The sequence below is a fragment of the Bubalus bubalis genome, chromosome 12, assembly GCF_019923935.1.
Source record: "Bubalus bubalis isolate 160015118507 breed Murrah chromosome 12, NDDB_SH_1, whole genome shotgun sequence".
In the NCBI taxonomy this organism is placed as follows: Eukaryota; Metazoa; Chordata; class Mammalia; order Artiodactyla; family Bovidae; genus Bubalus; species Bubalus bubalis.
Window position 1 is genome coordinate 59,896,903 of NC_059168.1, and position 65,101 is coordinate 59,962,003.

General features: G+C 41.5%; 1 protein-coding gene and 1 pseudogene across 3 annotated transcripts; both read right to left on the bottom strand.

The window, feature by feature from the left end:
- Positions 1-10,554: 10,554 nt before the first annotated feature.
- LOC102400166 lies at positions 10,555-12,964 on the bottom strand (annotated as a pseudogene).
- A 15,297-nt stretch (positions 12,965-28,261) lies between these two features.
- Positions 28,262-57,878, bottom strand: FAM161A (FAM161 centrosomal protein A). 3 transcript variants are annotated; one of them, XM_006049386.4, is made up of 7 exons: positions 57,456-57,878; positions 42,623-42,861; positions 40,215-41,384; positions 39,624-39,791; positions 37,917-38,016; positions 29,269-29,423; positions 28,262-28,841 (listed from the first exon to the last, which is right to left on the bottom strand). In XM_006049386.4, the coding sequence occupies exons 1-7, from the start codon at positions 57,648-57,650 to the stop codon at positions 28,703-28,705; spliced, it is 2,166 nt and encodes a 721-aa protein (XP_006049448.3). In that variant the 5' UTR covers positions 57,651-57,878; the 3' UTR covers positions 28,262-28,702. The 3 variants fall into 3 exon arrangements, with proteins under 3 accessions (XP_006049448.3, XP_044781970.2, XP_006049450.3); XM_044926035.2 differs by lacking the exon at positions 57,456-57,878 and adding an exon at positions 57,334-57,435; XM_006049388.4 differs by lacking the exon at positions 39,624-39,791 and having other exon boundaries at positions 57,456-57,865.
- Positions 57,879-65,101: the final 7,223 nt, after the last annotated feature.

Here is a 65,101-nt window from a genome sequence, read left to right on the forward strand (position 1 = left end):
CTATTGGCAGCTTTCTGCTATTGTTTTGTTTGTTTTGGTTTTGTTTTTCTTTTACTTTCTTGCATTTTAACACTTTTTGACCCTGGCAGAGTAAACGATACTCTTTTTTTTGTAAGATAAATTTTGGTATAAATATTGGTAAAGAACAAGCTAAGTATGGTATTGGGCTTCCCTGGTGGCTCAGACAGTAAAGAATCTGCCTGCAATGCAGGAAACACAGGTTTGGCCCCTGGATTGGGAAGATCCCCTGGAGAAAGAAATGGCAACCCACTCCAGTCTTCTTGCCTGTGAAATTCCATGGACAGAAGAACCTGGTGGATGCAGGTTCATGGGGTCACAAAAGAGTCAAACAGGACTTAGCAACTAAACAACAACAAAGTATGTTTCTAGTACATTAAAATTACCTTTAGCAATGCTTTCATAGGCTGTTAATATAAAGAAGTTAATCACACTATTATTATTTGTTCTACAACCATAACCATTAATTGGTTTTTATTAAAAACTTCTTTATATTAATAGCCTATGTGCACATTTTCAGTGAGCACAATATACAATATTTCTATTTCTTTTCATCTTTTCTATGTTATATTTGCTCTGGTTACATTTATTGAAATGTAGAAATAAAGGTACAGCTGATGCATTGTACATGAGAATTTGAAGAAAATCATAAGGTGTTTCTGATACCCGTTCAACATTTTGAGTTGTATTAAACAATGTTTAAGAATTTTAATTTACAAAGGTAGATTAATTTTACAAAGCCAGATTAGAAAAAGATAATGTTTAAGATATAGTCTTTCTAGTGACTTTAAGTAGTTTTAACTAAGGGTAATTTTTTATAGTGCTTAGGAAAAAATACATTTCTCAAATCATAAATCAGAAAGATTTATAGCACTATTTAATGAGTAAAAAATATTTTAATCTTTGAGTTTCTTTCCAGATGTTTTAAGCAAACTGTCCTTATTTGATTAGTCATATTTCAAATCAAAATTGTTAGATATCTAATTGCCAGACAATGAATCTAGTCTAGAAGGTTTTTTGTACAAATAGCTGAATGATATCCAGAAGAAATCATTTTTTTCTAGGGGACCAAAACAGCATGATCCCCCTTTCCATGATGAGCATTTAATTTCTTTCCCTTTTATGGACTAGCAAAGAGGCAAAGGGGTATTTTACATGATGATACTAATGTATGAGTCAAGAAATATTTGAACTTTATATTATCTTCATGTATTAAAAAAATCTTTAAAACTCACAGCAGATATTGTCATTTTTACAAGCATTAAATATTATGTCTTTACTTAGGTGGTTTTCAATTATACTTTCCCTGTGCACTCAAATAGTTAGCACAAATAGCTCCATGGAGATGACAAAATGCAGATCAAACACAATTCAGTTCTTTCGTCTCCAGTATGTGTGATCTGTTTCCATGGAAATTTCATGTTGACCAGGAATTGTAGAAATACTATATGCAAACATATCTAAGAAGCAAACCTTTTTGGAGAATATTTGTGATTTAATTTGAGTCACTCCATTAAAACTGTTCAAATAAAAGAAGAACTTTTTTTCTTTAGCATAGACCATTTTACAATTTTCCTTAGCTTTAATGTATTAGTCTAATAGATTTGGAAACTACGGGACCTTAATAAGTCTTCTGATGAGAGTAAAATTAAATCTTAATGATTTAGGTAAATGTATTCATTTGAAAAAGATGATGGACTTATTATGAGCAAGGTATTGTTGGGATGCTGAAAGGAATACAAAGATGTACATAATATGGTATAAAATGAGGTGTCTGCAGTAAAGTTGACAATGTACTTGGTGTGTAGAGGAGGAAGGGAATGTTTCTGATTGGGAAGATCAAGGAACTCTTCTTGGATAACACAGCATTTGAACTGGGTCTTGACCAATTGAGAAATTAAGGAGAGAGTCTTCCTGGTGAGGGAAACCACCTGAGCAAAGGCACAAAGGTGGGAAAGCAGAGGGTACAAGTGGGGAATGATCAATCCAACTGGCTGAAGTGTAAATGAAACAGGGAGGTAAAATGAAAAGGAAAGTTGCAGGTAACTTTTGTAGGGCCTTAAATGCTGTGCTAATTTGGATATTGTGTTCAATAGCAGTAGTGTTCATTTAGGCGCTAATAATCTGGACTATCAACAATAATTGAATATTGGGTAATGTGAAACTAAGAAACGGAGTAGATCACTGTTTTGAGAACCATGGTACTGAAAGGGGTAAGAACAGCAAAGTAGCTTGAAGAACTAGCAAGCTAAAACATTGTTTGAGAGGACATCCATGGTGGTCCAGTGCTTAAGACTCCAAGTTTCTACTGCAAGGGGCACAGACTTTATCTCAGGTCAGGGAAATTCCAAATGCCATGTAGAACAGCCAAAAACAAAACAAAACAAACGAAAAAAAAATGGTTTGAGAGATATAGTAGCTTTAAAACATGTTCACAAGTTTTTTTCAAAATTCCTTTCTTTTAAAGATGGACACTCCCAAGGAAATGGAAATAAAAACTAAAACAGACAAATGGGACCTAATCAAACTTACAAGTTTTGCACAACAAAGAAAACTATAAAGAAAACAAAAAGACAAACAACAGACTGGGAGAAAATATTTGCAAATGATTCAACTGACAAGAGCTTCATTTCTAAAATATACAAACAGCTCATACAACTTAATAACAACAAGAAAACAAAAAACTCAATCAAAAACTGGGCAGAAGACCTAAATATACATTTCTCCAAATAAGACATGCAAATGGCCAACAGGGACATGAAAAAATGCCCAACATCGGTAATTGTTGCAGAAATGCAAATCAAAACTACAGTGATTCACATTGTTGTACAACAGAAACTAACACAATATTGTAAAGCAATTATACTCCAATGAAAAATTAAAATTTTATTTAATTGCAAAAAACAGTGGCTGGACATAAAGTCTAAAGTAGGTAAAAGGGCATGTGAAACTATAAGGGGATTAATGAACTAAGACTCTGAAACTGGGTCTTCTACAGCAACCATAATCTGTATCACACATTTCACATTTTATTCATAAACTACTGAAATTATCATGTAACTTTTTTTAGGGTGTGAGCCTAGTTGCCCTGACAATATCACAAACTGAGTAGTGATCATGGTTTATACTTTTTGTACCCTCTTAGCAACTAGCACATTGCTCCATTCTACATTTGTTGAATCAATGAATACAATCATTCCAGTATTCTGTGTACTTTCTACTGAATTTTTTTCTTCCTTCACAATAAGCCTCTGATTGAGGCTACAGATCTGCTCCTTTTAGAGAGTTGAATGTGTTCCAGTCTTGTCTCTAAGAGCCAGTATTTCTGGATGTTTTTAAGAAGCATTACATAGTGATGAAAAGGGGGACAATACCTAGTTGGTTAAAAATAATAAGCCTAATTATGCCTATGTGAATTAACTTGAAATAAATCTTGGATGATTTCTCTTCATTCTGACAAAAGTCACAATAAAAGTGAAAAGGTTTGGGGAAAAACAGATAGATGAGCATTCTCTGGAAAACCAGGGGAGGCAGAAGCCCCCGTTAGAAGAATCTCACAGAAGCTAGGATTTGAAGTGGTTCCCTAGCTGAATGGGACATTTCTGTATTCTTTACCTGGTGCACTCTTCTTTCAATTGTTTTCCTGGAAGCAATAAGCTTGTTAAAGTCTGATAAAACTGTTGCAAATAGGCAAAAAGAAAAAAATGCAAGTAGGTTTCTAAATTACTGAATAGAGTCAGTGATTGCAATGATATTAGTATATAAGTGGTTCTTCAGATCTTTACCACCTGCCTTTCTGCTCACACTCCAACTCACCTTTCCCTCAGTTCACATTTTTCTCTATCAGTTAGTGAATGAACATTTTGATGATAGAACCAAGAGGTTCAGTTTTGGAAGTCACTACCTTTGTTGATAGTTTACGTAATCATTTGAAGGTTTTATTCAAATGTTAAGTATTTAAAATCAAATATTTGAATATTTATTTTTATTAAAAGGAAGAGAACTTGGACTTCCCTGGTGGTCGAGTGGTTGGGAATCTGCCTGCCAATGCAGAGGACATGGGTTCAATCCCTGGTCCAGGAGGATTCCATGTGCCGCAGGGCAACAAAGCCCAAGTGCCACAACTACTGAAACCCGCACACCTCAGATCCCATGCTCCACCACAATGAGAAGCCTGAGCGCCACAAGTAGGGAGTAGCCCCCACTCACTGCAACTAGGAAAAGCCTGTGTGCAGTGATGAAGACCCAGCCCAGCCAAATAAATAAATTGGAAAAATTAAAAAAATAAACTGCGGAGAAATCAATAAGGAATGCGTTGATTCCAGTGAGAGCAAATTTAGGATTTATACATTCAGTACAATTTAGACAAAAGTCTAAATTATTTGACTGTCTAAAAGGACCAGAACTTTGCCACAAACAAATGCTCATTGTAAAGAAAAAGAAACCAATGAAAGAACACATAAAAAATGCTGGGACTTAATTACTAAAAATTGTATCTGAAATTGAAGTATAATTAGGGATTGTATAATTTTTAAGTCTTCTATCATGTTAGTCCTACTTTCAGCCAAATAATATTTGTGGACAAAGAAAGAACTGTATTGTGTTATTCTGTATTCCAGGAGGTCACACTGGAGGTACCACAGAGACAGGTAAGCAGAACTGCAGGCCTCCCACCTCTGTTTCAGCTTCTGCCAAAATGAAGCTCATTTTCTGATTTACATTCTGGATTCTGAAAAAGATGTCTTGCAAAGAAAGAGTTTCCGTGCAACAAAACTCTGAAAATTATGGCCCTATCCTGATACAGTGTTTATACAAGAACATAGAGTGGTTCAGTTTTTTGGAGGGACTATGTAGCTGCTGCTGCTAAGTCACTTCAGTCGTGTCCAACTTCTAAGCCATCACATTGTTTGACTCAGCAATTTTACCTCTAGCAATTGTTGTTGTTCAGTCACAAAGTCTTTGCGACCCCATGTACTGCAGCATGCCGGCTTCCCTGTCCATCACCAACTCCCGGAGTCCACCCAAACCCATGTCCATTGAGTTGGTGATGCCATCCAACCATCTCATCCTCTGTCGCACCTTTCTCCTCCTGCCCTTAATCTTTCCCAGCACCAGGGTCTTTTCCAATGAGTTGGCTCTTCATATTAGGTTGCCAAATTATTAGAGCTTCAGCTTTAGCATCAGTCCTTCCAATGAATATTCAGGGTTGATTTCCTTTAGGTTTGACTGGTTTGATCTCCTTGCTATCCAAGGAACTCTCAAGAGTCTTCTCCAGCACCACAGTTTGAAAGCGTCAATTCTTCAGCATTCAGCCTTCTTACCGTGCAACTCTCACATCTGTACATGACTACTGGAAAAACCAAGCTTTGACTATATGAACTTTTGTTGGCAGAGTGAAGCCTCTGCTTTTTAATATGCTGTTTAGGTTTGTCATAGCTTTCCTTCCAAGGAGCAAGAATGTTTTAATTTCATGTATTTCATACAAATAATCATTCAAGGATAAAAAGATATATGTACAGGATTTTTATTGCAGCATTGTTCATAATAGCAAAAGGTTGAAAAATTGAAAGTATTTATACATATGGAATTGGTTACATGAATAATGATATTCATGTATTGGGATATTACATATTCTTTTGAAAGAATGACATGGAAAGATGTCCAAGATATATTAAGCCTAAAAAGCAAGTTATAAAACATTATGTTTCCATTTGTAAGTCAAATAATGTCAACAAATAAAACCATTGCTTTGACATGTGCAAATGGGTAGGTGTTACCTTACTTCTCTCTCTTTTTGTTTGGCCATGCCCAGTGGCTTGTGGGATCTTAGTTTCCTGACCAGGAATCAAATCCAGTCTATTTGCAATGGAAGTACAGAGTCCACCAGAGGGAATTCCCTTTACTCCTTAAAATTACTGAAAAATCATAAGTTTACTTATTTTAGTATCTTTATCATTGGGCTTCCTGGGCAGGTCAGCTGGTAAAGAATCCACCTACAATGCAGGAGACCCTGGTTCGAGTCTTGGGTTGGGAAGTTCCCCTAGAAAAAAGGGATAGGCTACCTACTCCAGTATTCTTGGACTTCCCTGGTGATGTAGATGATAAAGAAATCTGCCTGCAATGCAGGAGACCTGGGTTGGAAAGATCCCCTGGAGGAGGGCATGGCAACCCACTCCAGTATTCCTGCCTGGACAATCCCCATGGACAGAGGAGCCTTGTGGGCTACAGTTCATGGGATCGCAAAGAATTGGGCATGACTGAACAACTAAGCACAGCATATCTTTCTCATTGGCAAGATATTTTCTTATTTAAGTACAAGATTGTGCATGCGTGCTAAGTTGCTTCAGTTGTGTCCGACCCTTTGAGACCCTTAGGAATGTAGCCTACCAGGCTCCTTTGTCCATGGGATTCTCCAGGCAAAAATTCTGGAGTGGGTTACCATGCCCTCCTCCAAGGAATCTTCCCAACCCAGGGATCTGAACCTGTGTCTCTTAGGTCTCCTGTGTTGAGAGGTAGGTTCTTTACCACTAGTACCACCTGGAAAGTCCAAATACAAGATTATCTTTATTCAACTTTGGAACCATGTTGGGGTTTTCCATAACCACTCTGTCTGAAAGTCTAATTTCTTGTTATGAAAGAGTGATTAATTAAACTTATAGTATTGTGGGTTTTAGAGAGTGAGAAAAATAACTTTAAAGAGTTTTTGTAATTCTATAGGTTAAGAAGATTATCAACATCAACTTATGGAATTTAGTGACATGGTATAACAAAAAATAAGTTGACCCCTCAAACCCTCACAAACACAATATCTTAATCACATTCAAGACAACAGTGATTTTTGCAAATTGGCGCAAAAGGGATTTCCATAATTTAACCTTAGAGAGCTGCTCTGTCTTTGTTTTTCAGTCACTAATTGGGTTGACCAAAGATAACAGATTTTGTTCATACAAACATATTGCAAGGAACTGTGAAATCATGAGACTTTGTTGTTGTATGTGTGATCGTCTTTCATGCCTTAATTTCACATTGGAAGATTTCTTTTTCTCTGCCTCACTACCTCCATCACAGAAAAACACAGGAAAAAGAGGTGTTCAGAACACTGGATGTTTCCACAGACATGTGGGGCAGAATTGTCAGGATAAATTTTACAAATCAATTAAACCAACACTGTCAAAAGTAACAACAGAGAAAGGAAAAGTATACATTCCTTGTCTCATTCCAAACCCTAACAGTGCATTGTAAGGGCTTTAAAGACAGTCCATTAGAAAACAGACCATGGTTTTACTTGGCTTATTTTAACTAGGAAGATTGCTATCTCACTCTATACATTTTGCTCCCTGGAGAGGTCACAATGGTGAGACCATGGAAGGCATAAGGAACGCTCATCATCTGGAAAGCAATTTAAACTATAGGTTGTTGTACAACAGAGCTCAGGCAAATTCACAACGTCATAGACAGGAACAGGCTTAAGTAGGAACTTTACCAACCAAGAATCTGCAAGAGAAGGTATAGACAGAGGTCACACAGGGGCAAGGTGCTCTGTGGGACATGTCATAAGTGAGCATTCCGATGAAGGGACATCCTCTTTTCTTCCAGACCAAAGCTGTAAACATTCTTGTCAGTGGGGTTCATACAGACCACTTGCTATCAGACTGTGTAGATGTCAACTGTCAAGAATTATCTGAGAGCCAGCTGCTTGTGTCTGGACTCCTTGGGTGTCCATGGGAAGCTGTGACCCCTCCTGCAGGGAGGGAGGAAGTCACCTGTGCCAAGGAAAGGGGAATTTGGAAGAAATAGGGAGACTGCTGGTCACAGCTGGTTCGTTGTCCAGACAACCCAGAGTGGTCTCCTGAGGTCATCTGCAGACTATTCTGTTTCACCATTGGGACTGGTCAGACATCTCTTTATATTAAAAGACACAGAGTTTAGAATTATGTTTTTATTAAAAATTTAAAATGCTCATTTCTGCCACAATTGTTTGTAATCCTGAGAACCTTTTGAGGGGCTTCTGTTTTATGCCAATTTAAACAAAATTTAAATATTTTAAAAACTGGCCTTTAATTACGAATTTTAAAGATTCTTAAAGATTTCAATGCCCTTCTGGCTTTGGCTCTCAATATTTCTCCTTGGAGTTTTGTCACTTACTCATTGCCACCTGCTGGATAAAAAAAGAAGTGCAGCTGAACATTTGCCTTTTCTTTAACATACCTGTCAGCCCTTCTCAGTTTATAAATCAGACCCTGTCCTCCAAGGAGTGGCCCCTTATTGCCCCAGGTGAAGGCAGAGGAATGTAGTTCGGACTCAGGAAGAAAGAGGTTCTCTGAGCTTTCCACTCCTGAGTGTGTTCTGCAACCTGCATTCATCCCTTCACCCCAGGGGTTGGGGGTGGGTAACTTGATGAACGGGATAGCAGCCGGTAAGTTCACTGACTGCTCCCGAGAGCCAAGAGAAGTGCCTGTGGTGATAATACTGGCTGCTTGCATACATCCGCTGTTGAGATCAAAGCAGCTTTGATAGGTTTCTGTACCCTGTGGACAGGTTGCTGCTGCTGCTGCTAAGTTGCTTCAGTTGGGTCTGACTCTGTGCGACCCCATAGACGGCAGCCCACCAGGTTCCCCCGTCCCTGAGATTCTCCTGGCAAGAACACTGGAGTGGGTTGCCATTTCCTCCTCCAATGCATGAAAGTGAAAACTGAAAGTGAAGTCACTCAGTGGTCTCTGACTCTTAGTGACCCCATGGACTGCAGCCTACCAGGCTCCTCCGTCCATGGGATTTTCCAGGCAAGAGTACTGGAGTGGGGTGCCGACAGGTTAGGTTTACTTATTTAGGCTAATGTCAGATGACCTTAGGAATAAAAATTAGAGAAAGCTATTTTCAAGGCTATTCTTAAGATATAAAATTAGGCTTAAACAAGAGATTTGAAAACTTGTTCACCACAGACCACTAAAAGTTTTCATGGCTCCATGAACACCTTTAACTTTTTGTTTCAAGAATTTTGTTGTTGTTCGGTCACTAGGTCATGTCAGAGTCTGCGATCCCATGAACTGCAGCACGACTGCCTTCCTTGTCCTTCACTATTGAAAATTATTGTTCAAATCTGTCACCTTTCCTATTGAGCTCCAGTTCAGGTAACCACAGTGTGTCCCCTGGACCTCTCTCATCCCAGCCTGACAGGTCTCGCTTCTGTCTTAGCCACCACCAATCCATTTTCTCACTGCAACCAGAACAATCATCATAAAATGCAGATGTAAGCATACCATTGCCATTTTTGAAGTCACGACTTTAATAAGCTTGGTGTGGGGGGCGGGGGCGCGTCCCTGGTGGCTCACTGGTAAAGAATCCACCTGCCAGTGCAGGAGATACGGGTGCAATCCCTGATCCGGAAGATCCCACATGCCTCAGAGCAACTAAGCCTGTGTGCCACAACTATTAAGCCTATGCTGCAGAACCCGAGAACAGCAAATACTGAAGCCCACATGCCCTAGAGCCCAGGCTCTGCAACAAAAGAAGCCACTGCAATGAGAAGTTCACGCACCACATCTAGGGCGTAGCCCCCACTCGCCGCAACCAGAAACAAAGCCCGATCAGCAATGAAGACCCAGCACAGCCGAAAGTAAATAAGTAAATAAATAATTAAAAAAAAAAAACTTTGCCGCCCACTCAGAGGCTGTCCTAGCCTCCCTCTTTCTTTTATTTTAACCTTTTCCTGTCATTTTCAATTCTTGCCATGTTAACCCACTTCCATTTCCCAAGCACTAGCCTCTCTCTCATTTCTGGGCCTTCACATGCGCATACTCACACACACTGCAGACTCTCTGACCAACTGGCCGACTTGTACTCACTCTTTAGGCCTCAGATTCCTTTCACAAGAGGTGTCTGGTCTCCCAAGGCTGGTGGGGCTCTGCTCCCAGTCCACACCCTGGCCAGCACCAGGAAAGCACCGTTTTCACACTGTCTGTGAGGAGCCATGTTCTTGTCACCACTCCATTTACACTGCACAGCTCTGGAGGGCAGGGAATGGGTCTTGTTTCCTTTTGTATTCCCAGTGCCTAGTACTGTGCCTGGCAATAGTAGGTGTTCAAAAAACAAATGTTGCATGAATACATGAAATAGCATATTTGAGACACTTTTAATTTCCAAGAAAAAAAATGTATGCTGTCAATTTTACAGAGTAAATCAGAATCAATGTCTTTCTTTAAAACTGCTGCTGCTGCTGCTAAGTCGCTTCAGTCGTGTCCGACTCTGTGCGACCCCATAGACGGCAGCCACCAGGTTCCCCTGTCCCTGGGATTCTCAAGGCACGAACACTGGAGTGGGTTGCCATTTCCTTCTCCAATGCATAAGAGTGAAAAGTGAAAGTGAAGTCGTTTAGTCGTGTCCGACTCTCAGCGACCCCATGGACTGTAGCCCACCAGGCTCCTCCATCCATGGGATTTTCCAGGCAAGAGTCCTGGAGTGGGGTGCCATTGCCTTCTCCGTCTTTAAAACTAGGTTTTCTAATTAAAGAGAAATTCACAACTTACTCTTATAATTTTACTTTAAAAATACTGAGGCAAGAAATAAAAATGTACCCTGAGCCCATCATAAATGAAATGACTCATCAGACTCATTTAAATCTTTCTTTCCCAAGACTTAATCAACAGAATGTATTACTTAAGAACGAGATTTTCACAAGACCAAATACTATTATGAAAAATAAGTGTGATTTTACACACTGATTAAAACTGGCCATATTTATCTAATCCATAATACTCTTTCCCACTAAAGAAACTGTCAAAATACTTTGAATAAAGTTGTAGAACACTTGTTTCTTTCTTTCTTTGTTTTTTAGTTTTTTTTTTTTTTTTTTTGTTTTTTTTTTGAGCTTTTCTTCTTTTTCAATCAATGACCACCTTATACAGCTTTGGAAATCTGGACAAAGAAGAGGCTGAGAAGAGGCCTGGTTCTGTGTCTGAGGGTCTCCGAGTGAGTCTGCATCAGCCAGTGGGCCCCAGCTAGGCCTGTCCATAGTTTGGGCACAGCAGTTTCCTGAGTAAGAGCCTGCCCCACCCTCAGGGTAACACTCCATCAGCCTCTTTCCAAGGCCCTCAGGAAACAGGTTAGATTCTGAGCCCGGCCTGGGAGGAGGGAGTTTACAAAGGGCAGGCAGGATCAAGTACCCAGGGATCCCAGTGATTCCCAGGCACTCTCCTGCCCTTTCCTGACAAGGGAGCAAATAAATAGACCTCCAACTCAGGAACAGAGGTGTTGGAGCAGGGACACCCTCCCCTGGGAGTTAGTAATTAAGTCTTATGTTAAAAACAAACCATCCCCAGCCCCTGCCAGTGTCTACAAAATCCTAAAGGATTGGGTGAAGGGCTAGCCTGCCTGGGGGTATACAGCACCCAGCCCTGCAGGCTCCTGGAGGGGCTCTCATGTCTGTTCTGCAGCTCCTGGGGCTCCCACCTCTTTGGGGGTGGCTCCAAGAAGACTGATGGTGGCTTCTTCATTGAGTAGGGAGAGGCAGGGACACCCACCGCCAGGAAGTGGTTCTTTTTCTGAAACAATCTCCATAGGCCCCAGTGGTTGCCATGCACATCCAGGTCCCAGATAATGGAGGCACTTGACAAGCTGTGTCCAGGTGATGAAGTCATCATCTTTCTCAATTCGGATAAAGGCCGTGTAGGTGTGGCCCTCTGTGCCTGGCAGGAAAAGAGTCTTCACAAGGGTTCTTGCTGTGGTCGAGAACCTTGGCTTCATTGAGCAGCCTGTGAACTTCCACTACATAAGTGTGCTTCTTCAGACTGTCCATGTTCCTGAGCTGGACACCTGGAACTGTGTTGAATTGTGCTTCCGGAAGTAATCCTCATGGAAGCAGCTGTTCATGTTGAGGCCAATGATGCCCAAGTGGTAGGATCAGGACACATAAGGGATGTTGCACTCTGTACCTTGGCATTTTTCCAGCATCAGCATCCACATATCCCAAGCCCAGAGCTTTTCCAGTGTGGACCACTGGGGCTCAAGCTTCTCCTTGTACAAGGATCTCTGAGCACTCAGCCCAGCCTAGGCATGGTCTCCATATGGTACAGCAGTGCTGGGTCCTCAGCTGTGTGCTCACAGCCCTGGTCATTCCAGGGAGACATCCAGTACAAGCTGTCGTCCTCCTCTAGCAGCTGGATGGATTGGCTCAGGAAACTGAAACTATCCACAGCAGTGTCCAGGTCCTCCTTCCAGAACCACAGCAAACCTGGCTTCCGGAAACAGGTTGAAAGTGGCAGTGAGGCTGGCCTCGTTGTGCTGAGACACAAGGGTATTCTTGACACCGACAGAAGTGTGCTGGATGCCCCTTGGACCAAACAGCAGCCACCACAGCAGTCGGTTCCTCATAGTAGCCATCGATGAAAACTGTTATCATTTGGGAAGACAACCCCTGGGCTGAGGGTAGAGAGCACAGCATCCTGTACAGGTAACTGGGCCGGTTCCCCGCAACGACAGCCACAGGCGCGTTGAGGACCTTGTTGTCTGGGGCTGGGTCAGGGCTGAACTGGGAAGGTGTGGGGTCCTTGCAGCTGTACATGTTCCCGTCGCCCTTGATTTTGCTGCAGAAGCAGCAGCCATGACGTTTCAGCTCCATGTCTGCCCAGTGGCACATCTTCATCTCTGCCTCTTCAGCTGAGCTTAGTGGCACTTCTGTCTTCAGCAGAACTGAACCCCCGCAGGAGGAGAGGGCAGGTGAGTCAGAATGTTTCTCCCCAAGGATAGGACCTCCTTTTCATCCCACGAAGGCCCAGGTGTCTCTCCAGCCCAGGGCAGGGCCAGCCTGGCTGTCGCGCCTCCTCAGCAGAGCCTTGGCTGTGTCCTTGAGATGGAAAGAGCCCTTGTCCTTAATGATGCAGATGAACCCTTGGCCAGGTGCCATCATGTTGAGGAACAGCACCACGGCCTCATCTATATGAGGCGCGTGCATGCCTGCTAAGTTGCTTCACTCGTGTCCTACGCTTTGTGACCCCATGGACTGTAGCCCGCCAGGCTCCCCTGCCCATGGGATTCTCCAGGTAAGAAAGTGGGTTGCCATGCCTTCCTCCAGGGGAATCTTCCCAACCTAGGTATCGAACTCAGGTCTCCCATGTTGCAGGCAGATTCTTCACTGTCTGAGCCACCAGGAAAGCCCAGGTCAGTTTCTACTTCCCGGTAAGATACCACTCCACTTTTTCCACACCCCAAAGGGCTTGATGAGGGGGCTGGGCTTCCAGTTATCCATGCTGTATTGGGGGGCGGAGGGGGCAGGGGTGGTCACCACTGTCCTGGCCAACCCATACCTGCAGGAATGGCTCAGGGAGCTCAGGCCCCGCTGAGGCCCACACAGCTCTGCCCAGCGCACTGCAGCTTCCATCTACTCCATGCCCCTGGTGGCCCCACCCTGGCCCACACTTGTTTTTAAGAGGCCAAAAAGCAGGACAAGTTTAAATTCTTGGCCTCCAAATCAAATTTTGGAAAGACTTAACAGCATCAAAATTACATTATTGTTAGTCATGCCTATTCTTCTCCTATCGTGGGGGCCCCCAAATACCCCTAAATGCTGTAGGACTCCAGCTCTAGCTGTGAAGCTGACACGGTTCTGTGCCCTGGCACGTGGCAAGGACTCTGAGATCACAACCTGGTTTCATGATGAGGAGATAATGACTGTAAGTGATGAATGGTAAGGGCTTTATGTTCTGTCTGCAAATCATGATGGGAATCTCATGGTACAAGATATAAAACAACTTGTTCTCAAATATTGCTTTGCCATCTCCACTGCTCATTAATTTTGTGGGAGTTTCTGGATAGAAGCCAAACACTTATATGAACGACTCACAAATATTATTATATAAGTCTTTGGAAAATGCAATTCTATTGTTATATTTGAAAATAGTCATTGCCTTTCTTTGTTTTCCAGAGATAAATATGTTTTCCAAGGACAGCAAAGGACAAATGCAAAAAGATACCTCCTGGTATTCTCGTGGGAGCTTCCCTTTAGCTATTAATACAAAAATGTCAGTGTAGTGGGCTAGGTGATGGCCCTGGAGATATCAGGTCAAACACCCGGAACCTGTAAATGCTGCTTTATCTGGATAAAGGGACTTTGCAGATGAGGGGTTTCTTTTTTTTCTTCCAGATTTCTTTTCAGATTGGGAGATAATCCTGGATTATTGGTTGTCCTAAATGCCATCACATACATTTTTGTAAGAGAGAGGGAGACAGATATTTGACAGAGACATAGCAAAGGTGTTGTGACATTTGAACATCACAAGCAAGGAAGGTCACCAGGAGTTGGAAGAGACAAGGAACGAATCTTTCCTTAAAACCACCAGAGCAAGAAGGCCCTATGACACCTTGATTTTTGACCCAGTGACACTGATTTCACACTTCTGGCCTCCAAAACCACGAGAGACTGTTTGTAGTGATATGTGACACAGCCGCAGGAAACTGATACAACCAGGGTTACCGAGGGGCTACATGGGCTTCCCTGGTGGCTCAGTGGTAAAGAATCCGTCTTCAATGCAGGTGACACGGGTTCAATCTCTGGATTGGGAAGATCCCCTGGAGAAGGCAATGGCAACCCACTCCAGTATTCTTGCCTGGAAAATCTCGTGGACACAGGAATCTTGCCGGCTACAGCCCGCGGGAGCTCAAAAAAGTCAAACACGACTTAGCAACTAAACAACAACATGGAGATAAATGTTTATTTTAGTGGATTTTGATTATAATCCTGAGGATTCATTCAACAAATACTGATCACTTACCATGTGTGACTAGACTATAAGCTCCACTGGGCAAAGATTTTTGTTTAGTTCACTATATGCTCAGCATCTGGAACAGTGCTTGGCACATAGCAGATGCTCATAAATATTTTGGAATGATATTTGCTTGCCTCTCTTCTAGGCCCAAGGACACAGCAGTGAACAATGTAGATGACATCTCTGCATTTGAGATGCTTACATGTTAGTGGAGAAGAGACAATAAATACACAAATAAATATGTTACATTATGCCTAGTAATGATCAATGCTTTATGGGAAAAGCAGAGTAAGAGAGACTGGGAATGTGAAGTGGTGCCTTTTTAGATATAGAGGTTAGAAAAGGCTTATCAGAGGTGACATTTGAACAGAAGCCTGAATGAGGTGAGAGAGCAAGTCTGGTGACAATCTGGGGAAAATGTTATAGGTATAAGGAAAGGCATGTGCAAAGGTCCTGTGGTGGTTAAAGGTTTGGTGTGTTGGAGGAACAGGAGGACCAGCAAGACAGTCAGTGTGGCTTTGGAGCGGAATGTCTAACAATGGGGCTCTGGGAAATTAGATCAGAGAGGTGGGCACAGCAGGATCTAGGTCATAAGGGACCTTTTTTTGGTTAGGACTTGAGGTAGGTATATCTAATTCTCTACCAAGAATTTATTTGTTGTTCAGTTGCTAAGTTGTGTCTGACTCTTTGCAACCCCATGGACTGCAGCATGCCAGGCTTCCCTGTCCTTCACTATCTCCTGAAGTTTGTTCAAACTCATGTCCATTGAGTTGATGATATCATCCAACCATCTCATCCTCCATCACCCCCTTCTTCTCCTGCTCGCAATCTTCCCTAGCATCAGGGTCTTTTTCCAACGAGTTGGCTCTTTTTATCAGGTGACCAAAGTATTGGAGCTTTAGCTTCAGCATCAGTCCTTCCAATGAATATTCAGTGTTGATTTCCTTTAGGATTGACTGGTTTGATCTTCCAGTCCAAAGGACTCTCAAGAGTGTTCTCCAGCACCACAATTCAAAAGCATCAATTCTTCGATCCAACTCTCACATCTGTACATGACTACTGGAAAAACCATAGCTTTGACTTTCGTTGGCAAAGCGATGTGTCTGTTTTTTAATACTACTTTAATGACTAGTTTGTCATAGCTTTTCTTCCAAGGAGCAAACGTCTTTTAATATCATGGCTATAGTCACCGTCCACAGTGATTTTGGAATACAAGAAAATAAAATCTGTCACTGTTTACACTTTTTCCCCATCTATTTGCCATGAAGTGATGAGACCAGATGCCATGATCTTCATTTTTTGAATGTTGAATTTTAAATCAGCCTTTCTACTCTCCTCTTTCAGCCTCATCAAGAGGCTCTTTAGTTCCTTTTTGCTTTCTGCCATTAGAGTGGTATCATTTGCATACCTGAGTTATTGCTATTTCTCCCAGAAATCTTGATTCCAGGTTGGAATTCACCACCCTGGCATTTCACATGATGTACTCTGCATATAAGTTAAATACGTAGGGTGACAATATACAACCTTGACGTACTCCTTTCCCAATTTTGAACAAGCCCATTGTTCCATGTCCGGTTCTGTTGCATCTTGACCCACATACAGCTTTCTCAGGGATAGGTAAGGTGGTCTGGTATTTCCATCTCTTTAAGAATTTTCCTCCATCAAGAATTTATAAGTGATCACAGATTTTCTGACTTTAACTAGTTAAGATAAATGTTTTCACTTATCTACCTTTCTCCTCATCCTTTTCTCCTTCCAGGCCCTAAGTTTTAAGTTTGTTGTTTGCTTTATGGATGGATGGTGAGTTAGGTTGTCTCTTTTAGTGGGAGCAGAGACTGGATTTACAAAGGCTGTTAATAGTATTGTCTTTTAATGAGTGGCACTGTTGTTCATCATGACACATTTAAAGTATATGAAAGATTCTGCTCAGACCCTGCTTGGTGAGAGGAATTAGAAAAGACTTGCTCTGTGGGATAAATTATTTCCAGAATTCATTTCAAACAGAACATATGATTACTTGCAAAGGTTAAAATGACTTCCCTCGTACAGAAAACACTACAATGCACAGGACTTTTCTCTGTAGCTAGGTCATTTATGTGATAGTATTATTTTCATTACTCAATCCCCTCCCCTTTCCCAGTGGTTTCTGTCAGAAATGGACATTAGTCATCTAAGTTAGGATTTGCATTATTACTGGCTAAAAATATTCTAACGAATAACACTAATGTTGGGAAAATTACTTAACAGTCCAGCATCAAGTGCTCTAATCTATAAAACTGGAGTGATTCCATTTGCCCTATCTACTCAGTATACTCACTGAAAAAGTGCTCTTTTTATTTTGCAAAATGGACTATATCCAGAAGATGGTATTATGTCAAAAGAAAGAAAATTAAGTTGAGTAGCTTGGGGCATTTCCTATAAATCATTAGAGTACTATCAAATTTGCAAATAACAGAAACTGTTTTCTTTTTTAAACAACTATTTCAAATACATGCATTCAATGAGTATCACAGAATTAGCCCCATTGTCAATTTTTGCCTTTATTCAGTCATTCAACCAATATTTACTGAGCACCCACAATGTACCAGGTACAGTAATTGGCAAAATGGTCACAGGCTCTGCCCTCGGGGAGCTTCAGAGCCCAAACACTTACAGATCCATCTCAGAGGTGACTTCTGAGCAAGGTGAGAACACCAGTCTGGTTATTTTGCTGTTAGGTATTTTTTGAAATGAATGCCACTACTTTGACTACTTATCTTATTCACTAGTCTTGTCAAGTTACTTTTGTCAGTGTTTTAAAAAATTAACTTGTTCTCAAAGAAGAAATATTTGGCACCACTGAGATACTCAAAAGAATACACCCTGAGCTCAGAAATCAATTTCAAACCAGAAAGAGTGTTCTAAGTATGTGCTTATCCACAGTGGCTCAAAATATACTGAGAACTATTCCTCTGAAGGAGCCATCACTTCTTAAATAAATGGATGTTGAGGTTCGATTTTAAAACTCATGTTACTATTTTTAGCCCCTGCTTAAGACTCTGGCGGTACTTTACATGGAGCAGGCTTCAGATTCGGCAGGGACTGCAGTTGCTCCTTATTATTCTGTCAGTGTCATTCTGAAATTTTCACATTAAACATCTGGGGAATGGCAACATGAACCATGTCTTAAAATCAGAGGAAAGATTAATGGTCTTGCTATTTTAATAATAATTCTCAGTTTTTATTTAGAAGCAAATCTCTAGGGAAACTATTATGAGCAACTGATTTGAAAAAATTTAAATCATGTGTATTTTTCACATGAAAGCAATTTTGCTTTCCACATCTTTATTTGAAAGAATCAAATCTCACATTTGTCAGATGAAATTGCTGCTTAAATTATCTGAGATGATTTTCACATTCTTTTATGGAAATCAAATTTTGTGAGGTTGTAGAATTACTTTAGAAATGACTGTGGAGTGTTCACTCTTCCAGGAGAGATTGCTAATTGGAGTTGAAGCATTATTAATAAACATCCTCCTGAAAGTACTCAAGCTAACCCAAAGCTCAGACAAAAATTAAGCAAAGTAAGTTAGTTCTTGAAATGAAACTCTTGAAACCCCAACTTGAGAAGATAAAGAACCAGGGAAAAAAACATATAGAAAAAAGAAAAAATTGACAGAGTATTAAAATGACAGAATACTTATTAGAAGTATTTTATAACTACATATTTAGTTTTTCAATTACACACATGGCATAGATTATACTATAGCTTTGAAGTATATCTGTTCATTGTGTCTCTCACTGCTTGAAAATGTAAAACAGAAAAATTTCCACGTGCCTGCACCTCACATGTGCAGAGCTCCACACTGAGATGCCTGCTCGGCCACCTCCAGGGAGGGCTGTCCAGAGTGAGGGACACATGGCCATGCACGAGTCAGCTGCCTCTGACATCGCCCTTTGTTGCCAGGTGAAGTGCAGGCCCAATGCTGCCAGACATTCCAGATGTTCAGAAGACCACTGTCTTGGTTGGGCTTTCCCCAAAGCAGACCCTGGGATGAAGATTTGGGTACAAGTAATTATTTGGAAGGTGATCCCAGGATACTCAGTGGAGAGGGGCAGCTGCCATCTGACAACCACTGAAAGGAGGGAGAGCAAAAATTGCCTTGTTTTCAAAGGAAGTGTTTTGAGATTTTAGTTGTTAACAGTAAACATATTTAAAGCTTCTTAGTAATTGTTTACAGACAATAGAAAAGATTTTCTAATTATGAGCTGAACCCAGGATTTAAGGTAGGCTCTTTTTTTCTTTTAGGCATAGAATGTGCTATCCAGGAAACTACAGCATTACTGTATCTGGGATGCACGATAAGAATAAGTTCAGGCAGGCTTAGAGGGGAAAGGTACGTTGTTACTCCTGGGGGAGAAGAAGGGACTACATCATTAAAATGACACGTGAAAGCGAATTCCCTGGCCATTCAGTGGTTAGGACTTGGTGCTTTCAATTCCCAGGCCAGGGTTCAAGTCCCGGTCAGGGCACTAAGATCCTGCAAGCCACAAGGCACAGCCAAAAAAAAAAAAAGTAAGGTGTGAAAAGCACAACACGATAGATGGGTATATGGGGTGGGGCAGGATGGATGATGCCTAATCACAGGGTAGTTGTATATAGATAACATGTTGACTTCCTTTTAAATAACAATTTTCATTGATATTTGGCAAAACTAATACAGTTATGTAAAGTTTAAAAAAAAAAAAACACGAAGCTAAAAAAAAAAAAAAGAATTTTCAAATGGCTTGATCCTCTTGTTCCTTTTTAAGAACTATGGTAACTCCATATCCGGCCTAAAATGTATAAAAATCATGAAAAGTTCCCCAGGGCTGCAGAGACTGGTTAAACTTGTTAGTGTGCTGAATTTGAGGGCTGTTGCCTCTCCTTGGCTCCCTTCTCAGCATTTTCCACGTTAACAGACCCCCCTTCCCACCACCAGTAAATGGTTTCCTTACCTCTGCCTTTGAGGCAATGGCACCCCACTCCAGTACTCTTGCCTGGAAAATTCCATGGACGGAGGGCCTGGTGGGCTGTAGTCCGTGGGGTCACTAAGAGTCGGACACGACTGAGCGACTTCACTTTCACCTTGAGTTGTAAAATAATTCTTGTGTGCTAAGTCACTTCAGTCATGTCTGACTCTTTGCGGCCCTATGGACTGTAGCCTGCTAGGCTCCTCTATCCATGGGATTCTCCAGGCAAGAATACTGGAGTGGGTTGCCATGCCCTCCTCCAGGGGATCTTTCTGACCCAGAGATTGAACATGCATCTCTTGCATCTCCTGCACTGGCGGGTGAATTCTTACCACTAGCGCCAACTGGGAAGCCCACCTCCCTAACCCGTTTTATCCCAAGTCTTTCCCATTTCAGCAAGTGGCAATTCCATCTTCTAGTGGCTCAATCTAGAAACTTCATCTGTGGATTCATCAATTTCTTTCACATTTCACCTTAAATTTCTTTTAATGTCACCTTTAAAATAATCCAGAATCTGAATATTTCTCATTATTGCCTCTATTACTACACTGGTCCAAGCCACCATCATCTCTCACTTGGATGATTGGATCATTGAAACCACCCTCCCTGGTCTCCTATGCACCAGCCGGAGTGGCCATTTCAAACTCAAGTCCCTCTTCAGTTCTCAGCACTTGCAGAGCACCCCATCTCATTTAAAACAAAATACAAAGGCCTTACTGTGGTGTAGAAGGCTCCAGGGAATCAGGGCCCCACTATTTTCCTAACCTCACATCTTATAACTCTCTGTCCCTCATTGCTCTGGCCTCACTGGTTTCCTTGTAGTTCTTCAAAACCCCAGGCTCACTCCCACCTCAGGGCCACTGGACTTGCTGTTCCTTTATCTGAGATGCCCTTTGCAGTTATCCACACACTTTATGACCAACCTAGACAGCATATTAAAAAGCAGAGACATTACTTTGCCAACAAAGGTCCGTCTAGTCAAGGCTATGGTTTTTCCAGTGGTCATGTATGGATGTGAGAGTTGGACTATAAAGAAAGCTGAGCACCGAAGAATTGATGCTTTTGAACTGTGGTGTTGGAGAAGACTCTTGAGAGTCCCTTGGACTGCAAGGAGATCCAACCAGTCCATCCTAAAGGAGATCAGTCCTGAGTGTTCATTGGAGGGACTGATGTTGAAGCTGAAACTCCAGTACTTTGGCCACCTGATTCGAAAAGCTGACTCACTTGAAAAGACCCTGATGCTGGGAAAGACTGAAGGCAGGAGGAAAAGGCAACGACAGAGGATGAGATGGTTGGATGGCATCACTGACTCAATAGACATGGGTTTGGGTGAACTCCGGGAGTTGGTGATGGACAGGGAGGCCTGGCATGCTGCAGTCCATTGGGTTGCAAAGAGTTGGACATGACTGAGCAACTCAACTGAACTGAACTGATACAGTGCTTACTTTCTTCATGTTTTTGCTCAAGTGCTGCTTTATTGGAAAAGCCATCCTTGACTCTAATTCTCCCCAGTCATTTATTACCCCCTTACCTTGCTTTATTTTTCTTTATTCATCAGCTGACATAATGTTTTAATATATATTATTAAAATTTTTCATTGAAGGATAATTGATTTACAGAATTGTGTTGGTTTCTGCCAAACATCAACATGAATCAGCTATTAGGTATACATGTCTCCCAGAGAAGGCAATGGCACCCCATTCCAGTACTCTTGCCTGGAAAATCCCATGGACGGAGGAGCCTGGTAGGCTGCAGTTCATGAGGTCACTAAGAGTTGGACACAACTGAGCGACTTCACCTTGACTTTTCACTTTCATGCACTGGAGAAAGAAATGGCAACCCACTCCAGTATTCTTGCCTGGAGAATCCCAGGGACGGCGGGGCCTGTTGGGCTGCCGTCTATGGGGTCGCACAGAGTCGGACACGACTGAAGTGACTTAGCAGCATACATGTCTCCTCCCTCTTGAACCTCCCTCCCCATCACCCCCGACTAGAATGTAAGTTCCATAAGAGCAGGGATTCTTTTTTGTTGTTGTTTACTGATGTGTTCTCAGTACCTAGATTAAGCTCTTATTGACTGAATAAATTAGTATGTATTATGGAGCATTCTGATTATCTTATATAGATTATTTATAAGCTAGCTCTCCAGTTAAAATAAAAGAATCAGAAGCCTTCAGTAAAACAGCTTGCTTTAAAAAAAGGATGCTTAGGGGCTTCCCCGCTGGTCCAGTGGTTACGAATCTTCCATGCAAAGCAGGGCACACCAGTTCGATCCCTGGTCTGGGAAGATCCCACATGCCACAGAGCCAACTATGCCTGTGTGCCACAGCTAATGAAGCCTGAGCGCCTAGAGCCTGTGCTCTGTAACAAGAGAAGCCACTGCAATGAGAGCCCATACACCATAACGAAGAGTAGCCCCCACTTTCCACAACTAGAGAAAGCCTGCGTGCAGCAATAAAGACCCGCCACAGCAAAAAAAAAAAAAAACACTAAACTAAAATTAAATAATTTTTTTAAATGCTTAAATCCTGTACTTCAAGAACAAGTTGGTAGTGAAAACCCTTGTGTTATGCTCAAGTAAAGATTAGTGTAACAATTTTAGAAAAAATGTTATTCTTAGAGTAATACTTTTATTGAAACATATTGTGCTTTATATGCTTATTGAAATGTTTATTCAGTGTTTATTGAAACATGTTTTAGATTTATTCATTAATCAGCCACTCAAAAACACAGACTGAGCCCTTCCTGTATGAAGGGTGATGGGCCAGTCCTGGGGATTGAAAGTTGAAAGAAAAGTTTGGCCCTCAAGGATTGACAATCGCTATCAATTACAACAGAACAAGGGGAGGTTCTGAGTTGGCAGGTGTGTATGCTGCTTGAGAGTCAGAGCTGCTACATGTCAAGGTAACATCAAAGGCACCAAAAAGACCCCTGGAAAAAGTGACAGGGGTAAAGATGCACAGACCCCTGGGGAGTCAGGCAGGGAGAGAAAGCAGAGCTCCAGATGGGGTAAGCAGAAGGCAGCTAGAGAGACCAGGGGCAAGGTTTGTTGAGGCCGTGAAGTGGCTCAGAATGGCTGGAGGGTACCCTGCCAGTGAGAAAATGACTGCTTTAAAGATGTGCTGGGATGTGGACTACTGAACTGAAACTGGTGGCTTTAAGTCTAAGTGAACAATTTCTGTTACAGGAGATGTAATGAGGTAGCACAACTCTTTGGGAAACTTTCTGGTTTCTTTCAGAGATGTAATTGAATTGTGGTACCCAGTGTTTGAGATTCAGAGGTTTGTTCATTGGTTTTTCAACTGGAAAGCACCTAAAGTTCATCCAGAATTCATCCCCATTTTCTCTGAGTTCCTAGGTTCCTGATAGTTTGCACTTTGAACTCTTTGGCCACTTATTATCAGTTCTGTTAGATTTCAACTGCTTTTTACAGAATGCCTTGATCAATGCATTCACTTCCATGTCTTGTCTTCTCTCCTTCCTCTCTTCTCATTTATCATCTCTGTCACTCATCTTTGTAAGACTTGGATTCTCCTGGTTAGTTGTGATGTCAGTTCCAAATGGTAATTAAACCATTGTCTATTTTAAGGAAAACTTTGAGTTATTGAAATGCTTACTGTAACATGAATTGAAATGCATGTAATAGTAGATATTTTAAAGGATATGATTAGAATTAGAATATAACATTATCTTTAAAGCAATTTTTTAAATACCTTCTCTGTACAAAACATATTATGTAATGTTCAGCTGTTACCACCTGGTTGTCACCCTCTGCAGTAAGATCTTATCTTCAAGTGTCTGAGCAGACGCAGTTTCACCTTTGCACACATTCCCCTTTCAGAGGGTGGGTGCGGCACACACTAGGCTTCTGACCCTTTGTGTGTGCTCTCCTGGGCAGAACCATGGGCCACCAGGATATCAGTCATAACTCGTCCCCTCCTTGAGGCTCATTCAATCAGCAGGTTCCTTTCAGCTCTCTAGGGGTGCTGTGAAGCATGCTGCCACGGTTTTCTAAAGTTTTCCACAGGGCCTTGCAATTATACATCACTGGACATGGGGGCAGTGGTGGACCAGGGAGTTCTGGTTGACTCTGCCTCCACCCGACTCACTGCAAAGTGTATTTATCACCAAGTCTAATGATATATGTTGTGTGTATTCCTTGACTTTGAACAACCGGCTCTTTTATTTTCTGCCCTACTTGCCTTGGTGACCCCATCCCTAAATTTACTCTTGGATCGAGCCACACTGACTGACCTCAGCAAGAGGAAGCAGGGACCCAGAGCAGTATTTCTGAAATGGGATGCACACACAGGAGCAGGAGGGAGCAAGATGCCCCATTTAGTGTGGAAAGAAGTGACTACTAGAACATTTCTGCTCATTTTGTTTGAAAAAAGTCAGTTTTACCAAATTGACTGTGTGGATTGTCCCTGGCTATTCACATGGTCCGGTCCTCAGACAGCCAAGTGCCAGTCCAGGACACGGCCTCTACTTTTGTTCCCGTGACTATTGTGGCTATGCAGCTCAGGCTGTGTGTGCCCTGGCAGGTAGCTTCACAGATTGTATCAGCAGCTTTCCAAAACCAATCCTCACAAAACAGACAAGTGGCTTTAAAAGAAAATCCTGCAAAGACACCTCTGACTGAGGCTAATACTCTCAACACAAGCACAAGGGACAGGAAAATAACAGAGTGCTTCTCCTATACCTGGTATGAGCTCTTAATCAGCTACATAAGGAGGCAAAAACAATGATGGTCTAACCAGTCTTGTTTGGAGTGAGCCAAAAAGTTGAAAGTTAGCAGATGATTGAAATAAGCATTTATGTCCACTATGATCAATAGCAAACCTCATCATACGTGGATACTGAATACCAAGCATGGAGTCTTGTGCAGTATCTTTCTCAGCATGACGGGCATTCAAGCCCATTGCTGAGATACACTCAGCTTAGAACCATCTTTCAGACTGCTTTATTATCAAGTGTTAAACCAACATTTCCAAAATAAGACACCATATTCAACCACCTTCTTCTAATAGGGCAGAAGTTTTAAAAATAATTATTACATTTAAAAAAAACTACTTTTAAGGGACTTCTCTGGTGGTCCAGTGGTTGAGACTCTGTGCTTCCAATAGGGTTCAATCCTTGGTCAGGGAACAAAGATCACACATGCTGTGTGATGTGGCCAAGGGTGAAAAAAAAAAACAACAACTACTTTCAAGACAGTGTTATAGACTAATCTTACCCAGAGCAATGAAGACCCAGAACAGCCAAAAATAAGGCAATTAAATAAAATAAAGGAATTTATATAACAAAACAGAAACAGACTCAAAGATATAGAGAATGAACTTGTGGTTACCAGTAGGGAGAGGGAAGGGGGAGGAGGAAGATAGGGAAAGAGTTGATTAAGAGACACAAACTACCAGGTATAAAATAAATAAGCAACAGGGATATACTGTACAACCCAGGGAAATATAGTCATTATTTTGTAATAACTTCAAATGGAGTATAATCTATAAAAATATTGAATCATTATACTGTATACTGAAATGAATATAATAGTGTAAATCAACTATACTTAAATTTATTAAGAAAAAATAGTAAGTGGTTCAAATATCAGTTCAGTTCAGTAGCTCAGTCGTGTCCAACTCTTCGCGACCCCATGAACTGCAACACGCCAGGCCTCCCTGTCCATCACCAACTGCCGGAGTCTACCCAAACCCCATTGAGTCGGTGATGCCATCTAACCATCTCATCCTCTGTCGTTCCCTTCTCCTCCTGCCCTCAATTTTTCCCAGCATCAGGGTCTTTGCAAGTGAGTCAGCTCTTTGCATCACGTGGCCAAAGTATTGGAGTTTCAGCTTCAACATCAGTCCTTCCAATGAACACCCAGGACTGATCTCCTTTCGGATAGACTGGTTGGCTCTCCTTGCTGTCCCAGGCACTCTCAAGAGTCTTCTCCAACACTACAGTTCAAAAGCATCAATTCTTTGGTGCTCAGCTTTCTTTATAGTCCAACTCTCACATCCATATAGACCTTTGTTGGCAAAGTAATGTCTCTGCTTTTTAATATGCTGTCTAGGTTGGTCATAACTTTCCTTCCAAGGAATAAGCGTCTTTTAATTTCATGGCTGCAGTCACCATCTGCAGTGATTTTGGAGCCCAAAAAAATAAAGTCTGACACTGTTTCCACCGTTTCCCCATCTATTTGCCATGAAGTGATGGGACCAGATGCCATGATCTTAGTTTTCTGAATGTTGAGCTTTAAGCCAACTTTTTCACTCTCCGCTTTCACTTGCATCAAGAGGCTCTTTAGTCCCTCTTCACTTTCTGCCATAAGGGTGGTGTCATCTGCATATCTGAGGTTATTGATATTTCTCCCGGCAATCTTGATTCCAGCTTGTGCTTCCTCCAGCCCAGCATTTCTCATGATGTACTCTGTGTATAAGTTAAATAAGCAGGGTGACAATATACAGCCTTGAGGTACTCCTTTTCCTATTTGGAACCAGTCTGTTGTTCCATGTCCAGTTCTAACTGTTGCTTCCTGACCTGCATACAGGTTTCTCAAGAGGCAGGTCAAGTGGTCTGGTATTCCCATCTCCTTCAGAAATTTGCAGTTTATTGTGATCCACACAGTCAAAGGCTTTGGCATAGTCGATAAAGCAGAAATAGATGTTTTTCTGGAAGTCTCTTGCTTTTTCGATGATCCAGTGGATGTTGGCAATTTGATCTCTGGTTCCTCTGCCTTTTCTAAAACCAGCTTGAACATCTGGAAGTTCACGGTTCACAACTGCTGAAGCCTGGCTTGGAGAATTTTGAGCATCACTTTACTAGTGTGTGAGATGAGTGCAATTGTGCGGTAGTTTGAGCATTCTTTGGCATTCATTGCCTTTCTTTGGGATTGGAATGAAAACCGACCTTTTCCAGTCCTGTGGCCACTGCTGAGTTTTCCAAATTTGCTGACATATTGAATGCAGCACTTTCACAGCATCATCTTTTAGGATTTGAAATAGCTCAACTGGAATTCCATCACCTCCACTAGCTTTGTTCGTAGTGATGCTTTCTAAGGCCCACTTGACTTCACATTCCAGGATATCTGGCTCTAGGTAAGTGTGAGTGATCACACCATTGTGATTATCTGGGTCGGTTCAAATATAATTTCTAACAAAATAATATTTAAATAATTTTCTATCTCATTTAAATAAAAGAAGGTCTAGTTAAAGTTAAAAGTTTATTGAGGACTATTCTGTCCTCTGACACTGTCCACTTGAATACCCTAGCTTACAAAGAACTTTCTGTATATTACGCCAGTCTTACCCACAGCCACTCAAGATAGGTAAAGTGGAAAAAAGTGGAAGTTGCTCAGTCATGTCTGATTCTTTGCGACCCCACAGACTATACAATTCCCATTTTTAAAGAAAACTGAAGCTTGGTCGTGAAACCAAGTCCTATACACTGCCCAAAAAACTGAGAAGAAACAGAATGCAGAATAAATCCTTAGGAAGCAAGTTATGTTTTAAATGTTACAATTTGTGAATTGTGTTTCAACAGGTTCTCAATAAATTGAAAGGAAAATGTTTTCAATCTGTGTGTACTCATTTTGAAGTAATTATAAGTAAAATTTAAAACGATATCCATCTATTTATTCAAGCCTTTATTTAGTACCTACTATATGGACAATCCTGTGCAAAATATTCAAGGAATAGAAAGATGAATTTTTAACTAGTGCCAACTCTCAAGGAGAGTTTTCAATCTAATGATAATGAGTTTAACACAAACTGTAGGAAAGGAATTAGGAGTAAGCATTTGCCCTTAATTGAGAAAAATCACCTCATTTTTGTAGTTTAAGGCATAAACTGCCAGTTGGTAAAGAGTACTATTATACATACCTTTATTAGTTCATCATCTTTAAAGGAGGTAGATCTTTTTCTTCTAAAAACATCTTACTCAATCACATCTTTATGACTGGTTTGAATTTTTAAAGCAAAAGTTTGCTCAAAGAGCAAAATAAGATTCATAAAATCAAACTAACATTATGCACAGAAAGACAAGTATCTACAACAGCATGTAACGGTTCAGTATTAAAGGGTTCAATCTGAGTTACTTTGGAGACTTGTCCTGAACAAGTTGTTATGTACAATTTCATCATCTATAAAACAGGGGTGATATTTAATTTCATTAAGATTATAACTCAGATGCTACAATTATTTCCACCTGTCATAATAAACAGAGTTAAAAAACTAGTATAAAAACTTTTCTAATAATTTATGTTTTAAAAATAAACTGGAATGAAAGTAGGTAAAAGAAAAAGTGATGATGGTGTGGATAATTTAACAGTAACTCTCAGTACATAAATGAATGTAAATGTGCAAGTTATCTATTTTTTCCTACGTCTTATTACTTTTTAAAAAATGGCTCAGATAAGAAACTTAAAATACCTAGTAAAATAACTTTGAGGATTCATTTTGTGAGATGTATTGAAGAGAAAAAGAAGGAGAAAATAGTATAATTTAAAAATATTTATTTTTCAATTCATGCTTTCCAGAACACTTTTTCCAAACAAATCACCAAAGGCCAATACCTCTCTCTACTCTCAATGTTAAGTGATTTTTCCACCCAAAATAATGAAGTGATGTATACTTTTATATCTAATCAGTTTGTGACAGCTGTGATTCTCAAACATTTTTTAAAAATAGATCAAAGTTGCAAACAGACCATATACAGTGATTTTAAAAACTGGAAGGCAAAACCTGACTCTAAATGATCAAATGACCCATTAGCTGGATTTGACCTTTTCAGGCCACATGAGGACTTCGCTCAAGAGGCCTGCACACAACAGATGGGTTCTCATAGATGTCCTTAACACCACAAGCACAGCTTCTGATGCCCAATGCTGCCAACAACAGCAGGGGCACAGAGAGGCGACCCTGCCAATTGACTCAGTTTTATTCTTCAACACATTTCTCTTCTCCATTCTCTTCATTGACTTCATCTGTTTCCTTGCAAGAATCTTGGCTGTTGGTATCAGTAAGATAATTTTCTTCCCCATTCTCTCTTTCTTCTATTTTTTCTTCTTCATTAAAGCTAGAGGAAGAAATTTATCAATCTTTCAAAGGAAAATGGATTTGGTTTAAAGGTAAACAAACCCTCTGCAATGTATGCCATCCTGCAGCCAGTCTTCCTCAAGTGTATAAGCTCCAATTTATCAATAAAAGTCTATAAAATACCAATTGGGAAAGTAAAGATTGACTCTTTAAACTTCATTTGAAAGCATGTTATTGTTTTCATTATTTATGTCAGAAATTTACATTATTTGACTTTAAAAAATACTTCATCACCATGTAATATTTTGAAGTGTCAAACATGTAAAATGTCAATATGTTTTACAACACTTCATGTGTGTTCCATTAGATAAAACACCTTTTAAAATCTTATAGAACAGATTTTTATGCTTTCCTGCAAGCAAGAATTTTTTCAAAGGTTAACCATTCAGACATCTTACATATGTTACCTTTCTTTATCTTCAGTGAAATTTTTCATCTCTTGATTGCTGAAGTACTCAAATATTTTTCCACTTTGGCCTTTCTTTGAAACAAACTCATCAGATATTCCTAGTGCTTTTAAAGTGTTAGAATAATGCTTTTCTGCTGCCATTCTTGCATTTTTCTATAGGAAAGACAAACCTTTTTAGAGGAGGACAAAAGACTTCAAGTTTCCATTAAAAATGTTAAAAGCTCCAGTGAAAATTAAATTCAATAATCACAGCAGGTTGAAAAATATGCATACTCTGACCAGCAATTCCACTCCTAGGTAGGTGCCTAGAGAAACTCCAACCTATGTGCCCAGAGAGACACACCAAAATGCTCAGAATAGTACTGTTTGTAACAACTCCAAACTGGAAACAACCTAAATATCTATCAACACTAGATGGATAAATAAATACTGGTGCGTTCCTATAACAGACTAAAATTAAGCAGAAAATGAACTCTAGCTATATGTTACAACATGGATGGACCTCACAAACACTGAACAAAAGCAGCATGCCACAAAAGAGTGCACATGGTATAGAACACTCGAAACAGGCAAAACTAAACCATGTTGCTCAGGGATTGGTACATCGGCGGTAAAACCGTAAAGAAAAACAAGGAAATGCTCATCTCAAAAGTTAAAATGGTGGTTACCTCTAGGTGAAATAGTTTTGATCTGGGCAGGGCACACAGCGTTTCTGGGGTACTGGCAATGCTCTAATGCTATATTTGTTAACATGGGTAATGGTCACATGAGTTTTGAACTATAATTATTCTTTACACTGTACTGTTTCATGACTGTCTGAGGATATCTGAAACAAAAATCAGTAAGAAAATAAGATCATGTGATAGTTGTCAGAGGGTTCTTTATGTGCCTACTATAAATTTTACTCTTTACAAGCCATGTCTCTAATCCACTGAAGAGTATAAATCATCAATGTTGTTATCTTTACTGTGTGGGGGAAGCAATAGATACAGCAGGAAAAACATGAATTTAGAATTGGGTTCAAATCTCCAGACTGTGACTTCCTGGCTTTGGGGCCTGTGGGAATCGTGATGACCCTCTCATACCTAAAGCAAATCAATTATCACAGTTCCTGAGACCACAGGCTTTACAGAGACACAAGATAACTGAGGTTCATATGAGTGCCTTGGTTCCTGATACTACAGGCTTTACAGATTCACAAGATGACTGAGGTTCACACGAATGCCTTGACTTTAGTCCACTTTTACCTCCTACGCGTGGGTGTGAACTAGCACAGGGCCAAAAATCACTATCTGAACCTGGAACTAAAGGACAGTGATGAGGAATGGCCCAGTCCCAATGCACCAGTGGCATCCCATCCTGAAAAGGGTGTGGAAGAGCACAAGGTCTCACCCCAAAATTTAACACAGAAGAGGAAACCAAGATACTCGGTCCATCCTTCCTGAGGTTAAGTGGTTTGCTTCAAGTCACAGAATATACTGAGGGAAAAGCAAGTCTCCTAATCCTTTCCTGGGTCTTCTTCACTCTACCATGCTGCTTCCTCTAAGTGGTAGTGGTCATCCAACGTGGCCTGAAGCCTGACTTCAGTAATGCAGTGTCAGATATTTTCCTAACCCAGAGATTCCAGGATAAGGAAGGACCCTGGAGTCTAGTGTTTCATGGGAGAAACCAAAATGGCAAGGGCTGATTACAATGGATGAAACTATCACCAGTGCGTTTTCTGACACTCTAGAAAACTGAAAAAGAAGCACTCAAACTGCTGCCGAAATGCACCCACTGTGGATGATGATTTTCAGACAAGTAAGTAAAAATGCCACCAGAGGCTATGAGTACCAATAGACAAGCCTTGGGCAACTGAAAGGCATGGGAAAGTGACCTGAGAACAATGCCCCAAAGTCTGTAAAGCAGGATAAAGAAACCCCAGACCTAACTCAATGTGCTAAAAAGAATATATTCTGATTTAAGCAAATGAGGTATAAAAGATTTAAATGATACTACTCAATGTTACTGCTCTTAAACCTTCATCTGAATTTGATTTAAAATTTGATTTAATGCTTTGTTTAATATTTGGTTTGAAAGTGAAAGTCGCTCAGTCATGTCCGACTCTTTGCGACCCCATGGACTATACAGTCCATGGAATTCTCCAGGCCAGAACACTGGAGTGGGTAGCCGTTCCCTTCTCCAGGGAATCTTCCCAACCCAGAGATCAAACCTAGGTCTCCCATATTGCAGGCAGATTGTTTACCAGCTGAACCACCAGGGCAGCCCCAATATTTGGTTTAAAATCTGATTTAACATATTCAGTTAATAAATCCTGTGATTTTTAAGAAATAGGAAAACATGGTTTGTTCTGTCCTAGATCACAGCCTAACTCTGCTAGGGGGATAACTCAACAGCAGCAAGAAAATAATTAACACTTATAAATAATGCATATATATATATATATATAATTCATATATAAGTAATGCATACCATTGTGAGTGAATTTATTAAATAACAGCTGTTAATTAGCAGTAATAGTAACTGCAAGAAAAAAAGTACTAATTTATGCTAACAAAACCAAAATAATGGTGAGTCACTGCCAGTCACTCTGTATATAGAATTTATTATCTTTTAATATTTCATATCAAGGTGAATAGTATGTAACTGTTCTTTTTTAAAACAAACATGTCCCCCTCAAGCTTCACCATGCAAAAAGAACTGTAAAGACTATGAACTAAAAGTGGTTAAAATACTGAATGATTATTTTGTTTTTGTATCTAAGATACTAAAAAAATAAATTATCTTTGTTTCTTCAGGCAATTTGTCTACAATCACTACTCTAGTTTGAAGAGGAAAAAAATACTTAGTTTTAAAGCCGAAGTTTATAGCAATTCTTTCCTTTAATATTAATTACTGACTACTTATTTTGTGACAAGCCCTCATGGGAGGTAGAGGTATATGGGGAGAAGATAGCATATGTGTTGGCTGAAGTTGGTTGAAGAAAATATCAGCTATGAAACTAACCTATGCTTTCAATATTTAACACTTCTTTATGGGTTTAATTTCACACACACCACTATTTTGCCACATTTTCTCTGGTGACTAGAAAGACTGGGAATTCACAGCACTGCAGAACTGCTTCTTACTGCTGAGACTCATCACTACTGTGTTAGGGTAGTGCTCTAGGCCTGGGCTAATCCCAGGGAGAAATAGCCCAGTTCGGGTTCAACAAATGTTTATGAGCATGTCCTCTGTGCCGTATGCTGTCTTAGGAGCTAGCAACACAAAGATTTGACCAACACCTTTCAAAGTAACTAGCTGAAAGAGAAGAGAGAGCATTAAACAGATAATTTCCACACAATACATAGGAATAAAGACAGAAATGCACAAAGGGTAATAAAAGAACACAGAACAAATAGCATGTAACTCAATCTGGGGACACAGTGCAAGAAGTGATTTTATACTGAGCCTTGAAAGACTCAGAGGAAAGATACAAAGGAGTTATATGGGTGTTGAGAAACAGTCTGAATAAAGATTTCAAGTTTGAGGGATTTCCCTGGTCGGTCCAGTGGCTAAGACTCTGCACTCCCAATGCAGGGGGCCCGGGCTCAAATCCTGGTCAGGGAACCAGATCCCACAGGCTGCAACTTAAGAGTTTACATGCTATAACTAAAGAGTTTGCACACCACAGCTAAAAAGATCCCACATGCCACAACAAAGATCAAAGATCCCAACTGCTGCAACTAAGACTTGGCACAGCCAAATATATAAATAAATATTAAAAAAAAAAAAAAAGATTTCCAGTTTGAAACTAGTGGTGTGGTACAGTCTACAAGTAAAGGGTGTACACAGAAGCGGGTGGAGGTGCGCAGTGGTCGATGAACTAAAGAGGTCAACAGGGATCAGATAAGAGAGGATTCGGTACACCATGTTAAGACTTGAGGACTTATCTTCTGGGAGAAAGCAGGACAGCTTAGTGCTAAGCATTTGGAAGCAGGCCAACTAGGGTTCCTAGTTCCATTATTTACTAACTATAGACATTAAGAGTTATTTACTTTCTTTCAACTTCAGTTTCTTCCTCTGCAAGACAAGAATACCCATCTTGCAGCACTGTTTGGAGAAGCCAATGTCAAGCTCCCTTGATACCATTTACTGAAAATGAGAACAAATGGCATCAGTGAAGTGCATGATTGCCACCGTTACTGGGGTGAACACTGTGGCAAGGGAATGGGAATGGCAAAGAGAAGACAGAGTGAGTGGCTTTGCAAAGAACAAGGCAAGAAAACCAGTCAAACCATAATAATAACTCAGAAAATAACAGTGGCTTCACCTAGCATTTCACCATCAGGAATGGAGAAAGGTAGATCCAAAAGTTGTTTAGACAGGAACTTCTCAGGTCTCAGTGAGAAGTGAGAAAAAGTGGGGGGAAAAGTGGCTTCCAGTCATCTAAATTGCAGCCCAACAAAAACACGAAAAATAGAGAGGAAGGTCTATTCTTCCCAGAGAGGAAGGTCTACTTTGTGGCAAGATGAATATAAGATGCCTGTAAGAAATCTGGGTAGATATATCCAGACCAGTGGACATAAAACCTGCAGTAGAGAGTGGGGAAAAACTATGTGAAGCAAAAGTCAATCACTTCATGCTGAGTAACGTAGAACAGCATATGATCATTTTTCTCCCCTAAAGCTGAAACTGGGATGTGAGAAAAAAAATCCCTTAAAGTGAAAAGTGTTACATAAAATTATATCCAAATCAGTAAGTAAAGGGTTCCCATAATTTTGAGAGACTGTAATATGCCACAGCGAATGTCCTTTGTCCTCAGTGAGACTCTGACAAGGACAGTCCTACAGGACACTCATCTCTCCCAGACACTTGCTGGCAGCAAGCTCCAAATGTAACAGCTTGAAATTCACAACACAGCACCTGTAACCTCTAGTGATTTTGTCTATTTTTAAATTACGTGGCCCATAGGAGCTTTTCCCTTATGGATACAAAAAAGATCACCTGACATCAACACATTTCTCTTAAGGGAAAGACTGAAAAACTGAGTATAAATCTAGTAAAATTATAATTCATTGTTCATAGCACCAAGCTTTTTTTTTTTCCCAATAAAAAGGAAGTTGTTCTCACAGACACAGAAAACAAATTTATGGCTACCAAAGGGGAAAGGGAAGAGGTGGGATTAACAGATATACACTACTTTACATAAAATAGATAAATAACAAGGTCCTACTGTATAGCACAGGGAACTACATTTAATGTCTTGTAGTAGACTATAATAGAAAAGAATCTGAAAAAGAATATATATATATGTATGTGTATGTATCAGTTCTGAATCACTTTGCTGTATACCAGAAACTAATACAACATGGTAAATCAACTATACTTCAATTTTTACAAAAAGGAAGTAATTTCACTAATTACAGCTAAAACTAAAAATTATAGACTCACTTAAAAAAAAACTGATCAACAAAACAAAAAGGCAACCTACTGAATGGGAGAAAATATTTGCAAATCATCTATTTGATAAGAGGTTAATATCTAAATAATATCCAAGTAGAGGAGCTACTCCATGTTCAAGGTCAGGAGGGGCGGCGGTGAGGAGATACCCCTTGTCCAAGGTAAGGAGCAGCGGCTGCGCTTTGCTGAAGCAGCCATGAAGAGATACCCCACGTCCAAGGTAAGAGAAACCCAAGTAAGACAGTAGGTGTTGCAAGAGGGCATCAGAGGGCAGACACACTGAAACCATAATCACAGAAAACTACTCAATCTAATCACACTAGGACCACAGCCTTGTCTAACTCAATGAAACTAAGCCATGCTCATGTTGGGCAACCCAAGATGGGCGGGTCATGGTGGAGAAGTCTGACAGAATGTGGTCTACTGGAGAATGGAATGGCAAACCACTTCAGCATTCTTGCCTTGAGAACCCCATGAACAGTATGAAAAGGCAAAATGATAGGATACTGAAAGAGGAACTCCCCAGGTTGGTAGGTGCCCAATATGCTACTGGAGATCAGTGGAGAAATAACTCCAGAAAGAATGAAGGGATGGAGCCAAAGCAAAAACAATACCCACTTGTGGATGTGACTGGTGATAGACGCAAGGTCCAATGCTATAAAGAGCAATATTGCATAGGAACCTGGAATGTCAGGTCCATGAATCAAGGCAAATTGGAAGTGGTCAAACAGGAGATGGCAAGAGTGAACGTTGACATTCTAGGAATCAGTGAACTAAAATGGACTGCAACGGGTGAATTTAACTCAGATGACCATTATATCTACTACTGCGGGCAGGAATCCCTTAGAAGAAATGGAGTATCCATCATGGTCAACAAAAGAGTCAGAAATGCAGTACTGGAATGCAATCTCAAAAACGACAGAATGATCTCTGTTCGTTTCCAAGGCAAACCATTCAATATCACAGTAATCCAAGTCTATGCCCCAACCAGTAACACTGAAGAAGCTGAAGTTGAATGGTTCTATGAAGACCTACAAGACCTTTTAGAACTAACACCCAAAAAAGATGTCCTTTTCATTATAGGGGACTGGAATGCAAAAGTAGGAAGTCAAGAAACACCTGGAGTAACAGGCAAATTTAGCCTTGGAATACGGAATAAAGCAGGACAAAGGTAAACAGAATTTTGCCGAGAGAACACACTGGTCATAGCAAACACCCTCTTCCAACAACATAAGAGAAGACTCTACACATGGACATCACCGGATGGTCGACACCAAAATCAGACTGATTATATTCTTTGCAGCCAAAGGTGGAGAAGCTCTATACAGTCAGCAAAAACAAGACCGGGACCTGATTGTGGCTCAAATCATGAGCTCCTTATTGCCAAATTCAAACTGAAATTGAAGAAAGTAGGGAAAATCACTTGACCATTCAGGTATGACCTAAGTCAAATCCCTTATGATTATACAGTGAAAGTGAGAAATAGATTTAAGGGACTAGATTTGATAGAGTGCCTGATGAACTATGGAATGAGGTTCGTGACATTGTACAGGAGAAAGGGATCAAGACCATCCCCATGGAAAAGAAATGCAAAAAAGCAAAATGGCTGTCTGGGGAGGCCTTACAAATAGCTGTAGAAAGAAGAGAAGCAAAAAACAAACAGGAAAAGGAAAGATATAAGCATCTGAATGCAGAGTTCCAAAGAATAGTAAGAAGAGATAAGAAAGCCTTCCTCAGCATTCAATGCAAAGAAATAGAGGAAAACAAGAGAATGGGGAAGACTAGAGATCTCTTCAAGAAAATTAGAGATACCAAGGGAACATTTCATGCAAAGATGTGCTGGATAAAGGACAGAAATGGTATGGACCTAACAGAAGCAGAAGATATTAAGAAGAGGTGGCAGGAATACACAGAAGAACTGTACAAAAAAAAAAAAAAAGATCACCAGCATTAGGGAAATACAAATCAAATCCATAATGAGATACCACCTCACACTTGTTACAATGGCTGGTCTCAAAAAAAAAACAACACATAACAAATGCCGGTGAGGATGTAGAGAAAAAGGGAACCCTTATGCACTGTTTATGGGAAAGTAAATTGGCACAGCCATTATGGAAAACAGTATGGAGTTTCCTCAAAAAATTAAAAATAGAACCACTACACAATCCAGCAGTTCCACTCCTGTGTATTTATTAAAAGGAAGTGAAATCATTATGTCAATTCACTGCAGCATTATTTACAATAGTCAAGACATGGAAAAAACCCAAATGATCATCAAAAGATGAATGGATAAAGAAAATGTGGTAGATATGCAATACTATTTGGCCACAAAAAAGGAAATCCTGCCATGTGTAACAATACAGATGGACCTTGAGGGCATAGTGCTAAGAGAAATTAGTCAGACAGAGAAGGACAAATACTATATGATCTCATTTATGTGTGGAATCCAAACAGACACACAGAAACAAAACTCACAGAAAAAGAGATCAGATTGGTGATTACTGGAGGAATCGGATGCAGGTGTCAAAAGGTACAAACTTCCGCTTATAAGGTAGGAAAGTACTGAAGGGTAACGTACAACGTGATGACGACAGTTAACACCGCAGTGTGGAACATGTAGACGTTGCTAAACAAGTAAATCCTAAAACTTCTCATCACAAGGAAAAAATTTTTTTTGGTAACAATGAGGCTGATAGGTATTAACTAACTGTAATGATCATTTCCTAACATATGAATGTCAAGTCATTATACTGTACATCTTAAACTTATACCTGCCGAATGTCAATTTTATCCCAATAAAACTGGAAAAAAAAAAAACTGGCAGAAATAAATCTGATTCAGTTAGCCATTTTGTTTCATTTTTTAATTCTTCAAAGACTTCCAATTCATATCATGAAGCCTCGCCTCAATATCTGGCCAAGTTGGTACTGAAAAAAGACTAGCCATTAAAAACAAGTTGTGAAACTATTATTTTGAAAATGAATGGATTAGTAGCATGTTCTTTATCAAGCTTATGAACCTCATCAAGATACAGTGCTCAAATTTAAGCAAATTACTTACTGATGTGGTGAAGCTGTCACAGAAATAATAATGTCTCAGTAAATTACATAACACAAAGAAAAATGGACGATGAAAATTAGGAGCTAGAGAGGTTAAAAAAAAAAAAAAGGCTGACAATAGCTCTCAAATTCCAACAAACACAACCTGAGCAACTCTTTCAAATAGCAGCGGCCTGTTTTTTAATTTTTCTTCTCTTTCTTCTAGTTCTCGTCGGTATTCTCTCATCCTTTCCTTTTCACTCTTTCTAAAATCAAATAAAAGGAATGGAATTTTTAAAAGAAACAAGAACTTGCACATATAACATTTAGCTTAGATGACAAATCAGAAATTAAATCATGAGCACAGTTTATCACAATTTCTTTTCTGGACTGGTAGATTTTTTTTCCCCATTAGACTGGTAAATTTTTAAGGAATGCAGAATACAAATTCTAGGTTTTGAGAGCACACATTTTACATCTCAGGAACAGTCTGGGTATGCTGTGATTCCTGAAATCTTCAAAACAAGAATGGATTAAGGGGCTTCAAACTGGCCTCGGGAAATTAATCAATGCCCTCTCATCTCATTTATAAACCAAAAAATTTGGTCCAAATTAGGTATCTTCTCTTTGAGGAATTTCTTCTGAAAATTAGACGGTGCTCTTCTTTTTTCCCTAGATGAGATCTCCTATAGGCTGGTGGCACAGTTAATTAAATGGGAGAAGGGTAGGGGAGAAACAAGGAGTATGGAAATAGCACATATAGAGAAACAGGAACCAAAACACAAAAACTCACAGTAAGTATACTCACTGTTTGAACCAGATCCTATAATGAATTAAACTATGCTATTTTCTCTATGTAAAATACACTAATTCTACCAAGATCATGACTTCCTGGATTAGAAAAAATAATTATACCATAAAATGATAATTATGCTTAAATATACACAATTTAGCATTATGGAAAATCCAGTTTACTTTCTAAAGATGAACAGTATATTTCTAGAGAATATTTTGCTCAAGTTCATCAAATCAAGCTCCTTCTATCAATGAGTTACACTTATACGCATTATAAGGTGTATATATATATATAATATACATTATAAAGGAATATAATAATTATTATATATAATATACATATTTAAAGGAATGATCACAATTAAAAGCAAATATAGATTTGGGGGGTACTTATAAATCAGATTAAAAATTAATAAATCATATTACTTACCCAGCTTTGAGGGAGATACTTTACTACTTAAACATGAATATTTTTATGTTGCAACATAAAAATATTCCTCTGGAACACTGATTTTCAAACTTTGTACTGCAGAATTCCAGTGTGTCACATACCACTAAACCTTAACACACATGTTAATTGACACATCACATAACTGATGCTAACATCAATGTGCTAATCTGTGTTATCAGATTTTGTGTAGACCTTAGAACAAAGGTCTTGGACATATTTGTTTACTGAAGAATATTTTGAGATTATACAGCAAGCTGTTAAAAAAGAGCTTTGTGTGAATCCAGATTTTTCTCAATATCACACTGTACAATAAAAAATAACATAAATAAAAAGTTTAGATGCTGATACAGGATTACAACTGTGAATCGTGGCCACAGTATAAAATGCTTCTGCCCATCAACACGGCATCATGGTCTTCATTGTGGGGTGAGTATGCATGTTGGTTCTTACCATGAGGTAAGTGAGTGTGTGTGCATAAGTAAACTGTAAGTAATTGATAGTAACTTGAATCCACAAACTGAAATATTAACGCTATTCTTCATTCATTCATATATTTGAGGGGCACACTGATGAAAAAAAAAAGTTTGAAAACCAGTGATCTGGAGGGTCAGGGTTCTCTCGTGATACCTGAGAGCTTTTATTCTGGATTTAGACATTTGAGCTAAACTCTCATGTGAGTCATAAGCCTTAGCCCGGGTTGTCAGGAGTTTCTGCAATTCTTTTATTCTTTGCTTCTGCTTAGTTAAGATCCGATGTCTCTCTTCTTCCAACATTTTCTTTTCCTCAAGTGATCTCCTGAGGGCAACAAACTAAGGCTTAATTCACTTTAAGCCAATGAGAATGTTGTTTAGTAAAGATTTAGCACAGGATAATTCAATGGCTGAAAAAAAAGGGCAACCCTTTGAGAAGGATCTGAGTTGTAACTAGAAATCGATAGGCTGACTGTAACCGTTTCTAGCCCCAAAGATTCATAAAATGGAAAATATATTTAGTTCTTGGATCTTCCTGACCCAGGGATTGAACCCGTCTGCTGCACTGCAGGCAGATTCTTTACCATCGGAGCCGCCAGGGAAGACCTCTAAGCACACCTTCTGGCAAAATGTTCTATATTTTATAGTAAAATATGTTACCAGATAACATAGCATAGTATTTTCAAATCCCCCAACACAAAATCACTAGAGCAACCGTGAGTCAGTCCTCACTGTATTGGTTATTTACCTTGTGGCTTGCTCTCTTCCTCGGGAGGACACCGTGGGCGTTGGAGGGTTGCAGCTACAGGGTGCAGGCTTTGTGTTCGCAGCCCTTACTGGTGACTTGTGCCTTGGAGACAGATAAGGCCAACGTGTTTCTTTTAAATTCTCTTCATCTGCTTCAATGTCTGCCAAAATTTTCTCTCTTTTAGTGGATGAGTGTGAGGCTGCCTGAAGGTCACATGGTTCACAGACTGTCAGGAATTTGTGATACTTCTGTTCTGAGTGGTGTTTCTGATACCTCTCAGGTAGGTCTTCAGAATCAGCAGCCTGGCGCCTAACCCTGTGTTTATACTTGGACTTCTCAGCCTGTTCAGGACCCCTGGACTTCCTTGTAGCAAAAGTCCTGCGAGCTGGACTGTAAGGCAGAGGGGATGGATTCTGTAAAAAGTCTTGGGTTCTCTGCTGCGCCCTAATGTTTTTATAGACTTCTTCTTCTGTTAACTTGTCGTTGATAGTTGAACCGTAAGTAGATCGAGGTACAGGTCTGGCTTTAAAACGATTTGTTTTCTTTTTAGACTTAAAAAAGTCTTTCAGCTGCTTTTCCCGAACTGCTTGCTTCTGTTCTTCCCTTGCAACAAACTTAAAGGGCTTTTGAGAGGCCAAAAGAGCTTCTTTGTTTCTCTCCTTCATAGCCCTCCTCCTTACCTCATTTTGCTTGACTATATCACGATAAAGGGGGAGAAAGACGAACGCAGGAACTGGGTTGGCTCGGAATTTTTTCTTACACTCTGAGTCCTCTTCTTGTTTCTTGAGCAGTTTGTGTACCAATTCAATATCTGATTTCGATTTCATGTTCTCTTCTTTTTTCTTCTGCTCTCTAACTGTCATTTGAAAAGGCTCAGGTACTGTAATCCTTGGCACCCATTCTTTTGGTTTCTTTCTTTGTTTTTCAAGTACTGGCAGGTTGACATCTTCATGCTGGATATAATCTTCTACACTGAAGTTTGTCCACATGTTGTTGATGAGCTCCTTAGCATAGGTCATCATACTGCTTTTCTCAGAATACTTTTTTTCTAAGTTGGGCAACTCTTCTTCAGATGAAGACACAATCAAGGAGGAAGACTGACTTAAATCAGGTTCTGAAATTGATGTCATTAATGAGATAGGGTGATAGGAGTTCTTTTCTGATAAAGACCTAAGCAAGTAAGGAGAATAATCAGGTTACCTTTTCAGTTGCATGTGACCAAATAGAAAAATTTTAAACTACATAATTTCTCAGATCAAGGTAAAATCAGTTAGAAAACAGGAACTGGACAGGGCTGATGAAAACGATCAAATTTTTTTTAGAACAGAGCCTGGGAGATGCCTGAAATTGATCTAAGTTGACTCCCTCATTTTACAGGGGAAGAACCTGAAACAGCAGAGTTTCCTTATATCTAACCACTATTGAACTCTCCACATGTTTTCCAGAGTCACCATCCTAAAATAGACATCTGATCACATCACTTTCTTTCCTGAAACTTTCCCATGACTTGCCATTGTTACCAAGCTTAGATTATAAAGCCCCTCAAGACTAGCTCCTGCCTACCTTTCCAGTTTCACCTCTTGCCTCTCCCTACCCAGGTCACCATTCTTAAGTCAGATCCAATCATAGGAAGTTTCTCCCACACTGTGGTGATTTCTCAAGGCACTTTGTACACATGGTTCCTGGTGCCTAGAAGGGCACTCCCCGCTTCCTACATCTGCTTCAGCTATTTCTCCTCTAAGACTGAACTCCGATATGATACTTCACTTGCCTGTATCCCTCCACTGACACTCTGACATGTTCAACTGCCCTTCCTCTCTCTCCATGATACTGTTACACCATGCTGTATTTCTGGATCTCAGATTGTCTTTGATGTCCTTGAGAGCATCTTGGTTTTGAATCCTCAGTGCCCAGGCAACGTCCGGTGCCCAGGAGATGCACCATCAGTGCTGACTAACTGGAGGAGTGGCCTCAAGTTTCAAAAGGAGGAGGTTTATGGCAAAAATGAACATTTTGAAAACAAATCAGATTTACGTCTTAGTTCTGAACAATCTGTGTTGTATCTGTAATGAGCTCATGTTAATCCACATATTATATTTTAAAAAAGACATTTAAAACTGAATTTTAATATTCAACATTTGAAAATAGCCCAGACTAAATATTTTGATACATGTCTAAGAGTGGTGCACCAGAGAGAAAGGACCTAAATGGCCACCAAATAACCCTCTAGCAAGAAGCTACCTAGTAGGTTGATAAGCCATCAAACAATCTGAATAAAAACCCACCTCCATATATCATTAAAAGCACAAAGGGATATTTGAGAGAAAATATTTTGAAATAATTTGTTTTGCACTTTTAAGTATACATTTTATCTTACAGTCCACAGATAACAATATGGACAAACTTACCCGGAAGAGACACTAGCAGCTTCTTCCCTGGTGACTGCTGGCTGAACTTCCTTTAAATTTAATTTACTCTGGTACAATTTCTCTAACTTTGCCATAGTTTCTATGTGGGCTGCCTTCAGCTCTTCTAGTTTCCTGAAATACTCTTCATTAGAGTGGTAAATATCAGAAAAGTCCACAAAATCCTCATGGCTTATATGCTTTTGTTCATTCACCCTAGAAATGCTGGTGTTAAAATCAGCCTGGTAGGATGAAAAAAACCTGTTATATGATGTCTGGAGTTGAAAGACAAATTAAGTTGACACTTATTCCCAATGCTGCTTTTTTAAAAGTCCACTTAATGAGGTTATATGTTTACTTGTGGACTATGTACATATAACATATTATAAGTTACTCGTGGGCTATATACGTTTTCTCCTAATAAATATTTTATTAAGAATAAGAGAGAGAGAGAGGGAAAGAGAGAGACCAAGTTGCCAGAAAATAAATACTGTTTAATCCATCTTTTAAAGAGTGCTTAGATTCTCAAATTATGTACTAAGAAACACTACGGCAGGATCAAACCATGCTTTATAAAGAGCCTCCTTCTCAGCGCAAGTTTATCTGAGAGAAAGAACACAGTTTCTCCTGCTGCAGACCAAGCAACCATAGCCCAGTGCCCTCTCTGAGCTGGGCTTTGCAGTGTGGGCCCCAGGGGTGTTTCAGTAGAGAGGAAAACTGAATGAGAATTCTGGGAAATGTGGGAATGGAGGGAACAAAATTCTCAGGGGCTCATCAAGAAGCCAGAGAGAAACTTTCCTCAGTGTGCATGGGGTGGGGGTTGGGGGCAACCTCAGCAACAGTAGGAGGTGAGGGTAGGAGGGACTTCCAGAATAGCCACTCCTGTGGGCAACAAGAACAGTAGCTCCCATGGTGACAAGGACTGTGGGGGTGACAAGAGAACGAGAACACGTAGGGCGGTTATTCTGTATACATGCCTACAAGGGTATGACTGATTCTTTCCCCCTCACTCCCTTCAAAGACCTTTCAACTTCTTTTAACTGAAGGAACTTTAAAGAGGTAAAACCCCATATCCTCCACAAGTTTATAAAAATTTCATATTTTCTCAGGTGAGAAACAATTGAAATTGTTTATGATACTATGCATAAAAGATTACAATGGTTTTAAATTTAGCTTACTGCCTGAAATAGACTCAAAATGAAAAAAGTATATTCGCCAAAGAAAAATAGAGATCCAACCTGATAAGACTCTAGAAAATAAACCTGAATAGTGTCTCCCAACAGAAAATTCAGAAGATTCAGTTGTCCATAATACTTATAGATATAACACTTTAATGGGCTCAAAAACAGAGTACACGAGGCCAGTGTTGTACCATTTGGGATAATTTAAGAGAAAACAAATGAAAGAAAACAAGTTTTCTTCAGTAGAACAAGTGTGCAGAAATTTATTACCATATAAGTTGGAGAATTGCTTTATGAGTCATGTTGCTGCTGTTGCTCAGACACCCAGTCGTGTCCAACTCTTTGTGACCCCATGGACTGCAGCACGTCAGGCCTCCCTGTCCCTCACCATCTTCCAGAGTTTGCCCAAGTTCATGTTCATTGCTTCAGTGATGCCATCCAGCCATCTCATCCTCTGATGCCCTCTTCTCCTTCTGCCCTCAATCTTTCCCAGCATCAGGGATTTTAAAATGAGTTGTCTGTTCATATCAGATGACCAAAATACTGGAGCTTCAGCTTCAGCATCAGTCCTTCCAGTGAATATTCAGGGTTGATCTCCCTTAAGATTGACTGGTTTGATCTCCTTGCTGTCCAAGGGACTTTCAGGAGTCTTCTCTAGCACCACAGTTTAAAGGCATTGATTCTTTGGCGTTCTTCCTTCTTTACAGTCCAGCTCTCACAACTGTATGAGACAACTGGGAAGATCACCGCCTTGACAATATGGACCTTTATCAGCAGAGTAATGTCTCTGCTTTTCAACACACTGTCTAGGTTTGTCATAGCTTTCCTGCCAAGAAGCAATTGTCTTGACTTCATGGCTACAGTCACCGACAGTGATTTGGGAGCCCAAGAAGAGGAAATCTGTCACTACTTCTACTTTTTCCCCTTCTATTTGCCATGTAGTAATGGGGCTGGGTGCCATAGTCTTAGTTTTCGTAATATTTAGTCTTAAGCTGGCTCTTTCACTCGCCTCCTCACGCTCATCAAGAGGTTCTTTAGTTCCTCCTCGCTGTCTGCCATTAGAGTAGTTATCATCCACATATCTGAGGTTGTTGATGTTTCTCCCGCTTATTTAGATTTCAGCTTGTAACTCATTCAGACCGGCATTTCTCAAGATGTGCTCAGTGTATCGGTTAAACAAACAGGGTGACAGCAGACAGCCCTGTCATACTCCTTTCTCCATCTTGAACCAATCAGTTGTTCCATACAGGGTTCTAACTGTTGCTTCTTGACCCGCATACAGGTTTCTCAGGAGACAGGTAAGACGGTCTGGTATTCTCATCTAAGAGCTTTCCACAGTTTGTCATGAGCCACACAATCAAAGGCTTTAGCACAGTTGATGAAACATAGAGGTTTTTCTGAAATTCCCTTGCTTTCTCTATAATCCAGTGAATGTTGGCAATTTGATCTCTAGTTCCTCTTCCTTTTCTAAATCCAGCTTGGACAGCCTCAAGTTCTTGGTTCACATAATGCTGAAGCCTAGCATGCAAGATTTTAAGCATGACCTTACAAGCGTAAGAAATGAGTGCAATTTTCAATGGTTAGCACATTCTTTGGTACTAGCCTTCTTGGGAACTGGGCTGAGGATTGACTTTTTCTAGTCCTGTGGCCACTGCTGGGTCTTCCAGATTTGCTGACATAATGAATGCAAAACCTTGATGGCAACATCCTTTAAGGGATTTGAATAGTTCTGCTAGAATTTCATCACATCCACTAGCTTTATTAACAGCAGTGCTTCTTAAGGCCAACTTGAGTCATACAACTCAATTAAGAGAATTTTCTGATATCTTCTGCTGTTTTTTCTATGTGCTCTTCACCATTACCTTCTTAGCTGTAGGAATGAGTACTTTGTTAATTTCCTCATTCATTCAATATTTAGAGACACTCAGTATTTAGCTAGCTGCTGAAAGATACAAATCAGGTAAAAACTCTACCTTCCAGAAACAGCAACCCACTTTAGTATTCTTGCCTGGAAAATTCCACGGACAGAGGAGCCTAGTGGGCTATAGTCCATGGGGTCGCAAAGAGTTGGACACGACTAAGTGAGCACATCAGCACATACTGTGATCTAAAATGGTTGTTTCTTTTTTGTATTCCTACCACAAAAGTTTGAGACTTCTGGTTCTTTCATATTCTTGCCAATATGTTTAAGTCTTTTTAAACTTCTGACCTTCTGAATAAATGTGTAGCATTAGGAAAAAAAAAAAAAAGACAACTCCACCTTCCAAAAGCTTCCAGCTAGTTTAGAAGAGGACATGCAGATAAATAATCAATAGCAGGCTCTGAATGAGACAGAACTCCTGATTCCTGCCCATGATTTGCTCCAAGCTGAGCAGGGAGACAGAGAAGTGACTATGTATGTCACGATATCAGGGACCTTGAGAGCTCACAGAAAGAGCGTCTAATTCTGACCGGGGGAAAGAATAGGCAAAATTTGCAGAGATCAGAAAGACTAGAGACACAAGGCTGGATAAGGACAAGGTTTGTGAAAGACAAAAAAACTGAGGCCTAGGGCTCGAACATTCACTGTTGCTTCATGATGATGCAACTGGCAGGTCTCTGTCCTTGGTGAGCAAACTGAGGCTCAGAGGAGTCAGGTGACCTGTCTACAGTCACACAGCTAGTAAGCAGCAGAGCTGGGCTCCAATACCATGTCTGTTAGACTCTAAAGACACACCACACTCCTCCCAAGTGCAGGAGGGTTTTTTCTCTGCAAGTGGAAGTAACAAGCATGCTGTGCTCAGAGGAAGGTATACAGTCCGAGAAGGGGTGGAGAAGAGCATATATGGAGCACAGCGGAGGAGGGAAAACAAGGTGAAAAAGGCAAGTAAAGGGCCCCAGCCAAAAGCCCAGTGGGCCAAGCTACAGGCACCAGGAGCCCTGAAGGATGTGAGCAGAGAGTGACAGTCAGTAACACTCAGAAGGACTCTCTGGTAGCAAGTGAAGTGGAGGGACGGAAAGCAAGGTTGGTGGCAGTTAATGGGCTACTGGGAGATTTAAGAGGCTGAATCATTAACCTGACAATGGCCTGGACTGTGGACAAGAAACTGACAATGTTTTCTGTTTGGAGTGCTGCATGTCTAGGTAAATGACAATCTGCCATTTATCAGTAGAGGAGATACAGGGAAAAGGAGTATTTTTAGGGAAAGGAAATTAATCTCTGTCTTAGACACACTAAGTGTGAGGGGACAGTAGGGTAGCCCAATGTCCAGGAAACAGAGGGGTAAATATATCTGGAGACTTGGTAAGAAGGATGGACTGGAGATGGAAATACAGGAGCCAGCAACGCACACAGAAATGCAGGTGCAGCCCTGCGTGTAGATAAGGCTTCCTGTGGGCAGTGAGAGGCAAGAACTTGAGGATGGAAATGTTGGCAAACACTAGCATCCAAATAAGCAGTGATAGGACTTCCCTGGTGGTCCCCTGGTTGAGAATCCAGCTGTCGATGCAGGGGACACAGGTTCAATCCTTCGTGTGGAATGATTCCATGTGGCATGGAGCAACTAAGCCCATGCATCACGACCACTGAGCCCGCACTCTAGAGCCCACGAGCTGCAACTACTGAGACCCATGAGCCTAGAATCTGTTTTCCGCAATAAGAGAAGCCACTGCAATGAGAAGCCCACGCACTGCAATAAAGAGTAGCCCCCGCTCGCCACAACTAGAGAAAGCCTGCAAATAGCAACAAAGACCCAGTGCAACCAAAAATACAATAAATAACTAATTTTTTAAAATAATGTACAAAAATGTATGAAATGGTCCACTGTCACAAAAGATCACCAAGATCAGGCTGAAACAGCAGAATCCTGTGAGGCCCTCCAGGACACAACAGTCTTTCCATGTCCTTGTTTCAAAGAGCAGATGCAAACAGTTACTAATTAGAGGAGTTGAGGGACTGCAGGAAAAAAAAGGAGAGGCAGTCAAGAAATAGAGTGGGGAAGGAGGAGGGTCCTGGTTCCTCCTTAAGGAAACACAAAACAATCTGATACAGAAACTAGGGCACCCACCCAGGTGGAGGATGGTAACTTCAGGCTAAGGAGAAGCACCCGGATCCCAGAATGGTTGGAACTGGAAGAATGAGGACTGAGCTTCCTTGACCACCACCCTGTTACCTCCCATCAACCAATCAGAGAAAAGGTCACACACCCTTGAAGCCCACCCGCTGAATTTTGCTTATAAAACCTCTTCCCCAAACAAGCTGCCCATTGTCCTTGTTTGGCTCCGCAATAAACCTTTCTCTGCTCCAAGCTCTAATGTGTCAGTTTGTTTGGCTTCACTGTACATTGGGCAAACGAACTTGGATTGAGCAACGAAGTGATACCATACTTAAAGGAAGGGAGCTTTGGTTTTGTTTGAGTTTGGAAGATACTGAAAGACTTCCTGGAGGAGGTGATATTTGAGCTGAGCCAAAGAATGGGAAAACTGGAGGATCAGAGAAAGTATATGGGGAAAGAGGGAGAAGGTACTCTAGAAAGAGGAAATGACAGTAAAAGCAGTGGGGAGGGGGTTGAGGGTGGGTGGGTGGACATGGTGGAAAGCACACAGCTGCAGGCACCTGACCTGCCTCTTGAGAAACCTGTATGCAGGTCAGGAAGCAACAGTCAGAACTGGACATGGAACAACAAACTGGTTCCAAATAGGAAAAGGAGTACCTCAAGGCTGTATATTGTCACCCTGCTTATTTAACTTCTATGAAGAGTACATCATAAGAAACGCTGGGCTGGAAGAAGCACAAGCTGGAATCAAGATTGCCGGGAGAAATATCAATAACCTCATATGCAGATGACACCACCCTTATGGCAGAAAGTGAAGAGGAACTAAAAAGCCTCTTGACGAAAGTGAAAGAAGAGAGTGAAAAAGTTGGCTTAAAGCTCAACATTCAGAAAACAAAGATCATGGCATCTGGTCCCATCACTTCATGGGAAATACAGAAACAGTGGAAACAGTGTCAGACTTTATTTTTTTGGGCTCCAAAATCACTGTAGATGGTGATTGCAGCCATGAAATTAAAAGACACTTACTCCTTGGAGGAAAAGTTATGACCAACCTAGACAGCATATTGAAAAGCAGAGACATTACTTTGCCAACAAAGGTCCATCTAGTCAAGGCTATGGTTTTTCCAGTGGTCATGTATGGATGTGAGAGTTGGACTGTGAAGAAGGCTGAGCACCGAAGAATTGATGCTTTTGAACTGTGGTGTTGGAGAAGACTCTTGAGAGTCCCTTGGACTGCAAGGAGATCCAACCATTCCATTCTGAAGGAGATCAGCCCTGGGATTTCTTTGGAAGGAATAATGCTAAAGCTGAAACTCCAGTGCTTTGGCCACCTCATGCGAAGAGTTGACTCATTGGAAAAGACTCTGATGCTGGGAGGGATTGGGGGCAGGAGGAAGAGGGGATGACAGAGGATGAGATGGCTGGATGGCATCACCGACTCAATGGACGTGAGTTTGGGTGAACTCCGGGAGATGGTGATGGACAGGGAGGCCTGGCGTGCTGTGATTCATGGGGTCGCAAATAGTCGGACATGACTGAGTGACTGAACTGAACTGAACTGAACTACAGGCTATAAAGAAAGTAAAAATGAACAAAGCAATTTGGGGCAGAAAGCCTGGAAAGGGAGGTTAGGGCAATCAAGATGTGGTTTCTATCTATAGATGGCTCCCGACCCCTCCCTGGTCATCTGGTTTCAGCCCCCTTACAACCCTTCAAAGCTGAAAGGGTCGGACACTTTGGAGTTTGGAACGTTCATATGGCTTGGGGGAAAGATTACAGACATGGTGTCAGAATTCTCATTCAAGCCTAGGTTCTGCACTTCTCAGTCATGTGGGGAGGCTAAGAACTTTGGAACTTCAGCTTTAAGAAACATAGAGTATGTGAGCCAGTTGTTAAACTATTGTCTCACAGCTCCAAAGTCACCCTTTTATACCCTGCTAAGTGATGCTGGGGACGGGACTCTGCAAACCACATTTCTGCTTTGCCAGAGACTTACCACTGCTCCTGCTGCTGCTGCTGCTGCTAAGTCGCTTCAGTCGTGTCTGACTCTGTGCGACCCCATAGACGGCAGCCCACCAGGCTCCCCTGTCCCTGGGATTCTCCAGGCAAGAACACTGGAGTGGGTTGCCATTTCCTTCTCCAATGCATGAAAGTGAAAAGTGAAAGTGAGGTCGCTCAGTCGTGTCCGACTCCTAGCGACCCCATGGACTGCAGCCCATCAGGCCCCTCCGTCCATGGGATTTTCCAGGCAAGAGTACTGGAGTGGGTTGCCATTGCCTTCTCCGAGACTTACCACTAGATTCTGCCAAAAGTGGGGCTAGAGGGAGACTGCAAGGCTGGAGGAGGAAGAAGGGACTATTCCTTCCTGTTAGTTCTCCATCTATTTGTCTGCTTGTATCACCCCAGCTTCCCTGGTGGCTCAGACAGTAAAGAATCCACCCACAATGTGGGAGACCTGGGTTCAATCCCTGGGTTGGAAAGATCCCCTGGAGGAGCAAATGGCAACCCACTCCAGTATTCTTGCCTGGAGAATCCCCATGGACAGAGGAGCCTGGCGAACTAAAGTCTATGGGGTCGCAAAGAGTTGGACACGACTGAGCGACTAAGCACAACAACACATCACCCCAGCAGTGTTCTTCCTCTGGGCAGCAGCAGCTCACTCTAGCAGCAGGGGCTGATTCCAGTCTGCAGGTTCTCTAGTGCTCACAGAATCAGCAGAATCACCCCGAGGGCTTACTGTTCCCTCCCCCTCGGATGCTCTGCCTCCAGATATCTGCAAGGCCCACCTGCTCACTCCTTCAGAGCTTTACTCAAAATGTCATCCTCTCCACAAGGTCTTCATTGACTACCCGTTTTTGAAATAACAACCTCTCCTCTGAGTCACTGTCACCCTTTTTTTTCCTGCTTTATTTCGTCTCATAAGTACTCACCACCAACTGACATTCTACTCATATTTGCTGATGTCGTTGTGTATTACATGCCTGTCCCTACCAAAAAGTAAGCATTACAAAAGCAAGCATTTGCTTTGTTGTGTCCCCAGTGCCTAGAAGAGTGTCACCGAAAGACACTCAATCAGTGTTTTACTAGATAAACAAATGTCCAGCTAAAACAATACTAAGTCCTCCCAAGGGGAATGAACAGGTATTCCCTCACAAAAGATTGAATCAAAGAAATACTGGCTGCTCTAAAGAGCTATATTCTACTGAGTATTAAGGAAAGGGCTTATCTTCCAAAAGCTATCATTAAAATAGGGTGGATATTCCAAAGAATCGTTTTTTAGGCAAAAGCATCCACCATTCATTCTTTTAGACTCTTCCTTAAAAGAAGGTCTTATAACAATCATTTTCACAAAAAGGATGAAGTTTATTTGAACCTGGAAAAGATGTTTGAAAACGATACAGAAGGATGTGTAACTTCTAAAGAGATGCAACAGGCCTGATAATTATACTTAAGCACTGACTGCACAGTATTCACTCCACTTCAGCTTAATGCTGGGAACACTAAACTTTTCAGATAAACAGATCTCACAGTGTTTTACCCAAAACAGATAAATGGTTAATAAGCGGCTTCCAACTCTAAATTCATCATTGTCTCCACACAGAAGGAAACAGTAGTTCAGATAACCTAGGCCAAGGACATTATTTTCCAAGAGCCTAAGATTGCACCCTTTCCCTTTAACTGTTGAGCTTTTTGTACAATGTTGTACACACAGCCATGAGATTAGAGGATAATCTTCCCTAGATTGGCTTGACCCATTTAGATGACGACTCCTTCCAACACATGTTGCTTCATTAGTAATCAGCATTCATCATTATCTGTGTTAAAGTTATCATGTATAATTCTGGAATTTTTATTAAAAAATTTTTTTTGCATTAAAGGGATTTGTAAGGAATGAGGTAGATCTACATGTAAATGATAAAAGGAAAAAACCAAGTGGCAGGACAATATATATCTACAAAATGCTACCATATATTAAAATATTATGTACACAGGAGATAGGAAAAGGCCTAGGGTATATATCTGATTCAAAACAGTGACTACTAGGACTTCCCTGGTGGTCCAGTGGCTAGGACTCTGGGCTCCCAATGCACAGGGCCTGGGTTCAATCCCTGGTCAAGGAACTAGATCCCACATGCTGCAGCTAAAGATCCTGCATGCTGCAACTAAGACCAGGTGCAGCCAAATAAAACAAACATTTAAAAACAAAACAAAATAAAACCCAGTGGCTACTAATGTGGAGGGAGGGGGGAGCCAGACTCTCTTTTTGCAGGGAGAAGTATTAAAGGGCCTTAGCCTTATTTATAACATTTGAAATTTTAAAAGGAGAATGTTTATGTATTACTTCTATAATTAAAATGTAACAACAAAAAAAATGTTTTGTGAATAGTAATACTAAATTAAAAACTGAACAATTTCTAATGGCTACTTGGTCAGCCTGGCACGTCCTGTGATCCTGGAAGTGGTTCTCACACTGCCCCCACGATCCTGCCTACCTTTTCCTTGCTATTCTACCTGCTCCCACCCCCACCCCCCAACTGCAAATGATAACACCTTTATTTCTTCAGGAAAAAAGAAACTATCACAGGGAGTTCCCTCATCCTTCCATCTACAAAACTGCCCACTTTTTTTTGTGCCCCTTTTTGCCTTCCCTCCTGCCTCAGAGACAAAATGTCCCTTCTCTTAGCAGCATCTGAGCCTTCCCCTCATCACTGAAACCAATGAATTGGAAACCTCCATGCTCCAGCAATAATTCTACCACGGGAGCTGATCTTAACCTCTTTTGCCCCATTTTCACGACCTGACTGTTGCTGAAGGTTTTAAGAGCTCTATACTAGGCCCCTTCTCTTCTTTCTCTGCACTCTGTCCCTAAGTGACTTCACTGTTTCAAAAAGGCTGAAAACTCCCAGAAATATCCAACCCATGCCCCGCAGTTCTCCAGTTTCATAGGCCGAACTGCTTCCTACATCTTTCCACGTGCTAGTTTCACAGATATCTCAAACTTACCTGTTCAAAACTGAAACCTTGATTCCCACCCGGCCTCTGAATCTACTCCTCTTCAAGTTACTCCCAATCCAGTAAATAGCATTATCTTCCATGCAGCTGGTCAAACCAGAAATCTGGGCATGAGCACTCTTGACTTCTTCCTTGGCCTCACATAAGTCCTATACAATCTGTGTCCACTTCTGACCTGGACTCTAGGTCCAAGCCACTGCCTCTGGCCCCTTAATCACTGTAACAGCCTCCTACCCAATCTCCTTTCTTTCTCAAACCCTCCAATCATTCTCCACAAAGCCATCAGAGTCATCTTTAAAAAATGTAAACAGAAACATGCTAGATCTCTTAAAAGCCTCAAAGACTTTTCACTGCACCTGCAATAAACATTAAACTCCTTACCTTGGTCTATACGGACCTCCTTACCTCTCCGACCTTCTCTAGTCCTGTTGGCTGTCTTTCAGATTCTTAATGACACAAAACTCTTTCTCTTCCTATCTTTGGGCCTCTGCATATGCTGCTCCCTCTGCCTGGAATGCTTTTCTCACCCCCACCCCCACCCCCACCTCCAAAAATGGTTGGTCTTTCTCATCTATCAGGCATTGGCTTAAATGTTAACTCATTGAAGTAGGTCCCCGCCTATCGCATTTTTAATTATAGAAGCCTGCTCACCTCTTTCCCAACATTTCCTGTCTTATAATCATTTGACTGCTCATTTTTTATTGTCCAACCACCCTATCAGACTGGAAGCACTGTGACAACATGAGCTATGTCTGCTAGCACTCACTTCTGAATAGTCCATTACTGGCACTTAATAAATGCTCAAAATTTGCTGAAAGAGAGAAGGCCATCCCATTAGGAAAATCCATGAAATTTTAACTGTGAATTACAGAATATTCCTTTACCCATATCATCATCAACCACAAAGCAAGACCTACAAACTGATATCTCCAACTGAGGCTAGATTCAAGGAATATGCCTTAATGCCCTTATATGGGCACAGAGTCCTGTAAGGGGTGTATATGGAGCCATGGGGGCTTGCGGGGAGTGGCTTGGCAAGCCAAAGGATTTAAAGGGGCCTACTATGACAGTGATTTTTTTGGGCTCCAAAATCACTGCAGATGGTGATTGCAGCCATGAAATTAAAAGATGCTTACTCCTTGGAAGGAAAGTTATGACCAACCTAGATAGCATATTCAAAAGCAGAGACATTACTTTGCCAACAAAGGTCTGTCTAGTCAAGGCTATGGTTTTTCCAGTGGTCATGTATGGATGTGAGAGTTGGACTGTGAAGAAAGCTGAGCGCCGAAGAATTGATGCTTTTGAACTATGGTGTTGGAGAAGACCCTTGAGAATCCCTTGGACTGCAAGGAGATCCAACCAGTCCATTCTAAAGGAGATCAGTCCTGGGTATTCTTTGGAAGGACTGATGCTGAAGCTGAAACTCCAATACTTTTCATGCGAAGAGCTGACTCATTTGAAAAGACTCTGATGCTGGGAGGGATTGGGGGCAGGAGGAGAAGGGGATGATAGAGGATGAAATGGCTGGATAGCATCACCGACTCGATGGATGTAAGTTTGAGTGAACTCTGGGAGTTGGTGATGGACAGGGAGGCCTGGCATGCTGCAATTCATGGGGTCGCAAAGAGTTGGACACGAGTGAGTGACTGAACTGAACTGAACTATGACAGTAGATGGGGAAACAGTAGAAACAGTGGCAGACTTTATTTTTGGGCTCCAAAATCACTGCAGGTAGTGACTGCAGCCAAGAAATTAAAAGACGCTTACTCCTTGGAAGGAACGTTATGACCAACCTAGACAGCATATTAAAAAGCAGAGACATTACTGAGCCAACAAAGATCCATCTAGTCAATGGTTTTTCCAGTAGTCATGTATGGATATGAGAATTGGACTATAAAGAAAGCTGAGTGCCAAAGAATTTATGCTTTTGAAAAACTGTGGTGTTGGAGAAGACTTTTGAAAGTCCCTTGGACTGCAAGGAGATCCAACCAGTCCATCCTAGAGGAGATCAGTCCTGAGTGTTCATTGGAAGGAGTGATGTTGAAATTCCAATACTTTGGCCACCTGATGCGAAGAACCGACTCATTGGAAAAGACCCTGATGCTGGGAAAGATTGAAGGTTGGAGGAGAAGGGGACGACAGAGGATGGGATGGTTGGATGGCATCACCAACTCAATGGACATGAGTTTGGGTAGACTATGGGAGTTGGTGATGGACAGGGAGGCCTGGTGTGCTGCAGTCCATGGGGTTGGAAAGAGTCGGACATGACTGAGCAACTGAACTGAACTGAACTATGACAGTTAGTTCTCCGTAATCAATTTTGTGTGATGGCTGTGGTAAGCTGAGTTAACTCCATTTTACAGACGACAAAGTTGAGAGAAACTAGCATTTAAAAATCAAGGTGAGATATCAAGCCAAACTGTGAAGAAGGTAAAGCTTGGCTGCTGCACTCTCTTTCTTGCCTTTCCAGTGCTTTGTCTGCCAACCCCAGTGTCTCCATCAGGTCTACTACTGTGTGCTGCGTGCTAAGTCACTTCAGTCGTGTCAGACTCTTTGTGACCCTATGGACTGTAGCCTTCCAGGCTCCTCTGTCCATGGCATTTTCCTGGAGAGAACACTGGAATGGGTTCCATTCCCTTCTTCAAGGGACTTCCTGACTCAGGGATCAAATCCACGTCTCTCACATCTCTCGCACTGGCAGGCAGGGGGTTCTTTACCACTACTACAGTGGCAGCTGATCCAGATTTGCTTTTGGTTCCTTCAAGTACCGTGGTCTTAGAATAAAGTTAAACTTAGCTTCCTTTTTTCTTTTGCAGTGAGATACTGTCCCTCAGAAACTAGTTTATTAGATAAACTGATCTCTCCTAAGGTAATGTTTCTAATACAAATTTGCAATTTTACAGGGTACTCTGGAAGTATACCTGCAACCACAGAAATGACTGACTTTTCCACTACAGCAAGCCAGAAGAGAACTTAATCTCTTGTTGTCTTGTTCTCTTTCGGATAGGTGTTTAAATAACAGCCCCACTGGCAGCTGTTGTTATTACTACTAATTTATACAAACTCTTTTAGCTATCACATATGCTCTCATTTGGTTCTCATAATAGCCCAGTGAGACAAGAAAGACAGTTATTTTAAAGCTCTTTTATAGATAAGGAAACAAACTGAAAGAAGTTACGTCTTAATGTTAACTAGCAAATGAACAGATCCTAACCCAGGACTCCAAATTGTTCTCTTCATTCAAATCATTTTTCAACATCAGTCCACCTCCTTCATTGGGTATTGAAATTTGAAGCTTTATCATGAATGAATTTGGTTGTAGGTCACTCATTCTGGTTGAAGTTCAGGGTCTTAATCTGCTTTACTCTGGATAACCTCAAGCAGTTTATCTGTTGGTAAAATACTGCCCATAAAAGGTGTTACTGCAGATTTTCTCATTAACACTTCTAGTGCAGATTAAAGAGATTAGAATCCCAAAATATCCAGTGATTTTTAATAGTCCTAGGCCACAAGATCCCCTGGAGAAGGGAAAGGCTGCCCACTCCAGTATTCTGGCCTGGAGAATTCCATGGACTGTATAGTCCATGGTGGTCGCAAAGAGTCGAACACGACTGAGTGACTTTCACTAGACCACATGTTTTGAATCTAAGATGCTTTGAGCAAACAGTATTAAGAATTTGGGGGGACTTCTCTGCTGGTTAAGACTCTGCACTCCCAATACAAGGGCCTTGGGTTCCGTCCCTGGTCAGGGAAGTAGATTCTGCATGCCACAACTAAAGAATCCACACAAACGTTGCATGGAGGCAACTGAGTCTCAGCACAGCCAAATAAATAAATATTAAAAATAACAAAAGAAACTTTACCTGGGGTTAAGAAGGTTTATATCTGCAGATTGCTGGTTAAAATTCAAAGTTCTCATTTTTTAAGGGAATAGAGCAGATGGCAGACTTGGCCCCCTACCTGGTAGACAGGTGTTCACAAAACACTTGACACTGAAAATTGATCCGTGAAAGAGCTGTTTCTCCCCACTCTGAAGAGCCGTGTGGCAACACTGGAGCCTCAGTAATTTGCTTCTCTGGAGGCTTAACTCTGTTTCTGATCTACCCACTAAACTCCTGCTGGTTTTAAACATCTCTCATGTATTGTATTAAGATGCACTAATAACGAAGACATTGAAGTGACAACAAAACACGCCTGACAACACAGCTGATTCACTTGCATTTTTGGATTATTCTCTGTAGGACAGCACAGTTTTCCTCAAGTTAAAAAGAAAAAGAAAAAAAAAAAAAAGAAAAGCAAATATCTACTCCCAACAGTTGCTGGGGCGTAAGAATAAAGTGCTGTACTTTTCATTAGAAATAGCGTAACGTAAATGCCCTCCAAGATATTTTTACAACAATCTCTTTGGTTAAAATTAAGACTTTTCAACGCCTCGGTTTTGAGTATTTTCCGTGAGGGCCCAGAGGACGTGATGGGCCAGGGTCACCTGTACGGAGGGTCAGGACAGGGTGCGCATTTCCCAGCCCGCGCCTCACCAGCGGGGGTCGCCGATCAGCCTCCAATTGCACCCGGCGCCCAGCCCCACTCCACTTCCCGCCCCTGCATTACCGGCGCCCGCGCCAGCCGTGCCGCCGCCTCTTTCTCTTCTTCTTCCTCCTCTTCCTCCATGGCCGCCGCCGCCGCCGACAGGGAATTCAAGGGGTCTTTGCGTTCGTACTGGGCGACCCGCGCTCCGGTGTTGGGATTGACCGGGGTTTGCAGACTGCTGGCCGCCAACTTCGCCGCTCGGTGCGAAGCGGCCATCACCGCGCCGCCGAGGCCTGAGCGCCCGCGCTGGCCCGGGGCGGGGAAGCCGGCGTGGCCGCAGGCGCCCGATTGCTCTTTGCTTAGGGTGGTGGTTACTAGGGGCCCGGTAACTAGGGACGCTACAGGGGCCACGAGAGGCCAAAAATCACTTAAAACCGGCGCCCGCCGCGGGGCCCCTTGGATAGTGGGAGTCAGTATTGAGTCTTTGCTGATTTAGAGGATTGGTCGGCGGAATAGGGCACCTGGTCCCTCTTCTTCGCATTTCACCCCCTAAACGCAAACTTCTCACATTACACTAATGAAACGACTTGTGGTGGTAGTGGTGGGGCTTTTTATTCATTGAAATATGTTTGGAGGAGGTGGCGGCGGCAGAAGAAAGCAGGGCGTCTTATTGTTTTGCGGTCTCGCGACAATGGTAACGTTTGCATCCCGCGACCTAACATGGCTCTCCAGCGAGCCAGAGAATGGGAAGCCGTGAGTTACTTTCTACCCTGACTTGAAAGCTGGAAATCGACCAATCTGGAGGAAGGTGGAGCCTGGACCACCCACCAGTGATTGACAGTGCAGGTGTGTGACTCGCACATTTGCTGCTTGGGTTCCTCCGCTTTATAGTGGTGGGTATCGGAAGGCGTGAACGCCCACCAGTAGCTACAAACAAGCCTCATCTCCACCTCACCCCCAACATCTCCCACTTGGGATTTGGGCTCTTCAAATGACGCCTTCCCGCTACACCAAGCGCCTGTTTGAGAAGCCTAACCTTAAAATAGCAGGCGTGGTGCTGCTGCTGCTGCTGCTAAGTCGCTTCGTGGTGCAGTGTCAGCCAAAGCCCTACTCCCAGTATAACTTAAAACTCCCAGTGGTATGCTGGTAAATGGTTGATGACGGTCTCTCTGGGAGAAAGTGTATGTGTGATTATACTTATAAATTTTAGTAATAAAAAGAATTGTAGCACACAAGTTATAAATAATACATACTTTTTACTGTAAATCCCCCACAATTGATTCTTCCAGAATACTTTCACTGGTTTTTGCTGAACTCATATCTATAGCCAACCTATGGTTGCAACTGATTGATGAATGCTGGTTGATATTTTTGTTTGTATTAATGACTAAAATGAAAGTAAAACAACCAACATGTACATTAGAATTTCACTTGTTTGCCAATGTTGTGAGCAACTTCCTTGATAGAATACTTTTCTAACACTAGAAGAATTTTCCTAAATTTTTGTACTATTCACAATGTGACAGCTTTAGATACCACACACAAGTTTTTTCTGCATTACTAATATTTTCTTTATTGCGTTAAGTTTTAAAGTCCAACTTGTAGCACAGGCTGATTTCCATGGTGTCCCCCCACTACAAGGGCCAATTTCAAGTTAACAGTGTCACATCACCAAACATGAACTTGGGGAAAGATGCCCAATAGGACACCATTACACAGTTTTCCCACCACCCAGATAGAGTAATAGTCTCGAGAGCATACTGCTGCTGCTGCTGCTCCTAAGTCGCTTCAGTTGTGTCCGACTCTGTGCAACCCCCAAGACGGCAGCCCGCCAGGCTCCCCCATCCCTGGGATTCTCCAGACAAGAACACTGGAGTGGGTCTCGAGAGCATAGGTATAAGAAAATGTAGTAACAGAAGAGGAAGTGAAGAGTTTTGAGAAATTATCTTTGTTTTGAATGTAATTTATTTAATTATAATTCAGCAAAACAATTTTTAAGAATGGCTATGTTTAACAACCAGTTTGAAACTATCCTGATATTTTTACAATCAGCTATTTCAAGGCAGTACTGACAGGCCCCTGTACACTGCAGTGTCAACTGACAGCTGTCCTCACAGCAGAGCCTGTCTTTAAGGGAGATCTAAGCAGCTAAGTTAGATGGCTGCCACATTTGCCATGGTGAATAAGGCAGCTATGAATACTCCTGGATGTGTCTTTGATACAGTTATGTATATATGGAGGGGTGTAGATGATTTGAAGAGCACAATTACAAACAGAGAACACATGTCCATGTGAAAGTCGCTCCACCCTGTCTGATTCTTTGTGACCTCATGGAAGGACCCCCATAAAGTCCATGGAATTCTCCAGTCCAGAATACTGGAGTGGGTAGCCATTCTCGTCTCCAGGGGATCTTCCCAAACCCAGGGATGGAACCCAGGTCTCACGCATTGGGGGCAGATGCTTTACCAGCTGAGCCACCAGGGGAGCCCAAGAATATTGGAGTGGGTAGCCTATCCCTTCTCTAGCAGATCTTCCCAACCCAGGAATTGAACCAGGGTCTCCTGCACTGCAGCCATATTCTTTACCAGCTGAGCTACCAGGGAAGCCCTGGTAATATACATATTTAGAGTATACTTATTTAGTAATATGTACATATATGTTTTGGGAGCGGCGGCTGCATGGTGCGGGAGCAACTGTGAGAAGATACCCCATGTCCAAGGGCAGAGAAGCCCCAATAACACAGTAGGCACTGGAGCAGCAGCTGCTCGGTGCTTGAGTGACCGTGAGGAGATACCCCATGTCCAAGAACAAAGGAGAAGCTTCAGCAAGACGGTAGGGGGGGCGAAATCTCATTTAGAATCAAACCCCATACCCGCCAGAATCACTCAGAGGGCTCAAACAAACCTTGTGCGCACCAGGACCCAGAGAACCCATAGAGACTGAGACAGAACTGTGTTTGAGTGTCTCCTGCAGAGGTATGGGTCTGCCCATATGTCAGCAGTGGCCTGCCTCAGGGGCAGGGGCTCTGGGTGCAGCAGACCTGGGTATGGCATAAGCCCTCTTGGGGGAGGCCGCCATTGAACCCACCATAGAGCAGCCAGAACTTACACAGGACTGGGAAACAAACTCTTGGCAGGCACAAACAGAACCTTGTTGTGCACCAGGGCCCAGGAGAAAGGAGCAGTGACCCCACAAGAGACTGACTCAGACTTGCCCATAAATGTCCAGGAGTCTCTAGCAGAGGCATGGGTTTGTGGTGGCCTGCTGCAGGGCTGGGGGCACTGAGTGCAGCAGTGCATGCAAGGGACCTTTTGAAGGAGGTCGCCATTATCTTCATTACCTCCACCATAGTTTGGCCCAAGTAAATAATAGGGAGGGAACACAGCCCCAACCATCAATAGAAAATTGGATTAAAGATTTACTGAGCAGGGCTCTGCCTATCAGAACAAGACCCAATTTCCCCCTCAGTCAGTCTCTCTCATCAGGAAGCTTCCATAAGCCTCTTACCCTTCTCCATCAGAGAGGGCAGACAGATTGAAAACCACAATCACAGGAAACTAACCAATCTGATCACATGCACCACAGCCTTGTCTAACTCAATGAAACTATGAGCCATGCCGTGCAGGGTCACCCAAAATGGATGGGTCATGGTGGAGAGTTCTGACAAAATGTGGTCCGCTGGAAAGGGAATGGCAAACCACTTCAGTATTCTTGCCTTGAGAACCCCATGAACAGTATGAAAAGGCAAAAAGATAGGACACTGAAAGATAAACTCCCCAGGTCAGTAGGTGCCCCATCGGCTACTAGAGATCAGTGGAGCAATAACTCCAGAAAGAATGAAGAGATGGAGCCAAAGCAAAAACAACACCCAGGTGTGGATGTGACTGGTGATGGAAGTAAAGTCTGATGTTGTAAAGAGCAATATTGCATAGGAACCTGGAATGTTATTTCCATGAATCAAGGCAAATTGGAAGTGGTCAAATAGGAGATGGCAAGAGTGAACATTTTAATAATCAGCGAACTAAAATGGACTGGAATGGGTGAATTTAACTCAGATGACCATTATATCTACTACTGTGGGCAAGACTCCCTTAGAAGAAATGGAGGAGCCATCATAGTCAACAAAAGAGTCCGATGTAGTATTTGGATGCAATCTCAGAAACAACAGAATGATCTGTGTTCATTTACAAGGCAAACATTTCAATATCAAGTAATCCAAGTCTATGCCCCAACTAGTAATGCTGAAGAAACTGAAGTTGAACAGTTCTATGAAGACCTACAAGACCTTCTGGAACTAACACCCAAAAAAGATGTCCTTTTCATTATAGGGGACTGGAATGCAAAGGTAGGGAGTCAAGAAATACCTGGAATAACAGGCAAATTTGGCCTTGGAGTACAAAATGAAGCAGGGCAAAGGCTAATAGAGTTTTGCCAAGAGGATGCACTGGTCATAGCAAACACCCTCTTCCAACAACATAAGAGAAGACTCTACACATGGAAATCACCAGATGGTCGACACCGAAATCAGATTGATTATATTCTTTGTGGCCAAAGATGAAGAAGCTCTATACAGTCAGCAAAAACAAGGCTGGAAGCTAACTGTGGCTCAGATCATGAGCTCCTTCTTGCCAAATTCAGACTGAAATTGAAGAAAGTAGGGAAAACCACTAGACCATTCAGGTATGACCTAAATCAAATCCCTTATGATTATACAGTGGAAGTGAGAAATAGATTCAAGGGACTAGATCTTATAGACAGAGTACTGATGAGCTATAGACAGAGGTTTGTTACATTGTACAGGAGACAGGGAGCAAGACCATTCCCAAGGAAAAGAAATGCAAAAAAGCAAAATGGTTGTCTGAGGAGGCCTTACAAATAGCTGTGAATAGAAGAGAAGCGAAAGGCAGAGGAGAAGAGGAAAAATAAACCCATTTGAATGCAGAGTTTCAAAGAATAGCATGGAGAGATTAGAAAGTCTTCCTTAGCAATCAATGCAAAGAAATAGAGGAAAACAATAGAATGGGAAAGTCTAGAGATCTCTTCAAGAAACTTAGAGATACCAACGGAACATTTCATGCAAAGATGGGCACAATAAAGGACAGAAATGGTATAGACCTAACAGAAACAGAAGATATAAAGAAGAGGTGGCAAGAATACACAGAAGAACTATATATAAAAAATCTTCACGACCCAGATAATCAAGATGGTGTGATCACCAACCTAGAGCCAGACATCCTGGAATGTGAAGTCAAGTGGGCCTTAGGAAGCATCACTATGAACAAAGCTAGTGGAAGTGATAGAATTCTAGTTGAGCTATTTCAAATCCTAAAAGATGATGCTGTGAAAGTGCTGCACTCAATAAGTCAGCAAATTTGGAACTCTCAGCAGTGGCCACAGGACTGGAAAATGTCATTTTTCATTCTAATCCCACAGAAAGGCAATGCCAAAGAATGCTCAAACTACCACACAATTGCACTCATCTCACATGCTAGAAGTAATGCTCAAAATTCTCCAAGCCAGTCTTCAACAGTACATGAACCATGAACTTCCAGATGTTCAAGCTGGATTTAGAAAAGGCAGACGAACCAGAATTCAAATTGTCAACATCCTTTGGATCATTGAAAAAGCAAGAGAGTTCAAGAAAAACATCTACTTCTGCTTTGTTGACTATGCCAAAGCCTTTGACTCTGTGGACCACAACAAACTGTGGAAAATTCTGAAAGAGATGGGAATACCAGACCACCTGACCTGCCTCCTGAGAAATCTGTATACAGGTCAGGAGGAAGGGTTAGAGCTGGATATGGAAAAACAGACTGGTTCCAAATCGGGAAAGGAGTATGTCAAGGCTGTAAATTGTCACCCTGCTTATTTAACTTATATGCAGAGTACATCATGAGAAATGCTGAGCTGGATGAAGCACAAGCTGGAATCGAGATTGCCGGGAGAAATATCAGTAACCTCAGATATGCAGATGACACCAGCCTTATGGCAGAAAGTGAAGAAGAATTAAAGAGCCTCTTGATGAAAGTAAAAAAGGAGAATGAAAAAGTTGGCTTAAAACTTAGCATTCAGAAAACTAAAATCATGGCATCCAGTCCCATCACTTCATGGCAAATAGATGGGGCAACATTGGAAACAGCAACAGACTATTCTGGGGGGCTCCAAAATCACTGCAGATGGTGACTGCAGCCATGAAATTAACAGATGCTTGCTCCTTGGAAGGAAAGTTATGACCAACCCAGACAGCATATTAAAAAGCAGAGTGAGTGAGTGAATGAAGTCGCTCAGTCGTGTCCGACTCTTTGCGACCCCGTGGACTGTAGCCCACCAGGCTTCTCAGTCCATGGGATTCTCCAGGCAAGAATACTGGAGTGGGTTGCCATTTCCTTCTCCAGGGGATCTTCCCAACCCAGGTCTCCTGCATTGCAGGCAGACGCTTTAACCTCTGAGCCACCACAGAAGTCCAAAAAGCAGAGAAGTGACTTTACCAATAAAGGTCCATCTAGTCAAAGCTATGGTTTTTCCAGTAGTCATGTTTGGATGTGAGAGTTGGACTATAAAGAAAGCTGAGTGCCGAATTACTGATGCTTTTGAACTGTGGTGTTGGAGAAGACTCTTGAGAGTCCCTTGGACTGCAAGGAGATCCAACCAGTCCATCCTAAAGGAAATCAGTCCTGAATATTCTTTGGAGGGACTGATGCTGAAGCTGAAACTCCAATACTTGGTCACCTGATGCGAAGAACTGACTCATTTGAAAAGACCTTGATGCCAGGAAAGATTGAAGGCAGGAGGAGAAGGGGACGACAGAGGATGAGATGGTTGGATGGCATCACCAACTCAATGGAGATGAATCTGAGTAAACTCTGGGAGTTGGCAATGGACAGGGAGGCCTGGTGTGCTGCAGTTCATGGGTTCGCAGAGTCAGACATGACTGAACGACTGAACTGAACTGAACATACATATTTAGTAATATACATATTTTAGAAAATATGTATATAAATATATTTTATATATTTTAAAGGGCTTCCCAGTTGCAGCTAGTGGTAAAGAATTTTCCTGCCAGTGCATGCAGGAGACGTGAGTTCAATCCCTAGATCGGGAAGATCCCCTGGAGGAGGGCATGGCAACCCACTCCAATATTCTTGCCTGGAAATTCCCATGGACAGAGGAGCCTGGGAGCTACAGTTCATGGGGCTGCAAAGATTCAGACACAACTGAACGACTGAGCACATATATTATAAAATAATATAAATAAATTTACATAAATATATATATAAAACCATTGGAGAGTATGTATTATTTTAGGAACACATGGAACTTTGTAAAAAGAAACCATAGCACTAAGCCATAAAGCTAGCCACAAGAGACATCAAAGGATTAATATTGTACAGTCAACATTCTCTGATCAGTTAGTGCAATTAAGTTAGACAATAACTTTTTTAAAAAGCTAGAAAAAACCTTTCAGTTTGTTGACTCTGGGCTTCCCTGGTGAGTCGGATGGTAAAGAATCTACCTGCAATGCAGGAGACCTGGGTTCCATCCCTGAGTCAGGAAGGTCTCCTGGAGAAGGAAATGGCTACCCACTCCAGTATTCTGGCCTAGAGAATTCCACAGACAGAGGAGCATGGCAGGCTACACACTCCATGGGGTGGCAGAATTGGACATGACTGAGAGACTTCCACTTTCATTTTGCAGACTTTAAAATATTTCTAAAAAACAATTCATGG

Excerpts from the sequence above, each read along its gene's own strand:
- FAM161A (XM_006049386.4), bottom strand. The coding sequence starts at position 57,650 with ATGGCCGCTTCGCACCGAGCGGCGAAGTTGGCGGCCAGCAGTCTGCAA. Across the intron at positions 42,862-57,455 it reads CACGGCTGGCGCGGGCGCCG|GCTGATTTTAACACCAGCAT; the intron begins GTAATGCAGGGG and ends TCATCCTACCAG. Across the intron at positions 41,385-42,622 it reads GCTGCTAGTGTCTCTTCCGG|GTCTTTATCAGAAAAGAACT; the intron begins GTAAGTTTGTCC and ends TTACTTGCTTAG.